Source organism: Salvia splendens, chromosome 19 (assembly GCF_004379255.2).
Source record: "Salvia splendens isolate huo1 chromosome 19, SspV2, whole genome shotgun sequence".
NCBI lineage: Eukaryota > Viridiplantae > Streptophyta > Magnoliopsida > Lamiales > Lamiaceae > Salvia > Salvia splendens.
Genome location: NC_056050.1, coordinates 20,804,595 through 20,874,785, shown reverse-complemented (window position 1 = coordinate 20,874,785; position 70,191 = coordinate 20,804,595). Strand labels below are relative to the sequence as shown.

The following is a 70,191-nucleotide window of genomic DNA, read 5'->3' as shown; positions in this document are numbered from 1 at the left end:
TTTTTTAATGAAGTTGTTAATTTTTCCCGTTCGTATTCGTGTTGAAATTTTATTTCCGTAAACGTAAATTGTTTTATTTGTGAATTTGTGATTTTTTTATTGCGGGAAGTTCTAGTGGGAAGGGCGATGGGAAGGGCGGATTGTGAAGTGGATGTCCTAGTGACGTGGCAGTGGGATGAGAAGTCCTAGTGACGTGGCGGGAGGTGTTTTCGGGATGTCTTAGTGGATGTACGAGTGGGACATCCACCCACTGGAGATGCTCTTTGTAAATTACTTCAAATCCGAAGAATATCGGATGCTTGTTTTTTGCTGGGGGGTTTTGGATATCTATGGGTCCGTTTATTTTTAGTAGGACCGGCTTAATCGCTATTAGTAATTTAATTACTTGTGTTCAAATAATAATATTTTTTTCTTCATATAATATTGATTGTTGATCTATTCTACTACTACTATGATTTTATTTTATTTTATTTTTTATTCAATTTCATTGTTAATGTCAATCTTTACCTAAATGCATAAGTCGGGCTAGACTAGACTAGACTAATCTAGAATCCTAGATTTCATTTAAGTTGAATTAATAGATGAATGTTATTCATGCTATCAGCAACGCTGTCACTTATCCGTCCCTTAAATTACTATTCATGGGTCACACTGTACTTTTTTATTTCATCTCTTAACTAAGGGACGGAACCTGCAACCCTTCATTTCTTATCTGTCCCTTAACCGTCCCTTAAATTACTATTCATTCAATTTCATTTTTTATTTTTATTTCCAACCAAATTCAATTAATAAAAACACACTTCATTAAATAAAATAAACTTACAACATAAAATTCGTAAAAAACATAATTTAATAATTTCCTAAAAAAATTAAAAATACATAATTTAAAAATTTCCTCGGTCAAATTTTGCTCAGATGTGCTCCATTAGATCATCTTGGAGTTGGGCGTGGGCGGAAGAGTCACGTGTCCTTGCCCGAATAGACAATCGTTCTTGTATAGACGGATGCACTCCACTGCGTGGCGGACTACTTGCGGTAGAGCTTCCGGGGGCTTCAGGGTCGAACCAATTTCTCGCCTCGGGTCCTTCGTCTTGGACAATCATGTTGTGCAAGATTATGCACGTAAACATGATGTCGACCATGCTCTCCATGAACCACGTACGAGCCGGGGCTTTGATAATGTTGAAGCGCGCTTGGAGAACCCCGAACGCCCGCTCCACATCCTTCCGAGCAGCCTCCTTCTTCTGCGCAAAAAGCGCCTACTTTGGGTTCACAGGCCTGGTGCACGTCTTCACGAAGGTTGGCCACTTCGGGTAGATGTCGTCGGCAAGATAGTATCACATTTTATAGCTTCAGTTGTTAGCGGTGAAGTTGATGTCCGACGCTTTACCATCCAAAACTTCGGCGAAGAGGTCGGATTGGTGGAGCACGTTTATGTCGTTGTTCGAGCCGGGGACCCTGAAGTACGCATGCCAAATCCATAGCCGGTAGTCGGCAACAGCCTCAAGTATAACGGTGGGGTGGGTGCCTTTGTGGCCGCTCGTGTACGACCCCCTCCACGCCACCTGGCAATTCTTCCATTGCCGGTGCATGCAATCGACGCTGTCAAGCATCCCGGGGAATCCGTGCACTTCTTCGTGAAGGCGGAGCAGGAACTGGCAATCTGACGTGCTTGGCTTCCAGAGAAATTCGTCGGTGAAGGCTGCCCGCACGCCGTTGCAGAATTAGATCAAGCACATTCTCTCAGTGTCCAATGTGGATGTATTCGTCGAACACATCCGCCGTTTGTCCAGTTGCAAGTTGACGGATTGCTGCAGTACATTTCTGCAGCGTCGTGTGGCTGGGACGGCCGACGGCGTCGAACCTTTCTTGGAAGAACTTTTCTCGGGCTGCCAATGTATTTGCGATGTGGAGAAATAGCAGTCGCCGCATGAGAAAACGGCGACGGAAGTAGGTATCTCCCCACACCGGGTTATCTCAAAAGTAGTCGCGGACTAACCTTGCAGCGGCTTCCTCCCGGTTACGATGGATGTAAGTCCGGGAGCGTCTTTGGGGCGGCGCGGCTTCCTCCGCCTCCCGGCGTCGATCTTCTTCAAGTGATTCTTCCATTATTCGACGCATTTTCTCATATGGATCCATTAGATCGATTAAATTTGGGGGAAGAATAAAATATATGATTTGAGATGAAAATTTGAGAGGAAAGAGAGATGATTTGAGAGGATTAGATGTGTGTTTGTGTGTGAAATGAAGATGAAATATGAGTATTTATCGAGTAAAAAAAATAATAAAAGGAAATCAGTCGAAAACGGTAATATTACAGTTTTTGAATTTTGAATTTTTTTATTAAATTCGAATTAAAAAAATGAATTATTGCGTCAGCGTGACGAAACCCACTCGCGGGCCGGCGAGTGGGCGTCACACATGGCCCCAGCGAGCGCCACGTCGCGGGAGCGCGTGGCGAGACGTCTCGGCGTGACGGGTGATCCGGCGGGCTGGTGACGGGACGGGACGCTGCAACGCATCCCACGCCCATCTCGTCACGGAGGAACGAGACTCGTGTCACCCGCGTAACGCGTTGCGGGTGGTCTCATATGGCATACTGTATCGGGCATTTATCATTCTTTTCTTTTCATTTAGAAATATTTGTCATCACCTGTCTTAATTTACCTTTATTATATTATATTTATAGTTATAAATATAATTAGATGTAATGTTTCATTAACTGTATTTATATTTATTTATAAAAATAAAACTATATAAAAAATATAACTAAATTTCACTCATTTTTCTATTTTTATTTATTTATACTTTCTCTATACCGCTTAAGTAAGATATTTTTTTTCACATAAATTTAGATAATGTTGTGCAATGATTTAAATTGTAATACTATTAAAATAGGAGAAATAATAAAATAGAATAGAGAGAGTAAAGTAAAATTTAAAAAGAGAATGAGAGTAAACTGACAAAATAAGAATGAAAAATAATTAATTATTATTAAAAAAGAAAATATCTCTTTAGATTGAGATATTTCGAAAAGAAAGTGCTCCGTACGTCTTACTTTGATTGAGACCGAGAAAGTATTTCTTAAAGCTCATATCAATATCATATAATATGAAGTACTATGCATAAGGCTAGGAAAATTGGTCGTGATAATATCGAAATAATTTTTGGGACTGAACTAGAGTTTCACCCATTTATTTTTTTGATCTAGTGGATAAATTAAATTAAGCAAATCTTAATTTTATACTAACATAATTTTTATATATTTTAGTTCATTCCAGAAAGACAGAAATAAAATAATGTAGTATTGTATTGAAATAAACTTGTGTAAAGAACTATGTATGTATTGTTTTGATGATTCAACGGTAAAAATTAGTTTTGCATATATCGGAGAAAAATAAGGGTAGTGCAAAAGAATTGGCTGGGTTGGTATTTCATAAAAATAACAATATAAAATAAAATAAAATAAAATATTGGAATCACGAATCTACCCTTGAAATAAACTTCTGTGTAATGAACTAAGTATGTATTGTTTTGACGATTCAACGGTAAAAAATTCGTTTTGCCTATATCAAGAGAAAAATAAGGATAGTGCAAAACAATTGGCTGGGTTGGTATTTCATAAAAATAAAAATATAAAATAAAATAAAATAAAAAATTTTACAGGAAAATCACGAATCTACCCTTGAACATTTTTCATAAGTTACCGAAGGGGAAGCCCGTTAGTTGAATGGTAACCAATAAGATTGAACTTTGCCTTGTCTAGTTCTCACAGTCCGTGACATTAGCTTTTTTTTTTATATCGCTGAAGACTTAGAGCATCCACAATAGGAGGAAAGGGGGAGGACGAAAAAATGGGGCGAGGGTGGGACTGTCTATAGTGGAGAGAACGTCCGCCCCGTGGCGGAAAAGAAAAATGGGGCGAGGGTGGGGCGAGGGTGGGGCGCCTCCTACGGGGCGATCGCTGGGCGATGGTGGGGTCCGCGGGGCGAAATGGGGCGATGGGTGGGGCGGTCTATAGTGGGGCGCCGGGCTATGGACGTCCGCCCCACTTTGATTTTTTTATTTTTTTTTTAAATTTTTCAAAAATTACATCTATAAATACTCCTCCTCCACTTCTCATTATTTACACACCAAACATTCCACCTCTTCACACACATATTTTGGGCACGTAGGGGAGGTGCCGGTGCAGTGTGAACACTATTATGATGTTTAATAGAATAATATTTCGTTGTATACTTTTACCCCCACTTTAATACAACGAAAATGTGGTGTTTAATTTTAATTTCTTCACTTATACCCGTGTTTTTATAATTACGTATAGTCCGATAAATTTAATTAATTATTATAATTTAATTAAAATTAAAATGAAAATTGGTTATAAAATTTTGGGGCTATTGGAAGTGTCCGCCTATAGTGAGGCAGTGGAGGAAAAAATTGGGGCTATGGATAAAAAAGTGGGACCGTGGATAAAAAAAGGGGGCGGGGCGATCGAAAGCATCCGCCTATAGTGGATGCTCTTATACTTGGCGTTTTCTTAGAGGAAATGGGGAATCTCATCACACGCAGGTGTCACCTTGCGCTGCCACGTGGAATTAATTTAGTTGCGACTTCCGAATTGCAACAACTACCTCAATTAAATTTAATAATTTATAGACTATAGAGATTCGATTTTTATTCAGTTAATATTTATGAGTATATCTACATATCAATTATAATTTTACTACACATGTCTAAGTTGCGGGGCACCGTCACGTTAGGTATTATTGTTCAAGGACATTTTCATCTACAAACATCCAAAGGCAATTGAAAATGCAATAAAGGGTGAATTCATTGATGCTTTAAATAGAGGCTTTTGTCACCCCAACTACCAAGCACAATAAAATTTAATGATCCATACCCTACTTATTTATTGATTTCTAGTGCAGTTATGCGTACAAAATTATACCTCCCCATTCCTACTTGCCGACGGTATATTGCACTCAAATGTAATAGTAATAATAATAATAATAATAATAATAATAATAATAATAATAATAATAATAATAATAATAATAATAATAATAATAATAATAATAATTGTCTTAGTTTGTTTAAATAAGACATGTATATTTTGTTGCTCGAATTTCATTTGATCACTTTTTGAATTATGTTACTACTATTTTCAATTGTTAATATAGTAATGAAGGTTGACACGTAAGCATCCGACGTGGCAAGTAAATGTGGACAACGCATGTGGACAAAATATCTGGGTTTATCCAATTGATAATCCTGTCGCCGAATCGGAGAGAAAATCTGTAGGGTAGGAATAAAGGGCACATGCGAGTCACGTGAGGCGTATCACCGCCACTGCGTGAGGAGCACGTGTCGGTTGGTGAGTTGGCCGTTGAAAGCAAAGAGTGAATACGTGGCGTTTGGTTTGGATATGGATTGAGTTTGTCATTGCTCGTGAATTTGACTATCCTCATTCCCATCTCTCTCTCTCTCTCCCACCCTATTTAGGGTTGGAAATGGAATTAAGCTTAACGTCTAATTTTACTCCACGTCTTCAAATCTTATCCAAAATGTACGGCGCTCAACTACCTCCACTTTGGTACTATTCGGTGTTCCTATCTCCATGGAATATCTATGAGAATAGGAGTCATTTTTAGGTTTAACCAAAATTTGGTTTTAACTTGTAGTTGAGTTTCATTTTAACATAATATTGAATAAGTACTCCCTCCTCCGTCCCTAATTATTTATTATAATTTAACTCAGCATATGTTTTAAAACATATAATAGAAAGTAGGTTTAAAAAGTTTGAAGAATATGAATCCTACATTTATATATTTGTTTTATAATAAAATGTGAGTGAAAATGAATTAATGCAACGTGTGGTCTACAACCAAAAGTGATAAAAGTAAAAGATGACAAATTTTTAGGGACAGATAAAAATGAAAATAAGTGATAAATTTTCACGGACGACGAGAGTACTATATTTACTATTTTCCGTCTCAACTAAGATGACACATTTTCATTTTTAGTTTATCTCAACTAAGATGATACAATTATATTTTTGACAACTTTCTTTCACTAATTAATACACTCAACTCAATCATTTTTCTATTTCCAATTAAATATTCAACTCTCTTTCTCTCTTCATTTAATAGTTACACCCACTATTCTCTCTCAAATTAATCATATTAGGGTGTCCACTATAAGGCAGACACGCCCAATAGCTTCGCCCCAGTTTTTATCCATAGCCCCAATTTTGTTGTCCACAGCCCCAAAATTCTATTTCCGCCACTATAGTGGACACCTCCAATAACCCCCAAATTGTATAATCAATTTTCAATTTAAAATATTTTTAGTTTCAATCAAATGTAATTTAAATAATCGTAGTGTAAATAACTAGAAAACGAGGTAATTAGGGTCGAATATTCGTTGTATTGCAAACCGGTAAAATAATACAACGAATAATTAAAATGAAATACAATTACAAAACTCCGCCACTGTCTACTCAGTGTCGGAGTCGGCTTCCTCGTCTCCCTCTTCTTCTTCTTCTTCTTCTTCTTCTTCTTCTTCTTCTTCTTCTTCTTCTTCTTCTTCTTCTTCTTCTTCTTCTCTCTCGATGCTGCCGACCGCGGTATCCCCAGGCGCATTATCAACCAACCCCAGTCGACTCTCAATCCGAGTGATGAGCATCTTGTAGACGTTCCTGACGTACGGATCAGTTTCCCCTGCGTATGACCTGCATACGTCTTGCAATTGTTGCATCAACTGCACGTCTATGGTATTGGCCAATACCTCGTGGGATTGCACCATGGGCTATGGGATTGGGGCGGGCTGGTGGATGCGCGAACCGGACGCGCCGACCGATAGGCGGGAGGCACTTCTACCCCCTCTGGCACTGCGGATAGAGGCCTGTTGTCCCATGGGCCATCGTCGCCTAGTGTGAGTATCGGCTGGCTCTTCGACTTGTTCGTCGGACTGCTCGAACACTTGCGAGCCGCTTCCACTGCTGTAGTCGCCGGCAAGGTTGTGCCTTGTGCGCTTTGGCCCAGGAGCTGTTCCCACCTCGTGCGCCACGATTGACCTGAATTTCAGACAATCCGCGAGGACAAGATACTCTTCCCACAAGGTGAACTTCGGCCAGCCCTCCGTGTGGTATTGGCCTTCAGACAGGTTCTTAACATCTGCTGCGCTGCGGCCACTCTCAGCGTGGCGAAGGTTGTTCTCGTATATGGACGCGAACCGCTTGGTCGCATGGAGAATCCTACCCCACTTTTTCCGGAGCTGTTCTGGGTCGCGTCTCTCGGCGCCGTCGGGTTTGAACTCCTCGTATGCAAACATGACGCGCCTCCAAAAACTTCCCCTCGGCCTGATCTGTGCCCACCACGGGGTCCGAAGTGATAGCATCTCAAGCCTTCGCCACGACAATGCTCTCGTCTTTGGTGTATGGCTTGCCCCGGTTGGACCCATAACTAGAGCCACCGCTACCGCCAGTGCCACTGCCCTCGCCACTCGAAATGCCGGCCCCGCTGCCCGTGCGCCCACAGACGTGGCCGGTGCCACGACTGCCGCCTCTGCCCCTACTGCCTCGGCCCCGACTGCCGCTACCTCCTCGGGTCGGAACGGGCATTTCCATCCGTGCTGCCGGCGTATCTGGGATGCCAGAACTGAGCAGACCCATCATAGTATCAAATGCGTCTTGATCTGCTTCAGTGAACGGAGATTGGCTGGCTTGGAAAGGGGACCCGGACGCGGCTGGTGAAGCGCGTCTAGGTTGGGTCTGTAATCTCCAAATGCGGAACGACTCAGATTCCGCTGTAAAGGTGGCGGAGTTGGAGAAGACCTCCACGACTGAGATGAAGGAAGGGGTGGACTCGATGCCCACGGTGGGGGAGATTGATTCCAACTCCAATGCTGGGATGGAGGCGCATATCCGCTAAAGCCCGACGGCTGAGAAACATATCCACCAAAACCCGATGGCTGCGAAGGATAGGCTGAGGGATTTGATGGATTGCTGCCATATCCCGATTCCTGAGAGTCGGGTGATTCGTCGTCTCCTCGGTGCATTTTTTAGAGAGTGGTTGTGTAGATAGTGAGTGGATGGATTTTGTGAAAATGATGAAAATAGGTGGTGGGGAGTGGTATTTATAGAGGAAAAAAAAATTTAAAATCGCGCCGCATGCGCCGCGGCGGATGTCCGCACTATAGTCACCGCGCCTATAGGCGCGGCTATGTCCCCCCGCCGCGTCCTCGCCCCGCACCCGGCGATCGCCCGTCCGCCCACCCTCGCCACGTCCGCCCCGCGGCTATAGCCGCGTCCACTGCATAGTGGACACTCTTAACCAACAACTCTTAAAATCGTAGGTCGGCTAAGAAATGTATCATCTTAGCCGAGACTGAAGGAGTACATGCGTTTACAAAAATAGTTTTGTCGACGATAAAGTTTTAATGCTACGAAATTTGTAAAGTAAGAGACAAGAGAAGTTATTGAAGTAATGCTTGTTAGAAAGAAAAATTCACTATAAATAAATAAAGATTAATTTTAATGAATGAGATAAAATAGATGATAGTGGAGTACTACTATATTATTTTCTCTATTCCTAAATATAGAAGTAAACAAACACAAGTTTTAATAAATATTTTGAATGTACTGTGAGTGGATAAAGAATTTAATCTCCCTTATAAGTGGTGTTATCAAATTGAATATACTGGAGTGGACTAAATTTTTACAAATTTTAGTAGCGCAACCATATAATTAGATCTTTGTATTTTGTATGCATGAGATCATATTAACAAAATTAATCTGATCCGAACCATTTTTAAAAAAAAGTTATTCTCATCAAAAACCACAACAACCGCAAAAAATACTCACAATACTAATTATTGGGTTTGCACTTTGCATTCATCAAACGCCAATCACCCCTCACATTTGATCAAATGAAATACCACTAATTCTGGTCACATGTTAGAAAAAAGAAAATCACAGACTAACACATATATGCTACTACATTTTTCAAGAATTTGCAGATATAACCAAAATGAAATGGAGTTGCAAAAAGTTACACTGAATCATGCTGAATTCTTTCTTGTTGAATGGACCGGAAAATTCTTGCAGCAGATTCAGACGCCGATACACCATTGCGCGGCACAACCTTGATCACCCGAGGGGTGCGAACCCAAGGACGAGACTGCGTAGGCAGGACTGGAAGAATGTTTGCTCCCTCCACACTGCTACTAGGCTGTCTCTCACTTGGGCTGCTAGAACTGCTCCATTGCACTTCGATCTCCTCAGACGGATGCTGGTCCAGCCCATCCAAGTTATTCTCAGTAGGCATGGCAGCTACGGAGTGGGGACTCATCATCGGCATGCCATAAGGGAAGTAGCCATGAGGCGCATACGGATGCAACGAAGGAAAAGGGTATTGGGGTATTGCAGTAAATACAGGAGCCAGGAAGCCACCTGTCGCCGGATTTGGCCACGAGCCACAACCTTGGCCAGGAAATCCGGGCGCTGGATACGGCTTGTATACCAGTCCTTCTGAAGGAGACATCACAGGAATCAACCACTGGTGCCCTTCCGCATGATTGACAAGAGGGGTTCGAGCATTGTTAGGGTCGTTGCTTGTGATGGCAGGCGGTGATCGAGCACTGTCTGCAGACGGCCTGCAGCTTGAAGGCGGAACCTCGTTTTGAGCTGCAGAAAAGGGCACTTTCTCAAGACTGTTTTCAGCAGAGCGTTCTTTCTTGTGAGGTGGATTATCTGAGTTGCATTTTTCCTTCGAATCAAGAGGCCGTTTCTTCCCTAGTATTGGTGTTGTAGGTTTGGTGACAAAACCCGAGTCCTCGACCAAAAGATTTGGCCATGCAGCAATCATTTTCTGAACCTGATTTAGACATTTTTAAACACATAAGCATTCATAGAATGAGATATCAATCATCGCAAACCACTTGACCAAACAAAGAGATGGCCTTACCTTTATCAATCTATGCAACTCAAATAATTGAACTGCAAAAACTCTCTGCTGACTGAAAACAGGATAGAGATTAGTCAGAAAAATGAAGCGAAAAGGTAATGAAGTAACGCAGCTTAGCAAAAGTAGCAGTCATTATCACATTGCATGGCACTAAGATCATTCAAGTCCCAGCATGGCTCACCTCTTAAAATTGGGAAAGTCGAACAGGCGTGAGAAAAAAACAACAAAGTAGCACCAGGATGATTTCCAATGAAAATAAATATAGAGCCAATTGAGATGCTAAATACTATACATGGTGATAATAAGGACATGATCATACCTTATGTGTATTAGCTACTATCATACTATGCATGAGATATTCTAATTTTCGGTAAGTGAATGTCATAAAGCCATGGCCCAGAATTTCTCGAAGGAACTGAGAGAAGAAGACTATCGATTTTTCGAGTTACTCGTTCAATAGAAAAAATTCGAACACTTGTTATTCTGATGACAAAGGCAAAGATTAATCCAGCGCGTTTCCGTCTTGATGTCAAAACCAGCAATGCATCTGCAGTTAGTCATCTAAGCTCCTCCAGCAATATTATAATGACAAAAATATCCCAAAAGACAAACCAGAACCGACAAGAAGGAATGGACCATGGCTGATGGACTCACCTCGAACCAAATGATATAATCTCATATGAACTCACCATGCTATACAAAATGTCATGCGCTCTCTGAATACATCAAAGGTGGCTGAAGAATTAAATTTCCTCATTATGAGGTATTAATATTCTGCACCAAAGCCACCCACCGTTTAACCATGCGACCAAACAAACTACTAAAATTGAAGAAAAAAATCCTTGATGCTACACATGACACTAACTATTAATAAAACGTAAAGCAGCATTAATAAAATCAGGAAACTTTTGACACAGAGGGAGTCCCACATTGTAGAATTCTCCATCGACGTTAAGTAACCTTTCAGAATTTGTATATAGATGCAGCAAATCTCAAAGGATGCTCTTAAAATATCCAACATTTTAGTACTTACCATTCTTCTGAAGCCATTAGTTGAAGCAGAAATGAAATAAAATGACTAGATATACCAGAAACTTCATAACTAGACAGTTCTTCAAATATCTAGCATGCACTGGACACCAACATATCATCATGACAAACTTATGTAATATCTCTTGAACATTGCATACACAACATAGTGAGCACGGTAACTTACTTCATGATAGCTCTTCTCGCTTGCCAGAAATGCTTCTGGCCTAATATACCTACAATATCGTCTGGTGTTATATCCAGGGCAGATTCAGTATTCAAAATGGATGATTCAGAAACACTGTCGCCCCTCTCCAAGATCCCTATTTGCGGAGGCCTACTAGACTCATCTACATGAGATCCCGTGTCATCACTAAGATCATGGACGATATTCTCCTCTCCCAATAGTGAAGCTTCCTCTGAATCAGATGAATTTGTTTTCGCTGCAGCTGCCATGTTAGCCCCCATAGCAGCACTATCCTGACCATCATTGTAAAGTTGCGACTCAGCACAGAGCTCTTGCTGTCCACTATCATCAGTCCTTAATCTAGTTCCTGGATCATGACTAACAGAAGAAATGGTTTGCTTCTGGCAAGCCACAGACTGATTCGAATTTTCTCCCTTCTTGCTTCCCTCTTCTTGTCCTACACTATGCTCAAACATGCCTGTTCCTTTGGCCTTTTGGAACTTTGATGAAGGATGAGGAGGATCGTAGGGTGAAAACTTCTGCTGGTGTATGCTGTTGCTATATTTATCGATTTTTGCAGGTACAGGCTGGAAGAACACAGGAACCGTATAGTCGTCTTCATCCACTTTCTTTCTTTGCTCCACTTGTGCCAGTGGAGTGCTTAATTCGGAATACTGGCTGTATTGCATCTCAGATGGATGCATAGGATGTAGTTGCCAAGCAAAAAACATTCCCCCGTCATTTCCACCACCCTGCTTGTAAAAGTGATCGAAGCAATCAGGGTAAAAACTTTCAACAATGAAACTAGCAAATCATAGACACCCTCCAAGGCGACAAACATTAAAAATCTGGTCCTATTACATCTGAAAACCCTTCAATAGCTACATATACCTTTCCAAAGTTACCAACATTGCTTCATACAGCTTACCCTTGCCCCTACCCATTTAAGCAGAATAGACTAAGCTAATGAACTAGCACATATTTGAACCACAGTGATTAACATATATATAGATCTAAGATGGATCAACCAATATCAACATTCACAACCTTGATACTGAAGTACAACATCTCTTGATAATGGATTTGATACTAAGTACAACATCTCTTGATTATAGATTTTATCAGGTTAAACCAATTCAAGAATTGGAGCTCGTTACCAAAAACACAAGGTTCTCAAAGGCTACCTGGCTCGATGGAGATACCAAACCGGCAGCGTTATTACTCAGATTATGCGCCAGCTTGGAATGGCTGAACCTTTGTGAAGGGATGCTAAGCTGCTCATACAAGGCCATCTTGTTCCTCGGTGGTGCTCTTGGCCCTCCCTTCTCAGTATCATTTACATGTAGCCTGGGAAACATCGGCCCCATAATTTTTTCCCCATCATTCCCTCTCTTCATCATCTCTCTCTCTCTCTCTCTCTCAATATATAGATATAGTATATATTTAGCCTCTTCTCTTTCTATTTCTGAAACAGCATTTACACACAATTGTCCAACTTCTCAACTCTCAAACAGTTCCACATATATCACCTGAAATCCATAATTCCCATCCAGCAAATATCATTTATATGTAACAAATTAAAATTTCCTCAAAAATATTTGACAGAAAACAAGGTACAACTACGCAGATATGATTTAACACCCCAAAATTAATAACGAACCATATTATCCATATGTACAATACAACAATTAAGCAGAACAGCACACGACACACGGCAAAGTCAATTCAATTTATAAAACTAAACCGGAGAAAGAAGTTTACCTCTTCAGAAGCTGAACTCAATGCACTACAACACGATGAAAACAAAAAAGATACTCATACTTAGCGAAATCTAAAAGGAGAAGAAGTCCGTGGGTTCTGATTCAGCTTTTGTGGACCAAAAATTGGATAGACCAGAGAATCACACATCAAATTCAATCCATCCAATCATGGTATGATTAATAAAATCCCTAATTATTAGGTATTGCCAGATTACTGTCCAAAGTGGGAAGACTTTCTGTTTACGTTGAAATTAATCCTAATTTTTATGACTCAGTTCTTTTTAGCGTCACACTTAAAATTTCTACTACATTTTTCTAAAATAAAAACATCATTGTCTTTATTAATTTACAAATTAAATTTTGTGGCGAAAAATAAATGGCGATCGAGTATTTTTGTTTTAAATTGACTTGATCAGAGTGGGGCTTATGGTTATAGATAAATGGATTAATTATTAAAGAGTCACCACTTATGATAATGACCTGATTAGCTGGAAAATGTATGTGGCAATAAAAGTATGCGTGAGGTGGAACTGTGATAAACATCAGGGTTTTAATTGATGGAGAGTGATGTTGGAAAATCTAATAAAGTGGCCAAATCTTGGAAAGATAAGGCGATGATGCATCATGCACTTGCACCTCATAAACCATATACATACATGTATTCATAAAGAAATACTTCTTCCGTCTCACTCTAAGTGGAACATTTCATATTTAACACCAGATTTTATGTAATGTTATTTTGTTAGAGCATCCACAATGGGGCGCCCTATAGCCCGCCCTATAAGGCGCCCTATTCTCCACCACATCGACATTTTATCCTCCATCTCATTCACCTGTAGTGGGACGCCCTATAACCTGCCATATAATTTTAATTTCCTTGGGCGGCAGGGATTTTATGCATATTTATTTTGTGTGTTAAGTGGAGAGAGGAAAGTAAGAGAGGGGGAATAAAGTAGAGATAAAGGTATTTCTAATTTTAGTAATGAGTCATCTTGGTTGGGACAAACCAAAAAGGAAAGTGAGTCATCTTCAATGGGACAGATGGAGTATTTGTTTTTTTTTTTATTTTTTATGTTTGCAAATATATCAATTAGCAAGAATAAATAAAAAAACATCACAAATTAAAGGCAAATCCTATTGTCAGTATTTATTTTTTATTTTTTATATTTTATGCGTGCAAATATGAAAAATCATCGAAATTCATTATTGAATTTAGAGAGAAGTTGAGATGGGGAAGAGAGTGGAGTGAAAGGTGTGAAATGAAGTAAAAAAAATTGGTGATATATATAGAAGAAAATACAAAAAAAAAATTTAAAAATGAAAATGTGTGCATCGTCTGGACCTATCCTCTTTACCCCGGCGCTGGCCGGTCCGCTCGCCGAACCATTGCAGCAGACGAGCGCCAAATCGGCGAGAAAAACGGCGAGCGCGTGCCGATTCCCGGGCCCTGGCCGATGCGCTCGCCGATCAGCTGGCAGCCATTCCAGGCTCCCGATCGGCGAGCGATCGACTAGCCGATTTTTTATTTTTTTATTTAATTTTTGAAACACTATATATACGCGATTTGCACGTCATTTTCATTCGCACCACTTGTTTTAACGAGTTTTCTCTCTATCTTAATTTCTGTACAAGATCAACAACGCGAAATGAGTAACGCGGGTGGTAGTAGTGGTGGTAGTGGTGGGGATGCTGAGGAGTACGAACGGCGAATGAACGAAGAGCTGGAGGCCTATACGTCCCATGAGATAAACCGGATGATACAAAGGGCCTTGCAGCCGGCTGTACCTAGACCTCGACCCGTTGTCCACCGCCGAGCAGTGATTGAGCGGGATCACGTAGCTGAACATCAGCGGCTATATGAAGACTACTTCGCACCGGAGCCGCGGTTTAACGCCAACCTTTTCAGGCGACGTTTTAGGATGAGCAGAGCTCTGTTTATGCGTATTGTTGACGCTTTGGAGCGTCGATATCTGTGTTTACGTAGTTCTAGCCTTCTAGGGATTTTGTTATATATGGAAGAGAATTTGTATGGATTATAGTATATTACTGGACTACTAGTATATCATTTTTATAATTTTCGAAAACTAAAATACCTACACTTATGCATCCATCTCTATTGACTATTGGGGCTCGTTTGTTTGGCAGAATAGACCAACATGTGTTTGCATATAGTTTACACTATATTGATGTTGGCTGAATTGCATAGTTAACACTCATTGCTGTTTGTTTGTCACTATAGTAAACTTGTGTTTGCAATTTGGTTGTTTGGTATGCCACACCGAAATGTTTGATAGTATTGTGAATTCCCCTAAATAGCCTCGTCAATTACTCATAATGCCATAAATGTCCTCCGAAAACCCTTAGGCGCGTCCCCAAATTGAGTTTGGCGCCTCCCAAATTTCGTATTCAGTCAAATTGGGGATTTAACACCCACTCCAAAATTGACGAAGCATACATCGATTCCCAGCAGGAGGCAGCTCATCCAAATCTTGTCTACTCCGACCGGTCATCGATTATCTGTTTCGGTGGTATGTTTTCGTATCATGTATTCAAGCAATAGAAAATTAAATTGTTCACTGTATAATTGATCAATTGCACAATCTAAATAGGCTTAAGGTTCTAAATTTGTTGGTTTTGTATCCAATTACTAGGCATTCGTCAATTGCAAATGTGAGATTATATGTTTTACTATAACCTGAACCAATTTCACAGCATATACGATAATCAGTTCTGAGTTATCATCTGTGTGGGTTTTGTGGTTGTTTTTTTTTGGTTGGGTATTTTGTCAGTTATACCGTTTCCTACTGTGAATTTCACAAACTCGGGCTAGGATAACAGTTGGGTGGATTATTGATGTATTGGTTGAATGCGTTTTCTTGATTGATGGTGTAAAATATTAGTCATTACCTGAAGCTAGCTCCCATGGGTTCCCAACAATTGAGTGCCAATGACACCAAAGACAGCCCAATGACTGATGGTAATCCCTCTATTTAATTTCCTTCATTCCGGTGTGATCAGTTTGTTCGGGCTACTAATGTCGTACACGGCGATCTTCTCACCTTCACTCTGGTCGATGTCGGAATTTTCAATGTGAAGAGGTTTGATAGCGCGACGCATTGTCCACCACAGGGAGACGTTGACGGTAAACTCACTTGCCTCATTACAATTTGTTCAATTTTGGCGTCATATGTGAACATTGTATTAGTTTGATATAATGAACTTCCGACCATCGAAAGAATGTATAAGAAAGGAGGTAAATTAGTTAGTGTTCGGTTGTACAAATTGTGTGTTCGAGCAGACTGAGGGTTTGAGTATTTTCATCTTGTAGCTCATGTTGCATCCATTGACTAGAAGGCAACACATACACCAATGAGTATTATCATTACCTAGTTTAATCAGTATTCTGGACTGAAACACTTGATCATTTCTGTTTGAAGTTGATGACGCCCCTGATGTGGGAGGCATCTACTCTCCGGACATCGAAACGTCCGACGATTACGCGCCATCGGACAGTGAATCTGACACAACCGTGGATGAGGAGTACGCGGACGATAGCAGGGCACTAAGCATCGATGAATTGCCTACATTCGTCATTTCACTAACCCAGGCGAACATTGATCGCAGCATTGAGATCCCGTATGGCTTCTGGCAACGCCATATCCCAATGGGGGCTATTGAAGCGGGCGTGTCTATGGTGACCGAACGAGGGATGTGGCGATGTACCCTGAAACACAACTCGAAGAAGATATGGGTGAAGCATGGGTGGACTCGTTTCAAACACAAGCACAATCTGGTGGAAGGGGTGCGTTGCCATTTCAAGCTCGTTGATGCTTTGGTTGTCCAATTTTACGTGTGGTTTGATCGTCCTTAGGTCTCGTTTGAAGCTGGTATGGTAGCTATATGCAGTGTTAGTTAGGTTAACTTTATCATATTGTAGTGGATACTTGCGGTGTGTACGCTCACATGATCCTCGCAAAATTTTCTGATGGAATTGCTTTCATGCTTGATCATTGGGTGTAATGTATGGTACTGTGGTTCAGTGTAATGCAAGTATGTTGCGTAAGGGGTACAGTTCTTATGAGATACGTATGCACATACCTCTGTTTTGCGAACTATAATTGAGGTTAAAATATGTGTCTCACTACATTGGGAGTTATTATTGGAAAATTTAAAACCTCAACTAATGTGAAGCCTCCCACAAACTGATAATTGGATAACTGTGAAGAGATGAAATCGAAGGTAATAAATTTGAAACAACAACAGCATCAATCTGTTTCATAGTCCGCATTCAGCTAACACATGCTATATCAGTAATACATAATCCAAATTATGCCAATAAGCCATAGAGATCAAAGTTGCTCAGAAGACCGAAATAATGCAGAAACTAATTATACTCATATCACTCGTTCATCCTGTGACCCCACATTGCAGCCGCCAAATCATCCCTCTTCTTCGTCCACAAAGCTGTTGGCGAGACAGCATTAATAGTGTGCACTACCGGCTCTTCATTTTCACTATTACCCCCGTCAGCAGGTGTATTAGTTAAGCATTCCTCATAGGGATCCACCTCTAAATTGGTGCGAATGAAGTTGTGCAGCAGGAAGCAAGCTATTATCAAACCGGTTTGCACATCGATAGGGTAGAAACTCGGGCTGCGCAATATTCCCCATCGCATCTTCAAAACGGCAAAGGCACGCTCAATCATATTCCTTGCTTTGGTGTGCTTCAAATTGAAAAGTTCTTCGGGAGTCTGAGGCGCTTGTGTTCCAGGACCCCACTCCTTCAAATGATATCGGACGCCTTTATATGGAGTGATGAATCCTTCACTGTTAGAATACGCATTGTCGCAGAGGTAATAGCAATCTATAAAATAAGAGCAACGGTTCATGATAAAGGCTAAATTATGACAATATGCAAGCGAAATCTGCATAACTATCAATGAAAAATCATAATGATCCACCTTTGGGAACTTTCAGTCCAAGCGGCCGGCTAATAGCATCCCGTAGTATCCTGGAATCACCTGCTGAGCCCTCCCATCCCGGCAGCACGTATACAAAGCGGAGTTGTCGATCGCATACCGCAAGTGTGTTGGTTGTTACCTGGCCTTTCCTATTTCGGTACCTTGGGGTATCCGCAATAGGAACCCTCACGTTGATATACGTACCATCCAAAGCTCCAAGACATCCCTAGTGTCAAGCAATAGGAAATTAGGGTTAGACATTGGGCCTTCCTAAATAACACCTCTAAAACAACATTTCGGTTCACAGAGAACAGACCTTAAACCAACTCCACCGTCGGTCTGTGCAAGCATCATCAACGGGCTCGGGTTTCACTAAAAACACCTCGTGCAAGGTAAGGATACCACGGAGCACAATATGCATATATTTCGACACGGTTTGTGAAGAACGCATGAAGTTATGACCAACAATCCGAGTCTTTTTGTGATGAGCTAGAATGCATAAAAACATTGCTACTTGTTCTTCAACCGTAACAAATTTTTGATCTATTAACCCAACTCGGTCACGCAAAAGACGACATAATCTACCAAATGTGTTTCTATCCATTCGAAGATTGTCTATGCATGATTTATCATTAACACGGACAAGCCTGTCTAACTGTTTTACATGGTTTGGAATGGACTCAATCAGTTTTTCTGGTGCATCTCTACCACCACGTTTCCTTTTTTTCGGCTTAGGTCTAATCCAAGTGAGTAGCATGCTTACCAATAGGAGACTGATGCTTAGGTTTTTCAGTAATTCCTCAAGCAAAATCAGAACGGTCGTCGATTCCTCACCTTTCCGGTTAACCTATACAGATTATATGAAAGAAAAAAACATTCAGTTACACATCTGATATAATTAGAAATTACAGCAAACCACATATACCATTGACTGCATATTACATATACACACAACGAACGACTCATTACATCTGACAATTGTGTATTATCTCCATAAATAAAATGAAGCCTACATACGAATTGAAGATGTGTAGTACTCAAGCATTTTGTAAAACCTTACACTCATATTTTGATTTGGCTCGGCCATGGCTCCTATGCAATTGGGGTTAGCCCTAACAAATGAAGCCGCCCAAGCTTTTATGCCCACACTAATCTCCGAATTCGCGTCGTAATTGAATCCCTAAACCCGATTACTCCACCAATTCGTCTGGCACAAACTCAGCCCGCCTTAACCGGCCACGATCTTGAAGCAAACTCGCTCACACTTTCGCGAATTGGGTTTGGAATCGGTGAAGTCGCGAAGAGGATGGTGGATATGGGGGGTAATTTTGTATTTAGGTTGAGAGAGGCGTATCAATTTTTCCTTCTCAAAACTCTATCGCATGAAACAATGTAGACAGAGTTATCATAACATTGTGCCCTAATAAACACAAGTCGAAGCGGGTCGTGTGATTCAAATCCGGGTCAGCTGTAATGCAAACATGCCATTCAAACACAGACGAAGGGTTGATTGTGTCCTCTATACACCCACTAACAAACCAAACAAACGAGCCCTTGAGGTTCATAAAAAGAGGCCAGATTCCATAATATCTTTTTATAATAATATTATCACTTATTTTATTATTAACTGTCTTCTTCTTTCTTAAACTATGACCGCCAATCCGCAATTGTTGTTTTTCTTCATGACTTCATTAATTTCGGAATTTTAAATTCAGCCCCTCCTATCGTTTAATTTTCAATACTTTAGTCCTCAGATAAATTGGTTTTGTGAGGGCTGAACAAGGTAGTTTTCAAAAATTTCAAAAAATTACAAAGTGAAAACCAAAAAATGGCTGTTGGGTAGAGGCTTAAGAGCATCTTCATCCATGCTGTTAGGCAAGAGCATGAAAGTGGGTCCGGACCCATTTTTATTCATTTTTTACTTCATGCTCTTTCCCAAGAGCAAAACACCCATATTCATGCTCTTACGCAAGGACATGCTCAAGGGTCCCACCATTTTATTATTTAATTTAAATAAAAACATTTCAACAATATTAAAATGCATTAAAAATACCCGGAATACTATTAAAAATTACAAAAAAATTAAAAAAGTACGTAATTAAAATCGTAAAAATTAAAAATTACATAATTAAAGTCCTAAAAATTAAAAATTATATAATTAAAATTCTAAAAAATAAAAATTACATAATTAAAATTCTACAAATTAAAAATTACATAATTAAAAATATCCCCGTGGAAGACTAGCCCTCTGGCCCTATCCCCAATGTTTTTCGGAGACCCCGTATAATTGCCAAATGTGAATCAAGTTGCTCGGGAGTCATCCGAGACCTACCGGCCAAATTGAGTTGAGCCAAAAGGGTCCACAACGAGTTGGTGGGGGGTTGAGGTGGCACAAAGGGAGCGGGAGCGGATGGAGTCTCGGCGCGACGGCGGTTGGACGTCGCCTTCTTCCTTCCTTGCGGCCGGCGTTGGGAACTGCTCGTGCCGGCGTTGGGGCTACCCAAGTTAGCTCCGGCAAAGCTAGCTAGCCACCTCATTTTTAGCTGCCGTCGGATAGGGATAACGACCCGACCGTTTGCTGGATGAGCTTGACGAGAATGATAAGCCTCCCCTATACTTCGGATTTCTACGCACCTGCTGCCAAGCGCCGAGGTGCTTGAATGGTTTGTAATGCGTGGAATGGTAGGTCGACATGGTGGTCGAGATGATGTCGGCCTCGCTCATGCCGCTCCCCGCCAACCGCTATTCCTGGAGGTAATACCCCTGGAACTTTTGGATTTCTTCGTTGGCTCTGAAGATGGCATTGCGCACATACTCTCGTTGCGCTCGATGGTTCTCGTGGTTCCATCCGCGGGAGTCGAAGGGGTGATAGCCGGAGCCTGACATTTTTTTTACAAGAGTGAAAAGATTGAGAATTGATGAGAGAATTTAGATGAGAATTGATTGTGAATGATAATAGTTAAATTGTTGGATGATAACACTAAGAAATGAAGTAGTCCAGAGACTTTGCCATAGCGGCAATGAGCTTAGACATTATTGTGTGAGGTGTCGAGTTCGAGCCTTCTTGACATCAGTTGTAATTTCCTCATTTCTATAAGAGTTTATTTGTAATTTCCTCCATATAGGAGATAATTTTAAAAAAATACTAAGAAATGAAGTGTGTATGCATGTAGTTAAGAACGATATATCAAAGATCGATACGATATATCGAAATATCGTTATCGTATCGAATACCTGTATATCAAAAAATATAATTTCAAAACTGAAAAATAACACAAAAATTAATAAAACTTCAACACAATAAAATAAATAGTGTTCTTATCTCCATAATCAAACTACAAATCCTAATTCTAAATCCTATTAGGTTTCATATTTATATTTTCTAAATATATTAATGAATTAAATGGATTTATATATTTATAATTTTAAACTTCAGTATGTATTTAATTTCAATATGTTTCGATATATACAATATATATCGTATATTCGATTCAAAACGATATATCGAAAATATCAACATATATCGTATATTCGATATAAAACGATATATCGCGATATAAGGAAATTCATATCATTATCGTATCGAAAACTTACGATACGATATCGTATCGTATCGAAAATTACGATATACCAAAAATTCGATAATTTTTCGATATTTTTCAATACGATACGAGCGATATATCATTTTTTCGGTATTTTTCTCCAGCCTTAAATAAAATCCTCCATTTTAAGGTAAGTCAATTCAAATCCTTTTATATTATTCAAATTTGTAGGGAGTTATTGAAATGACTTAGTTACAATCCTTGAAAATCAATTAAAATCCTTTTATATAATGTAAATATGTAGAAAGTTAATTCAAATCCTTTGAAATTATGCAAATTTGTAATTTTATCATACAATTCATTTTAATTACTATCCGAAAATTATTGAAATGACTTAATTACAATCCCCGAAAATGAGAACATTGACAAGTAAAAGTCATTTATCTTATTTTAACCTTTTAACTAATACTATAAATGAAACTTTTATGGAGTATTTCATTTTTCACACAATCTCCAAAATCACCTATGCTATGTCGTTTAGCATAAGTGAACAACTACCCCATGATCTAACAAAAACTCGAAGGCTCCCATCTGGTTGATTGTCGTCTTCATATAATAACATAGTGAAAATTTATGCGAGTCAGAGAGAGGAGAGTAGTCATTTGAGAAATGAAGTTCGCAACTTGTTTGAAAGAATGTTGTTGTATTGAAGCTTCGCGAAATAAAACTCATATTGCTTGATAATCAACTTCTAAAAAAACTTTATGCAATGTTTTACGATATGAAGGAAGATGAACTGCCACACGTGGAGGAGAGTCTAACCATGTTCCAAACGTTGAAATAATAATTCTGTCGATATTTATTATTTCAACGTTCGGAACTTGGTTAGGCTCTCCCCCTCGTGTGGCAGTTCTACATTTTTTTCCATATCGCAAAACATTGCGTAAAGTTTTTTTAATGGTCGAATATCAAGCAACATGAGTTTTAATTCATGAGACTTCAATACAACAACCATCTTTCGAATAAGTTGCAAACTTCCTTTCTTAAATTATTACTCTCATCTCTCGTACTCGCATAGACGGTCTACAGGTTATCCTTTGAAAGCCACAACCAACCCGATGATAGCCTTCGACCTCTAATCGCGAGTAGTTGTGTTAGACGACATATATAGGAGATTTGTGATAATGAAAATACTCCATAAAAGTTTCATTTATATAAGTAGTTAAAAGGTTTAAAAATTTGGTAAATGAATTATACTTGTCAATGTTCTCAATTTCGGGGATTGTAATTAAGTCATTTCTATAATTTAAAAGGATTGGAATTGACTTTCAACAAATTTGCATAATATAAACGGATTTGAATTGATTTTCGGGGATTGTAATTAAGTCATTTCAATAACTCTACAAATTTGCATATTATAAATGGACTTGAATTGACTTACCTTAAAATGAAGGATTTTATTTCATATTCAAATACTAGTATAAAAGTTTGCTTTTCGTTTGAATCTGCTTAAAGATTGATAAAATACTAACTTTTGAATTCATTCATCTAATAGTCATGATTAACCAATTATTTTATCATTAAATAATTCTTAAAGTTTTAAAAATAGCTATGTGCATGTATTTAATTTCTTAGTGTTATCATCCAATGTAATACTAATAGTCATAGTTATTCGTCAATTTTTTTACTATTAAATAATTCTTAAATTTCTAAGTTAAAAAATAACTATATGCATATATACGTAATTTCTTAACGCTATATATCATCCAACAATTTAATTATTGTCATTCGCAACCAATTAGTATTTTATTAGTAAATCATCTTTACAATTCTAAGTAAAAAAGCGAGTATATGCATATATACTTAATTTCTGTTGTCATTCAACAATTTAATTATAGTCGTTCGCACCTATTTATTTCATTATTAATAATCGTTAAAATTCTAAATTATATAAACAACTAGTACATGTGTATATAATAATTTCTTAATGTTATCATCCACTGAAATAATAATAGTCACTCGCATACAATTATTTTATTATTAAATCTTCTTCAAAATTCTATGTTATAAAATCGACTGCATACGTATATTATTATTTTCTTACTGTTTTCATCCAACGAAATAATCGTAGTATTTCGCATTCAATTATTTTATTAATAAATAATCTTTAAAATTATAAATTATAAAAACGACTATATGCGTATATACTTAATTTCTTAATGTTATCATCTAAGTAAATAATCATAGTCATTCACATTCAATTATTTTATTATTAAATAATCTTTAAAAATCTAAATTATAAAAACGACTACATATGTTATGTTTATATAATTAATTTCTTAGTGTTTTTTTCAATTAACCTTTTCAACTAACTTTCTATTATAGTATTACTTAAAAGTCGTGCTGAATTAACGTGAGACACATATTGGGGGACGGATGGAGTACAATTTTTGTATGTGTCAATTTATCTTTACTCTAATTAGAAAAGGCAATTAATTCTAAGTTTATCTCAAATAAAGCCATCAATTGGAGACTTGAACTTTCGATCTATTAATCGAAAAAGAAACGTTATAGTGAATAACGGCAAAACTTCACTGTGTTGCCTAGTTGGAATTCGGCCTCACTAAAGCGAGCCACGTACTACCAGTAACACTATTGGCTACCATTGGTTGCGACGATGCCCGAATCGTCGCACCCTTCTCAGTCAGGAAGGGCAGACTCGGCCTACTAGAATAACCATTGACCATCTCTCGACTTAGCGGGGCCGGGAGCCCGAGTCCGGCAACGAAGGAACGTCTTTCGCCATTTAAACCCCAGGATTGGTGATAGTCTGAAGAAAAGCCCTCAAAAAGTTGTTGTTGCTTCAATTCAGCCAATTTTTGAGATGCAGCCATCAATTTGCAATATTCAACCCTAGATGATGATGAGTTGCTATCCATATAGGGAATGTGATTATTCATCAAATTCACATTATTATTCATCTCAAGCTTTGATGATCCGATCTTTTCATTTGCACACACTTTCTTCTTCTTCTTCCTCTTCGTCTTCTTAGCGGATTCAGAAGCAACCATGACTCTCATCTCATCGCGCATACGTGCAAACATGGTCTCCTTGGCGGATGCAAGCTCGCGAACTAGAGAATCCGCGAACACCTTTAGATCTTTCAGCATTCCCTCATCTTTCAAGCTTTGTTTCTTCTTCATCGTCGTCACTTTCTTCTTCCGCTTGATTGGTTCTAGCTTCTTTTCTTCAACTCTCACGGCACCATGGCTTCGTGGATCATCATCATCATCATCATAATTGGCATCATCCTTCGCAAACAAGACTAGCTTGTTTGATGATCCTTCTTCATCATCGCTTGAAGAGTCTACGATGGCGTTGCTGCTCCTAACCTCCCATACCTTCGCAAAGCCTTCGTCTTGCTTCATCATCAACCCTAATTCTGTTTCATGAATCACACACACACACACAAAATCCTCACTAATCAAATAATTAAAAAAAAAAGAGAAAGGAAAACACTTCTATAAATTACCATGAAAAAAATATGATTTCCATAAGAAATAGCTGTATTTACCGTTATAAATATCTCGATCTTCCCTATATGAGTGAAAAGATAAAATCTCTCAGCCTTCAATTATTTCAAGAATTTTCACTCAACGAGGGAATGAAAAGATATGACTTTCAATCTTACTATATTTTTTGGCTTATTTTCTAGGTTTTGATATTGTAAACAGAACCCCGATTATGCGAAATCTTATTTATAGAGTTTTCAGGTTAACACGTTTTGAATCAAGATTTTTAGTGTCTTTCTTTTTTCTTGTTAGAGATTTTATAATTCGAGAGATATTTCGTTTGTTGGTTTAATCTAATTCTATATGGCTGTGATTATTAATTCCTATATATGGTGACAGATGGGGCTAATTAATTAACTCACGACTAAATTCTGGAAATCAAATAACGATTGTCTCATTTGTCTGACAAATATATTAGCGTTTCCTTATTGAAAAAAATTTAAATTGATGTTTTTTACTAAAAGGTGTCATTTTAAAACTGAAATATTTGTTAATTTGGATTTATTGATTATATTACTTCCGTCCTACAAAGTTTGTCCCATTTTACCATTTTCGTCCGTCCCATAAAGCTTGTCTCACTTGGAATCTTACTAAAAATAGACATTAAGTATACCACTCAATCTCCTCAAGGTGAAACCCTTATTCCACTACACAACTCCATTACAAAGTCAAACAATTTATTAAATCTCGCACCAAGTCAAACTGGAACAAATTTTGTGGGACGGAGAGTATTTTTTATACTCCATAAATTTAAAAATGTCACATGTCAAGATAATAGATGCACTTTCTTTCAGGGACAACCAGAACGGACGTGAAGCCATGGACCCCAATATTTGTACCTTTTGAACCCAAGTTGATATTTAAGTAACTGAAATTAGCTTAAGAGCATCAGCAATGGCGTCCGTCCCGGCGGACGTCCGCCATTGTGCAAAGTCGCGATGGATACGGACGTCCGCTGCAGACACCGGAGACACGACGGACGTCCGTGCGGACGTCCCGATTTTATAATTTTTTTTTGTTTAAAAGTCTATATATACGGCGTGGCCACTGGCAATGTAAGCATGGGGATACCCCATGACGATATCGATCGAGTCTGTGCATTCGCCGACGTGCACCAAAAACAACCTCATGTTCGACTCCAGAACGATATAATTGAAAAAGTATGGCAGCGGAGAGGTCGTCGTTGATAGAGTTTTTAATTGTTGAAATGTATTTTTTTATTTTGGTGTAATGTACTTTTCTTTTTATTAATTAATGAAATTTTATTCCGTATTCGTTTCGAATTTTTAATTCCGTAAATTGTTTAAATCTGTAAATTGTTTAATTTGTGAATTTGTGAATTTTTATTAATGTGGGAAGTCCGTCGGGATGTCCTTGGGGATGTCCGCTACTGTGCAATGGGATGTCCGTATGACGTGGTATCCGCAGTGGAAAGTCCGTATGACGTGGCAGGAGGTGTTTTTGGGATATCCGCGTGGATGTCCGCCGAGACATCCGCATAACTGCGGATGCCCTAACATTAATCATAGAGCATTAACTTAGTGAAATATCATGCGAAATATTAGGTTGTTCAAATAATACTTTCAAGACCAATTGTATTAGATGACAAAAGGAGAAGAAAGAATTATTACTGAACCACAGGAATTCCATCTAGAATCGAAGCCCACACTTTTTGTAAACATTTTCACAAATCTCAACTCTCTCATATCATACCTCAACTTTTACCAAGTCCAAATCTTCCCCTCTACTCTGAATCCGACTCCACGCTTCCCATCGCCTTCAACCCTCTTGGTCTCTAAATAAATCAAACAACAATTTAATAAGCCAGAGAAAGATTTTTATTATCGATAAATGACAAAAATATTAAAGGCAGCATCCTCGATTCAAACCTTAGACCTTTGGCCTAGAGAGAGAGTGAAAGGGAGGAAGAAGCGGTACCTTCTTAGAAACCTTCTTCTCTCTGACCTCGTACCTTTCCAAGGTCAGATCGCATAACCATGCACCTGGACTAACCAACTGCAAATGCACAACATAATAGAACTCAGACTCCCTATTTTTTTTTAAACGGTTTAGTGATCCGTTATTGGGATACGCATATATCATACTCTCCCCATGTCCCTTGTTAAGTGAGATTCGTATTCATTTTAGGACTGTCCAAAGATAAGTGAGTCATTTCTATTTTTGATAAAAAAAAAAAACTAACACTTACTTTATTCGCTCTACCACTTTATACTACTTTATATAGCAGAACTTCAACAAAAACAACCCAAAAAAGAGTGCGCTGTCATCATATAAAAGAATGAACAAGTAAAGAGAGCCCCCACCAAAACCAATTATTGCATCAGTAGTTCCATAACATTTAATTAAAAACTTGCAGTAAAATACTCTATGGAAATAATCAAATTGTGGTGGTGCGAGGCTACTATTATGAGCAACTTAAAGTCTACCAAAAAAGTAAGGACTGAAAAATCATTTCCATATGGAATTTCTCTCACAGTAGAAAAGAATAAATGCAAGTTGCAAACAACTACTTTCATTTCCAAGTAATTGAACAACTGATAATCCAAGTTGAATTTGTAGAAAAGTTTCATATACTTTCGGTGTGAGTTTTGTAGTAAACGATGGAACCCAAAGTCGCCGGTCGTTTACGACCAAAATGGATGAGCAAAATGTGAACATTGCACATAGATTGCACCTACCTATGCCGCTGCCATGTCTAAATGAGAGGTTCTTTTTTTTCTCAAGCTATGTATTCACTCAAGCTATATATTTCACATGCTTCATTTAATTTGTGCAAGTATTACCTAAAATATACGAAAAAGGATAGCCAAAATAAAGTTCCGTGTTTTCTTATGCTTGGTTTTTCATGATACGAAATCTAGATCTATCTTTCTTTCCACACTCCAATACCCGTATTTAACTTTATTACGGAGTACTATATAATAACTCTAAAGGAAGGAAATATTTCCTTATCTAACACGAGATGAATGGAGGAATGATAAGACTTACGTTGAGTGTGCGTTGGATAAACTTGGCTCGCTTCTTTGGTCTTTGCGGGAGCTTGGACCCTTTGATTGCCATGAAATCTTCTTCCTTCTCCTTGTTTGTCAGGGCGATCACAAATTTCGGCGGCCACATCGCCAAGATGGTGGTGTCGCTGCCAGAAGACGAGCCGCCCTTTTTCTCATCGTGGCCTGTCCCGGATGACCCGGAGCCACCACCTCCACTGCCATGTTGATAGTAGTTGTCGTTGCGGTGACTAGAATTATTGTTGTTGTTCTTGGTACTATTACTGTTGCCGGTGGTACCACCCCTCTTCTCTCCTCTTTCAGGGGATGTCAAACCCCTTACTCCGTTGCTGTGTCCTCTCATACCAAGAGAACTCTCTGAATTCCTAAAGATTGAATATACAGCAATAGAAAATCTCATCACTATTCATAACATATGTAAATAAAAAGTACAAAATCCAACAACTCTATGATAAATTTCACATGCATAAAAAATTGTTACACAAGTGAGAAATAATACTGAATATATATAAAAACAATAAACAATTAAAGATTTTTTGAAAGGGTAGGAGGGGAAATAGCCTTGTGGGGAGTTCTGCAACAGAGATTTCAACTATGATGAATTTCACATCATACATCAAAAATTGTTATACCAGTGAAAAATAATACTGAATATATATGTAAAAACAACAAAAATTAAAGATTTTTAAAAGGGTAAGAGGGGAAATTACAGAAATAGCCTTGTAGGAGACTTCTGGATCAGAGAATTGGGGGAGTTGTTTAAAGAGAGTGTATGGTTGCTGATATGGGTCAGCGCCTTCTATTTAATACTCCAAAGAGACGTGGTATATGAGGGCAGTGTGTGCAAATACAGAGAGAAATACATACCAAATAGGCAAATACCGGATAGAGAACGAAAAACAGAAAAGGGTGTGAGGTGGTTTTGGAAGAATCTGAAGCGCCCTATAGCCCACCCTATAGGGCGCCCTATCCTCCGTCACATCAGCATTTTATCCTCCAACCCATTCACCTGCAGTGGGACGCCCTATAGCCCGCCCTATAATTTTAACTCATATTTTGTATTTATTTTTTATTTTTTATGTTTGCAGATATATCAATTAGCAAGAATAAATATAAAAACACGCAAATCCTATTGTTAGTATTTATTTTTATTTTTTATGCTTACAAATATGGAAAATCGTCGGAATTCATTATTGAATTTAGAGAGAAATTGAGATGGGGAAGAGAGTGGAGGGAAAGGTATGAAATAAAGTAAAAATTGGTGATATATATAGAAGAAAAAACAAAACTAATTAAAAAAAAGTGAAAATGTGTGCATCGTCTCAACTATCCTCCTTATCCCCGCAATGGGGCGGAGGATAGGCCGGATGCAAAAAATGGTTTATCGTCCGCGGACTATGCATAGGGCGCGGAGGAAGGAAATGGCATAGGGCGTGGGGATGCATCAGACGGGCTTTAGGGCGCCCCACTGTGGATGCTCTTACCCACTGTAGATGCTCTTACCCACTGTTTAATAATTTATGCGTAATAATCTTGAAAATATTACAAAATGTGGCGTGGATCTAGGAAAATAACAATTCATTGCCAAAGGAGTGGAAATGAGAGGATAAATAGTGGCCAACTTTCCGATCGGGCGGGCTTTAGGGCGCCCCACTGTGGATGCTCTTGCCCACTGTTTAATAATTTACGTGTACTAATCTTGAAAATATTACAAAATGTGGCGTGGATCTAGGAAAATAACAATTCATTGCCAAAGGAGTGGAAATGAAAGGATAAATAGTGGCCCACTTTCTGATCGAGCGGGCTTTAGGGCGCCCCACTGTGGATGCTCTTACCCACTGTTTAATAATTTAGGCGTACTAATCTTGAAAATATTACAAAATGTGGTGTGGATCTAGGAAAATAACAATTCATTGCCAAAGGAGTGGAAATGAGAGGATAAATAGTGGCCCAATTTCCGATCGGGCGGGCTTTAGGGCGCCCACTATGGATGCTCTTACCCACTGTTTAATAATTTAGGCGTACTAATCTTGAAAATATTACAAAATGTGGCGTGGATCTAGGAAAATAACAATTCATTGCCAAAGGAGTGGAAATGAGAGGATAAATAGTGCCCCACTTTCCGAAGCCAACCAATTAGCAGATTCAAAGAAATAAAAGGGAAAATGGCAATACTCCACGTTATTCAATCTTTAATTGCTATAGACGAAAAATACTTTTTCATTTTTACTTTGCCGAAACCAAAAATACAATTATCAACGCACATTAAAAAACCATTTATCTAAATGAATTATTGCATGAAAAAAGGAAATGAATTCGGTGAAGAATGAGGATTACTTTACCTTCGTATAGACCCAAATAAAACAACTTTGATTAAAAACAGCATCAAAATTCAAAACCAGAGCAAATAAGTCAGCATACAAAGAAAAAAGATAAATAAACAAAAGTAAAATTACCTCAAAATTCGATGAGACGGAGAGGCCGGCCGCTGACGGAGGTTCAAATAGCCATTACTCTTATTGGTATTGAGCTGATTCGAGTTGGGATCTTCTCTCTTGGTGAGATCCGACCTGACAACCCGCCGATCGATCCGGGTGGTGGCCCGCTGAACCGGACCCGAGTTGTTATTGGTGTGGTCCTTGGCCTGGAACTTCATGCAGCGTAGCCTTTTCCTGTTGCCCCACTGCAACACGAAGTCGGACGACGTCGTAGCGGCTGACTTGGATTCAGATCTCAGCAATACGCCGTCTTTATTGGTGGAGTGGGGAATGTTCCTCTCCATCCCCCCCTTTTGTACGCCTGTGCGCCGTCAAGTAACATTTGCTTCTCGTTATTAACGGAAGTTAAAGGCTCTGTTAAGTAAATCACTGTGGAATTTTTGGGCCAATAATGGAAAAGGAAGATAAGATTTAAAATAAAAAGAAGATCACCGAGTTTCAAATGGGCATACTTTTCGGCTAAATGCAGGTAAACAGATAAAATAGAATAGTGCGAAATCATCGTGAGGGCTAAATAATTTGGGGAGAAATGGTTGTATACCGGAATTCTGCCCCAAAATTCTGGTGGAGAAGAATTGAATGCGTGGTTTAACCATTGACTGAATGAAGAGATTTGATTTTTTTTTTCTGAAAAAAGTTAATGTCAGGAGCAGAGCACTCTGTTGTGGTTTATGACATTTTTGGGCTGATTTGCTCGATGTGGCGAGGAAAATTGTTGATGCATGACAAAGGAAAAAACGGAAATTTTTTCTTAAAAATTAGCTCTTGGTTTTTTAGGTCAAAACTTTCAGAAAGAGGAAATTTTTCAGGGAAAAAAAACATTGTTGGAGATTCACAAAATTCGAATCGTGAAGACGAAGAGATTTGGGCAAACTTTGAGATAGAGCACTTGAATCAAACATCAAGAAACTGGTTATGGATGAAGCTGAAACGATTTGAAATATCATGTTCCTCAGAGAGAGAGAGGGAGGGAGACGGAGGAAAGAAAAATCACCATTACCTGTTCTCCTCCACTGAAACCTACAACCTCTGCCGATAAAATCTGATAAATATATCAGTAAAGCCGGAATCCTCCAAATCTGCAACAACAGGCAACCAAAAAACTTCGTCACGCACAAAAAATGTAAATCATACACCAATTTTCTAATATTATCCCAAACAAATTACCTTGGTCTCCAACTTGGATGTTAACAGAGTTGAACCTCTCGAAAAAACTTCAGAAGAAATGAATTGACGTCACATACGCCTCAAAAAAACAAGCAGAATCCACAGCAATTTAAGCTGATTTGCTCCCAAACAGGGCTGAAAATAGAGGTTTTAGCAGAGAAACAGGAAGAATTCTGAGGTTTCGTCGATCGATTGCGATCCTCTCATCCACGAAACCGATCTCAAATCTCTCGAAAATTCACCTGTTGAGCAAAATTCAAACAGTATTATTACAAAACAACCGAAGGAATCAAAGTAGAATTACAAAATAATGATAATTACAAACCTTGCGACACAAATCTTCTTCCAAATATCCAATCGGAAGGCATCAAATCAGCACAATCGAACTTGAATATGTTCTAAAACACATATACAGTCATTGAAACTCCAGAATTTAATTATATGCGAAACTTTCTTCAGTTAAAATCGCAGAAATTGCGAATTTCTCACTATTAAATCGTTTGATCATTACAAATTCACTGCATTACCACTCAGAAGATAACACAGCCCTCCAAATTTATGAGAGAAACTAGAGATGAAGAGAGGTTTTATACTTAATAGGTGAAGAAAGAACACAAAATCAAAAATACTAAATGCTCTTCTTTCTCTTTGGAGCCTCGAGTTTTATACAGTTCAGTTCTCCATCTTCAATCTGGACCGTTAAATTATCATAAACAGAGTTGATCGCTCGTCGTTTCGTCTGTTAGTTGACGGCGTTACTCTGCCCCATCGCAAGCTGGAATTAAGAATCGCGACGGCGAATGATCTAACGGAATACCTTACGCTGTTTGCAGGCTATTTTATGTAATGCGCTTTTTATTAAAACTAAAGTCATTTCCAATCATTTATCCTAAACTCAAACCCATTTTTTCAGTTCTGTCACATCAACCATTTACACTAAACTCAAAACCTAAAAGAATATTTCATACGCATATACTTTTTTTACTTTTTTAATTTTACCTACATATTAATTTTAATTACACATTAACCCCACCACACTCAGTAAATAATTTTCCAAATTTAATTAAATAATCTAAAGCACCGTATTTAACTGATTTAAATATAAATTAAACTATTAAAAGAAATTCTAAACTAAATCGCCGTTCATTTCTTGCATTCGGTCTTCTCCCCCATTCTGCTTCTCTATCTTCTTCCTCCACTTTTGCAGACAACAAGTTTTCCATAAACCAGGTACACATCTTCTTGCTCAATCCGAAAATACACAAAGCAAGATGGATTTAATTGTAATTTTCTGAAATTCAAAAAGCAATTTGCGTTTGCTACAGTTTTACACCAAAGATGGGGTATTCCTGTTCAAAAATGCAAAAAAATTACAATTTGGGATAGGTTTTGGAGTATGGTTAGAGCCTATTTTAACTGCAAAAATGGGATACGCAGTATGATTGGAGATGCCCTAACCGGTGCTCTGGCATGCGATTAAGTTAACCATGGTTAAAAATGTATTGTGGTTAGCTTCGTCTGCATGTATCTAATCTTGCTTTGATTTTTTAAATATTGTAAGAGTGTAGTAGACCAGCCGCGGCCTCCACTGCGGCGGTCTATTGCAAGCCAAGTACTCGGCGGAGCCGTGTGGCGTGCGGCGGGCGAGACGGCGGTATTGTCTTTTTTTTTAATCTATAAAATATCTATTCTCAATTCTTATTTTTTATTCCATTCCATTTGATTTATTTTTTACAATTAATTTTGTTCTACTCCGATTAAAATATACCAACAATTAAAAAAAATGTGAGGTGTGACTGTGACGTGGCTGAATAGGTTTTATGTGGTTGAGGCATAGCTGTAATGACTAAACAGACAAAAAAAAATTTTGTGGCGGAAGCGTGGCTGTTCCAATATTGTGTACACTGTACTGTCTAACCTCATACTCAAGGTTTTGAGAAGCCATTGATACCCAAGGGTTTGTCACAACAAAATCGTGCATAATTTGAATTTCATCGTCACTATAATAAGTCAAGAGCACGTTTTATATGTAAGGGCATCAGCAGTGGGGCGCCCTAAGGCGCACCCTATGGCGCGCCACATCATCATTTTATTGTTTTGTTTAATTAATTTAAATGTTTTCAAATAACAAGTAACGAGTAAATAAAAAACGTCTAAATAACAAATGGCGACGCATTAATAAAAAAAAGTTACACCATTCAACTTAAAAAAAACAACTAAGTAGGTGCAATTCCTAACTTCCGACGAAGCTCATCGATTAACGCCCGGAGATATTCGGCTTCGTCGGGGTTGGTACACTTCTTGAGGGCCTTTGTGCGTCTGCAATAACGTCCTCGCCATCGACGTTGTTGCCAACGACTCAATCGCGGTGGCAGTCTGGGTCGGGAGCGTTTCCGGGAACGGAGATGGGTTTGCAGCGGTCGAGGATGAGGTCGTGGCCGCCTTCCCCTTGGCCTTCGCAGCCTTGACGCCGGGAGGACACCGGTGTGCCGGAACTCCCTTCATCCACGTACGTCCGGTTGAGGTCAACCGGGTGATTGCCGCTGCCGCTGCTCGTGTAATCACCAGCTTCGGTGGTCTTCGTCCTCTTCGGCGCACCAGTGTGCAGAATTCCACCTTGGAACTTCTGTCTGTCCCTCAAGAGTGCCCAGATGGCCTCGTGCTTGAAGTCGCCGTACATCGACCGGTACGACAACAGCGCTTTAGCGCGCACGTCGCTCAAGCTCTCGCCGCTCCCCTGTGCCCGCGTGGACTTCTCGAACTCCGCCGCGTACAAGTTCACTTGCTTCTTCACTTGATCCCAGTGCTTGCGGAGTTGCTCACGTTTGCGCTTGTACGCGGTCGGCGGCTTGGCCTCATTGTAGAGGCCGGCGATGCGCTCCCAGTACGCGCCCTGCCTCTGGTTGTTCGTGAAAATCGGGTCTTCCGATATATCTACCCAACACCGGGCCAAAATGAGGGTTTCGTCGTCGGTGTAGTTCGTACGGCCGGGGGCGTACTCATCGCAATTTCCGGGAGGCGGCAACTTCTGCGCCGGCTGCCGGTTCCGCTTCTTTTTGGCTGGGGCGGAAGCGGTCGAGGCGGGTTCGGGATCGGGATCGGAAGACGGCTCCATGTCAGACAACCCGTACGATTCCGTACTAAAATCGGGATCGTACTGGTATAGGGGTGCATTATAATGATAACCCAAATTTCCGTAATAACCCTATAACTAAATCTGGACCACACATTTTTAAAATCACGCGGTCTAGATTCAAACTTAGATTTACTTCATAAAAAAAGCGCGGGGGTAAATATGTCATTTCGCTCATGATAAAATTTACGTATCCAAATTTCGCTCATTTAATTTCTGAATTTCGCTCATTTTATCAGTCAGTCAAAAGTATCATTTTATCAACTCAGAGTATCATTCTATCCGGCAAAACTATCATTCTATGCAATAAACCTAACATATATCATTTTATCATTTTATCATTTCAACAGTCAATCAAAAGTATCATTTTATCAACTCAGTGTATCATTCTATCCGGCAAAACTATCATTCTATGAAATAAGCCTATCATTTTATCACAAAGCAATAAACGTATCATTTTATCAACTCAAAGTATCATTTTTATAAGGTTATTGTCATTTTATCCGCTTAGATTATCATTTTATAAGGTAAAAGTATCATTTTATTAAACAAAAATGTCATTTTATACACCAAAAATACCTATCATTCTATCGGCTGAAAGTATCATTCTACCCGGCAAAACTATCATTCTATCGGCTGAAAGTATCATTCTATCCGGAAAAACTATCATTTTATCAGTTTTATGTCATTTTGTCACGTTAAAGTATCATTTTATCAGCTTATATGCAATTTCTTCAGCTAAACTATCATTTTTATAAGGTTACTGTCATTTTATCCGCTTAGATTATCATTTTATAAGGTAAAAGTATCATTTTATTAAACAAAAATGTCATTTTATACACCAAAAATACCTATCATTCTATCGGCTGAAAGTATCATTCTACCCGACAAAACTATCATTCTATCGGCTGAAAGTATCATTCTATCCGGAAAAACTATCATTTTATCAGTTTTATGTCATTTTGTCACGTTAAAGTATCATTTTATCAGCTTATATGTAATTTCTTCAGCTAAACTATCATTTTTATAAGGTTACTGTCATTTTATCCGCTTAGATTATCATTTTATCAGGTAAAAGTATCATTTTATTAAAAAAAAATGTCATTTTATACACCAAAAATACATATCATTCTATCGGCTGAAAGTACCATTCTACCCGACAAAACTATCATTCTATCGGCTGAAAGTATCATTCTATCCGGAAAAACTATCATTTTATCGGTTTTATGTCATTTTGTCACGTTAAAGTATCATTTTATCAGCTTATATGCAATTTCTTCAGCTAAACTATCATTTTTATAAGGTTACTGTCATTTTATCTGCTTAGATTATCATTTTATCAGGTAAAAGTATCATTTTATTAAACAAAAATGTCATTTTATACACCAAAAATACCTATCATTCTATCGGCTGAAAGTATCATTCTACCAGGCAAAACTATCATTCTATCAGCTGAAAGTGTCATTCTATCCGGTAAAACTATCATTTTATGCAGTAAACCTAACATTTATAAGCTAAAAGTATCATTTTATCAACTCAGAGTATCATTCTATCCGGAAAAACTATCATTTTTATAAGGTTTCTGTAATTTTATCCGCTTAGATTATCATTTTATCAGGTAAAAGTATCATTTTATTAAACAAAAATGTCATTTTATACACCAAAAATACCTATCATTCTATCGGCTGAAAGTATCATTCTACCCGGCAAAACTATCATTCTATCGGCTGAAAGTATCATTCTATCCGGCAAAACTATCATTTTATGCAGTAAACCTAACATTTATAAGCTAAAAGTATCATTTTATCAACTCAGAGTATCATTCTATCCGGCAAAACTATCATTCTATGCAATAAACCTATCATTTTATCAGTCGGTCAAAAGTATCATTTTATCAACTCAGAGTATCATTCTATCCGGAAAAACTATCATTCTATGCAATAAACCTATCATTTTATCATTTTATGATTTTATCAGTCAGTCAAAAGTATCATTTTATCAACTCAGAGTATCATTCTATCCGGCAAAACTATCATTCTATGCAATTAACCTATCATTTTATCATTTTATCAGTCAGTTAAAAGTATCATTTTATCAACTCAGAGTATCATTCTATCCGGCAAAACTATCATTCTATGCAATAACCTATCATTTTATCATTTTACGTGATATTTGGCGAAATTCAGAAATTAAATGAGGGAAATGACAGTTTTACCCCCGCGCTTTTTTTATGAAGTAAATCTAAATTTGAATCTCAAAACTATCATTCTATGCAATAAACCTATCATTTTATCATTTTACGTGATATTTGACAAAATTCAGAAATTAAATGAGAGATATGACAGTTTTACCCCACGCTTTTTTTTATGAAGTAAATCTAAGTTTGAATCTCAACCGCATGATTAGAAATATGTGTGGTCCAGATTTGGTTATAGGGTTATTACGATATTTAGGGGTTATCATATGATCACGACGTAGGCCGCAATGAGGCGGACGATGGCGCGGACGCCCTATACTCCGCGCCCTTAGTATAGGGCGCGACGATCGTCCGTGGCCTATGTCACGCACCCGCAATGGGGCGGACGATGGCGAGCGCGGACGATGCGTGCCATCGGGCGTGCCATCGTCCGCCCCATTGCGGATGGCCTAAGAAGTGATTTCTACTTTTTGCCCATAAAAATAGTCAAAACTAATAGTTTGCGATTAAAAAACTAAAGCTTATTTTAGAATTTGAATTAAAATATCAAATTTATTAGACATGTAGACTCTGGTAATCTCCGAATATATTCAACTAATTGAGTATTAGACTTACTGGACTTGGTAATTCGTGTCTGAACTCGGTCAGTTCATATCAATCTTAATATGTCGGCAAACATAGATGTAATAATATTGATATATATTCATTCAAATAATATCATGCTATTTACAGAAGTTACAAAAAAATATTCTAAAGCAAGAATTTTTATTCCAAAAAAGTTTTGGGAACAATATATGAATTGAGCGGATTTATATTATCAAGCCATTAAGAGCATCCACTATGCGTCCCGCGCGCGGCTCGCGTTCCGTCCCGGAGAGACGGTTCCACCGCGGGACGCGTTGCAACCCTCGTCCCGTCCCGTAGCCTGTCCCCAGCCCATCCCGTAGCCCGCATCCGCGAGACAAGGGACGCGTCGGCCCGTCACGCGCCCGGGTGACGTGGCGCGCCCCTGATGCATGCGTGACGCCCACTCGCTGGCCCGCGAGTGGGCGTCGTCACGGATGACGCAATAATTCATTATTTTAAAAAAAAATCGAATTTTAATAAAAAAAATTTTCAAACGGTAATGTTACCGTTAATTTTTTATTTTCTTTATTTTATTTTATTTTATTTATTTACTCTATAAATAATCATATTTCATACTCATTTCACACACAAACACACATCTATTCCTATCAAATCCTCTCTATCACTCCAATTTCCATCTTAAATCAACTCAAACAAATGGATCTTTTTGAGCAAATGCGTCAATTAATGGAACAATCACTTGAAGAAGATCGACGACGAGAGGCGGAGGAAGCCGCGCCACCCCCACGACACTCCCGGAAGTACATCAATCGGAACCGGGAGGAAGCCCCCGCACGGTTAGTACGTGACTACTTCTGCGATAAACCGATTTGGGGAGATACCTACTTCCGGCGCCGTTTCCGCATGAGTAAACCGCTATTTCTCCACATAGCGAATACTTTGGCTGCCCGGGAAGAGTTCTTCCGAGAAGGATTCGACGCGGTCGGCCGTCCCAGCCACACAACGCTGCAGAAATGTACTGCAGCCATCCGTCAGCTTGCGACTGGACAAACGGCCGACATTTTCGACGAATACCTCCACATCGGAGACACCACTGGGCGCATGTGCTTGCTCAACTTCTGCAGAGGCATCCGAGCAGCCTTCAGTGACGAATTTCTCCGGAGGCCAAGCACGGACGATTGTCAGTTCCTCCTCAACCTGCACGAACAAGTGCACGGATTCCCCGGGATGCTTGGCAGTGTTGATTGCATGCACTGGCAATGGAAGAATTGCTCGGTGGCTTGGAGGGGGTCCTACACGAGCGGCCACAAAGGCACCCACCCAACCGTTGTACTCGAGGCCGTTGCCGACTACCGGCTTTGGATCTGGAACGCATACTTCGGGGTCCCTGGCTCGAACAACGACGTAAACGTGCTCCACCAGTCCGATCTCTTTACCGAAGTTTTGGATGGTAAAGCGCAAGCCATCAACTTCGTCGCCAACAACCGGCTGTATAAAATGGGGTACTATCTCGCCGACGGCATCTACCCGAAGTGGTCGACCTTCGTGAAGACGTGCGGCAGGCCTGCGAACCCAAAGTAGGCTCTTTTTGCGCAGAAGCAGGAGGTTGCACGCAAGGATGTGGAGGGGGCGTTTGGGGGTTTCTCCAAGCGCGCTTCAACATCATCAAAGCCCCGGCTCGTTCCTGGTTCATGGAGAGCATGGTCGACATCATGTATACGTGCATAATCTTGCACAACATGATTGTCCGAGACGAAGGACCCGATGCGGGAAATTGGTTCGACCCCGAATCTCCCGGAAGCTCAACCGCAAGTAGTCCGCCGCGAAGTGGAGCGCATCCGTCTATACAAGAACGGTTGGCTATTCGGGCAAGGACACGCGACTCTAGCGCCCACACCCAACTCCAAGAGAATCTAATTGAGCACATTTGGGAAAACTTTGGCGGAGAAGATTAAATTATGTCATTTTTTATTTTTTTAGAATTTTAATTATGTCTTTTTTTAAGTTTAAGTTGTAATGTTGTTTTAATTTTAATGAATTGTGTTTGTTTAAATTTAATTGGGTTGTAAAAAAAATAAAAAATGAAATTGAATGAATAGTAATTAAGGGACGGAATAAGGGACGGTTAAGGGACGGAGCGTTGCAGGTTCCGTCCCTTAGTTAAGGGATGGAGGAAAAAAGGACAGTGGGGCCCTCAAATAGTGGTCAAATAGTAGTTAAGAGACGGTTTAAGGGACGATATAGAGACAGCGTAGTGGATGGTCTAAAGTTGTAAACCACGTACTCATAATGACAAAAACTACAATTTCACCAAACATCAACTAAATGTGAAAAGAAAAACAGAAAGCGATCAATTAAAATATAAATACTGTAGAATGAATGTGGGGAATGTTGAACAAAGAGTTAACCAAATGTTGAATTTCATTGTTTTAAACTAGAGGCAAATTTATTTGATAATTTAGTTTCCTCTGAAAAATCGGCTTTATTTCTCAATAACTAAGTTGCCGGCTAACTTCTGCTACTACTACGTTTTAATTTTCTCTGATTTTCTATACAGTATTACACGACGTAATAATGCATATATTATGTTGAAGTTGTTTGCAACTCAAGAAATGCCCAAAATTTCAGATAGTTTAACCGATTTGATATATGAACAAGAATAGTAAGAGGGCCTTTATATTCCTGACCACCAATAACATTTTCAACATATATATAAATATAACATCAAGCTCATCTTCATATCTACAAGCTCAAATCCACCACCAATGCTTCCACATACCCCGGCTGCAAGGCGACAGCGAATCAAGCGCTGAAGCCCCTATGGAGAGAGCTCCAAGGGTTGGAAGGGAAGGTGGTGCAAGCTTGCGCTGAAGCCTCGGTCATCGCCTCAATCTCCACACCCTGGTTGCAAATGTTGGCAAAAGCTCGCATATGCTTCATCCCGTACTGGGATAGCGCCCCACAGCGCGCCTCAAATGTCCTAACCTGTAATTGCAGATAGGAACAAACATGTTCTTGAATGAAACGAGTTGGGAATGGAACGAAGAAGCGATGAATGTTTCTGGGGTGTGTTAAGTGTTGTTACCATGGTTTTGATGCAGCTCCAGTCTTCGACAAGAGGTTTCCCGGTAGGTTGGATGAAGTTCATGACTTCGTGGCTCTTCTCAATCCCGAAGAGGAATTTGCAGATCAGTTTGATGCTGTTGTCAACATGTGCGCGGTGTGCCACAGCCTCAGCGAGCTGGATCTGAGCTTCAACCTTGCGATCAGAACCTTCAGCAGCCTTGCGAAACTGCAAGTAGGAACCAAAATGTGAGCTGTGTTACATTTATTTTATCCTCGTTTGATCTTTTCGATATTCCGATTGATCTAATAAGTTGAAACACACAAGTGCAGAGGAAACAGAGAGATCAAACTCGATTTCGGCACACTTACCTTATGCCAGAAATGCAGGAGATCAGCGTCGCGCTGGTTGACAGCTTGTGAAGATGGCAACAGAGAATTGTCCACCGCAAAAGTGAAATTATCATTGGCAGGATCTGTGCCAATATACAGATAAAGAGAGTCCGTGTTTAGCTTCACGTCGCCATATTGCATGACGTGAGACCCATACTCACCATTGTCATTCGCTGTTCGCTTCTTGACCTAAACATCCAGTAAAAGGTCATATTTGTTCACAAATTGAATATCACTTGGAATGTGTATGATTCCTCATTTAAGCAAAAAACAAATTTAGTTTTGGCAGATCTTACCAGCTCGTACTGCTGCTTCAAAGTTTCAGTCCGGAGATTGTGCACGTCACTGTTGATAAACACCACAAAGTCGATATTGATAAGGAAAACAATACACCTGATAAGTATATAAGATAGGAAGCCCTAACTTAACCCAAAACCATGGTCAAAGGTAAAGGGTTAGACTCCCTCTTATATACTATTCCACACTTTCATGTGAAACCGATGTGGGATCGTATCAACACCAGAAACATAGTTTCAGAACTGGTTAGACAACATTACACCAGAAAACATAGCTTCAGAATTAGCTAGACAACGACCCCAATTATCATCCTTTTGAAACTATGCTAGTCTTTTGATGACATCAAGACAAAGTTCCCTTAAAAGAGAAATCATACACATCCCAGGAAATTTTCTTATTCGCATACACGTAGACCATATATTAATAATGATCTAATGAAGTCTGAAAGTTTGAAGTATACGTGGCATTACCTATCTTCCATCCAGGCAATACTATAGAGGTCGCCCAAGCAGGTGTCATATTCAGGGGGGGGACTCGGGCTGTCTCCTGGGCAGTAGGTTCCCCAACTATTCTCTACCGCATTGGCTGCAGTTGTTGCATATATGTTCAAGCCTTCGGGAAGAAGACCTTCAAATATGCTTCCTGATTCACATGCTTCCAAATAAAATACCTATGGCATAATATGGAGATATTTAGGTTTCCTTTATATTTTTGCTTCAGAGATGAACAATTCCACAAAAAATAATGCCTGTAACCAAATTACCAAGCTCTTATATGTCCCAGCAGCATGCTTCTGTTTCAAGACATCATTTAGGTCATTTGCATATATATATGGTCCTGCAGGCGTCCCTGAGTATACAAAACAGCATCAAGAATAATCAGTCTAACACACAAACTCTATAAACAATTAATACTTGGTCGATTGCAGAAAACTGATACAGGACATTCTCTCCATGTATTCTTCAGATTTCTTTCAAGCTATGCTTATCTTTTCGTTTGTTAGTTTGCCTTTTCAAAGTTTGAATATATTTGGGAGTCTTTAGTTTGTTAGAGTTCTATTTCAAGTTGGAGTATTTAGTAGAGTCTATAAACAGATTTATGGTTCTTAGTTTAAGGTGTCCAAATAAATAGTTGAAGTCCAGTGATTTGGTGTGAAGGCCTCAGAGGAGGAGTGGCCCTCTACGAAGGGAGGTGTCGTCCTCTATCAAGAACATATTTTCTTAGAAAACGGCATAGGATGGCTTTTCTTTGCAATAGATCAAAAGAATTTACTGACCAAGAATTCCAGGACCACCATGATCTGTGTAATATATGAAGATGTGATCGTTCGGACCGCTGTCCACAACCTTTCCACTACCTCCTTTCACTGCAGTTTTGTTGCCAAGAATCACGGCGTAAAAGTTTTCAGCATTCACCGTGTCTCCAACATAATCCTGCCCCAATTAACTATGTGAGGAACCATGGCTTTTTCTACAATTGACAAGCAACTAGGACACTTAAAATGGACACATACCTTTGGAACTCCCTGGTAAACGTCGTCACCATGCGGGTTGTTGATGATGACACCAGGCCGAGGGTTTTCACTGTTATTGGCAATATCATCATACATGAAAACAATAATGTTTTCATCCTTCAAACCACCCTTCTTTAAGATTTGATACGCGTGGCACACGTCAGCCTAGTATAAAACAGAAGGAACATGCATCAGCTTCACTGATCCGATAGACCGATACAGATGAAAATCGCGGTCGTTCACACATAAAACTAGGCATGAATAGCAAGCTGGACCAATATAAGCAAATAACATATAGGTTGCTTTCATGTGCCTTTTTGCAATATCAGTTTCTTTGTTCTATCATATCTGGATATTTTCCTTTATGATTGATTATCCTCATATTCATGCCAAGTGTACTAATCAAATCAGCATCAATATACTTAAATTTTTCCTGCAATTACTAATTTATCTCAACTTCAATCCATTTCAATTCAAGGTATATAAAGATGCATATCAAGAAAAAGGGAAAATGTGAAATTTCAACTTAAATTAGTAATTGGGGTTCCGGCACTCTCACGAGTCACGACAAAAAGAAATTATAGTTATGATTAATAATCTTTGTGGCCCCGCTATGAATATGCCTTGACAGCCTTGTGCATTACTGAAGCACGCAAAAGATAACTGTTACTTAAAATATAATTATATCTTTCATAACTTCATTCAATAATTCGTCTTAAACCAAAGTAAAGTTTGTCACTGATAAATTTGATTTTCGAAGTAGAAAAAAGCTCAATTTAGAAATAAAATCATGGAAAAAGTTTAATAAACTATATAGGGAACCAATAGTTTTAAGCAAACACAAGTCAAACCTAGCAATTTAGAAAACTTTCAAATCTACTGTAAAAAGTAAAAACTAAAAATACTACTACTACTACTATGAATGAGAATGATTCAGTAAACATTAGTTCAATAAAATTAAGATATAAATCAAAAACAGTTTAAAAACCGTGAAATTAAGCAGAGCAACAACCACTAGCTTAATAACTTCAAGTGATAAAAAAACTGAACCAGAGAGCTACGCTCTCTTCAAAAGTAGCTTCCAATAACAAAAAAGTAGAACTATTTCAGTCGCCTAACTAGTTGCAGGAGCAGATTTCCAGTAAGCATCGACAAATCAACATAGAAATTAATAAAAATAGTAACAGAATTTCGATGGCGTTCACCTGATGCCGGTAATTCCAGTAGCCGTTGGATCCAGCGAACAGGACGGCCCATCGAGTCCCCTCGGAGTCGTCGTCGGCGGCGCTGAAGAAGCGGCGAGTTTCGGCCGGCAGCTTGAGGAGATGGTGGCGGCCGTGAGCAGCAACGGCCAGGATCGAGAGTGCAAGGACGGAGAGTGCACCGGCGGCGTAGCGTATCATTATCCCCGGTGTTGAAGGGATATAATTAGTGTTGTGTGATTTGGAGAATCTAAACTGCGCGATTATATAAAGATCGAAATTAGAGTTGCGTGTGATTAAAATACGAATTTAATTTAATTATAAAATTTTGTTTATGCTTTGATGTGTGTTTAAATTTACAATTTAACAAATATAGGTATTGTGACATTACAATTTACAAGTTTGAATTTGTTTACTTGTATGATTTTGTAGTTTATTGTGACGATAAACTTGTAGGCTATAATTCATTAGTTAAATCTTACTCCGTATTATAGAATTTCGTTTTCATTTTAATGCATGCGTGTGTAAATATTTTGATGAACTAGTGAGAGTATGTGTGATTAAAATTGCAAATTCGAAATTATTAAATAGGATTAGAAGTAAAGTATACTCTACCCGTTTTGACAAGAAAGATGAAATATAAAGAGATATCTAAAATAAGATAAGAAATGTGGACATCGTGTCAAAGATGCATAGATAAAATTTTTCATTGTTTAGTAGAAAAGAAATTATTTAAATTTATGTAATTAGATAACAATGGTTTAACTTAATAAATTGATGGATTACATAAATGTTAAAATTATAATTTTAGTAAGACTGAGACGGACTTTGAGTTCAGTTTACATGTGATATTAAACAATTAGAAAAGGTCCATTTACAATTTTCTTAGTATTACTAGTGTCTCGTAATTCTTGTCTCATACATAACGTAGCTTTTTATCCAATTCTATCCAAAATAGAATAGTGTTCTATCCAAAATAGAATAGTGTTTGGGTATTAATTAGGGCCGTGGCAATTGAGACATTTGGCCTAGGCTTCATTTATATTCATATTTGTTTACTAATATTCTAGCAATTATATCTAATATTTTATGGCACTAAGAGAATATCAGAATATGCTAATCCAACTTTTTCTTTATTTAAATTTAGTTTATATAATGTGTAGATGATTTGAAACTATTTTCGTATAGTTTATGGAATCGTTTAATAAGAGAATATTAGAATATTGTAATCCCACTATTTCTTGATCGAAATTTATTTTTATATAATTTGCAGATGATTGAAACTATTTTCGTATAGTTTATGGAATTTTTTAATACTACTACCAATTTTATTATATATAAGGTCATGTTAAAATGCAAATAATATTTTAATGCATTAACCAAGAATTATAATCTTAAAAGGAATGGACAAGATAAAATTTTGAATTTTAATTAATAGTGCATAAAATATTAACAAAAGGGCATAATCGTCAAGACAATTATAAAAGGATTACAAACTAGAAATAGTATATTTTTATGGTAGTATCAAGTATGGTATGTATGAAAGATGTTATCTCAATCGCTAATGGTATTGCACCTCTCGGATTGGCAGCGCGTGATCTAGCTATGACACCATGCTAAATTTAATTAGTATAAAATTAAGAGAAAAGATAAATGTACATAAATTGTACATGTACACAATATTCTTAAATTTTTAAATTTAATAAAATTTATGTTATTTATTGTAGTATGTAGCAATAAGAAAGAAGTGATGGAGAAATTTTATGTCAAATTGTAACATGATTTCATTTGAATTAATTATACAATATTTAGTAAAAAAATAAGTTTTTTCTTAAATATACAAATATTTAAGATAAAATTTCAAATTTTTTTTGAAGTGTTTCAAAATGATTAGTATGAAATTTATTTTAAATCCATTAATGTTTATAAATCAATTTTCAATGTAAAATGTTAAAACTAAATATTCTCTACATTTCCAGCAATTTCTCTTTGATATTTATCAAGCGGTTGTAGATTAAAACTAAATTGACACTCCTACTACGCAACATATATGTATTTGATAGTTAAGTTTTTTGTTTCAACGAACATAATCAATTTTCATTTGTTACAAACTTTTTTCCCAATAATATAATTGTATTTTAAAAAATCAAACTACCGTATCAACAATACACAAACTCGATATATAATCATATAATTAATGTAAATTCAATAAACCCATATTGATACAATTATTATGGTATATTTTCTTTTTACCAAAATATATTTTATGGGTAAGTTATGATTAAATCTCACTCCTGCATAATTAATAGTAATTAATGTTAATATATCATCTAGTATAAAAGACAAACACATTAGACTAGGCATAAATCAGTAGTGGTGTTTTCCATTGCTTGTTGGAGTAGGTGTTAATTAATGGGGTCATGACAATTATACAACCATTCTATCTTTTTTGCTTTATATATGCAGTCAATATGTTAAAAAAAAATTGGGTTTATTTGGCAATAATTAGTTAGGCCACTCACACAAATAATTAAAAATATACCACTGTATAATAAACATGCAAAACCAATTTTAACACCACCAACCACATAGCAGTTTTAGCCTTATTTTCTAATAGTAGCATCCTATCATAATCTTTGAGCTTACACGCATAAAAACCTTTATAATACTTTACCAACCAAACTTTGTTAAATAAGTATAATATCTCATAGATTATTGCAATGGGGGCTATTTTATTTTGACATAAAATTCCACCATCACAATGCTATAAGACGCAATTTAAGATTTTCACACATCTTTTAGTTTATAAGTCACAAAAGGAATAACTAACTGACTAGGGAAAAAAAAGAATATTCATTTGCATTCATTAAGGAAAAGGTAAATAATAGAAATTCTACATCATAACTTTTTAGCTTAAATGAACTGGTTTTGATTGAGTTACGTAACAAATATGAATATTTAATTATATTTATGTTTATTTCCGGCATTTTTAGTTATTTAGATAATCCACTCCATGTTTCCATCCAACTGCAATGTAATGTTTCATTTCACTATTTTGGTAAATACGTAATTAAAAAGTTCATTTACTTTGTTTTTTCATTTTAAATCATATTTCATACTATATAATAGTGAAACTCTTTAAATAAGTACTCTTTCCATTCCTTCATAGTTGGTGCATTTTTTTTTGTACGGAATTTAAGAAATGAATGTTTAGTGTGTTAATTGAGTAGATAGTAAAGTAGATAAAGTAAAAGAGAGAAAAAATAAAAAATAAAATAAAAAAGTGAATAAAGTAGAGAGAATGAAATGAAAAGAAAAATTAAGTTAATATCATATATAAAAATAACTCAACTACAAAAAAAAATTCTAAAAGTAAAAAAAAAAACTCAACTATAAAAAAACGGAGGACGACCTATTATTGAGTTAGGGTTATTTTAATTTACGTCGTAGAGAGAGTTGGTCATTCATTTGTCTAAAGCAAATACTAAGATTAAGTTTTTTTTGTATATTAGAGGCTTATAGTATAAAACCCATTTTTAACAATCAGGCCCAATAACAAATAAGAACATTAAATATACACAGGCCCAATATTGAGCCCAAATCAATTAATCATAGCCTGCAAATAAAAGTATATATAAATGTATTTTGTTTTCCGCCTTTACCACAGAATTTTGGCACCGCCACGTCGCGCGGCAATAACTTCCGGGGAGTAATATTACTCCGTTCGTCCGTCCGCCAATAAATGTTTCATATTGTGATTTTTGAATGTTCACCATTAAATGTCTCCTTATATGTGTTGTGCTATTACATAACCTCGTCGTAAAAGAGGTGCATTCAGTTCATGCTTATCTGAATATTCACGTACACAAACGAGGTTATGTAATATCACAATCAGCGCACGAATGTGCAATAGAGAATCCGGAGCTAAAAGGCATTGTGCTAGATTCGAGCATCTTAAGAGATCGAGAATCTGAATCTAACAAACACTACAAAAAATTTACTTCATTTAGAGCTGCATCATCATAATTGACAACAAATTCCAGAAAGATAAATCACAGCATTTTGGTGCAGAAACTTACAGGACAAGTCGACAGCAAAAAAAGAGAGTTACCTTAGAATTCTTGATTAATTACATTTCTGCGTCACTGGATGGAGACAACTGCGTTTTCATCCCCTTGCGATGCATCAGCTGCAGGAGACTTCTTCACCAGAGACTTGGGAAGGTCCAGCTCATCCTGAATACAACGCTGCTGAGGATGGCATAACAGCTGACACATGTTACGGAAAAGGGCACGCGTCAGTCCTTGACCACTCTCGAAGATGTAGCCCTCGAACTCGCTGATTCGTTCGAGTGCGTCGACTAGTGTATCATACACCACTTGAGGACAGTTATCAGGTCCGGGTTTGTCGTGGAGGTACATCACATCCAAGGTGAAGAGCTTCAGAGTCGAAGGCAACTGGGATTGTGGCGGCGTGGATGACCTACAGTAGATCAAGATCTGAAACAAGAAAGCCAAAAGATTATGCATAAGCATTGGGGCAATAGGCACAGAAGCAAGAAAGATGAGAATATGGAGATGATTCACGGGTCTGTCTGCCCTTCACCAAAATAGGTTCTATTTAGGTTTAAGTGAATATTGAAGAAAAAGACCAGAGAACACAGATATCGACTTTGAAGATAACATGAAGGAAACAGAAATGAGACCAAATTTTATATTTTTATGGAAAAGATTTGATAATGCTTGAAACTTGTCAGAAATGACTGAAAATGGGGACCATTTAAAAAACTTCTTTTCCAAAGACAGCTAGTAGTATCCTGTGAATTATCATCCTACCATTTCAGCATAATAAGTGTTTATGGAAAACTGATCCCACAATTCCAGCAATCTAAATGCTCTTTCAGAAAATTTTCAGGCAGACAGAGAGTAAGAAAGAGGGGAGGGTGGAGATGGTTGGATTGCTCAGTGTCATAAAGACATGAGGATAATGTGAGTTCATGATGGTCACTTACCACACGGAATATCCGATTTTGTGCACGAGATTTTTTTGCTTCGTGTGTTGCTACTTTGAAAAGCTGAGTGAGGTCTGCATGGCTTGTGGATGAATCCACTGAGAGACCTCGTAGAGCGGAAAGTGCTGCATCAACTTCACTACTGAACTCTTTCCGAAGCTTCACAATGAAGCAAAAAGGACAAAATCAGGCAAATATGATCAAAGAGAGTAGCATAAATAACATAATTGTAACAAGTGACAAATCGTGTCAAAGAGCAAAGAGCAAAGACCATAGCATTCATACTGGATATTTCAGCTACCCAATATCAAGGATGCCTATTCAAATGATCACATCTTGATCGTATATACCAGATAACAAAGATTCAAAATCAAGTTAGTTCAATCTATATCATGACCCTGCCCTCCTGATTCCAACATTAAACCCAAACTGGCACTCTTATATCCAAATGCATCTTGCAGCAAATTTCATCTTCCATCAAAAGAAAAAAATACTGGCAGAGTAAATTATGCCCCAGAACATTTAACATTTTCAAAACTGATAACACATAGATTTCTAACATACATGTATCACAACCACTACCAAAGTTGTGCGATTCTCATCAATGTGACAACCATTCCACTCAAACAGAGAAAAATGCATATACACCACCACAAAATTTTGCACAGCCCTATACGCAGAGACTTAGAAGTTAGAATGCATCTGAAAATATCTTATAGGTGGGTTAAGTAAAAGCATTGTGAACATCCCCAGCATCTAAAGCTGTGCAGCAAACATTCACACCAAATGCGCAGCATTATTATCTTGTAAATTCGCGATACACATCATAGACTCAGTATACATACAGCCTTAGCACCAGATAGCAAACACACACAAAAAAATCCCAATCCTAAAACCTCTTAAAAAAGAATCATAACCGTTGCTCTTCTGCAATTCAGAATAATACGTAATTTTCCACCTTAACAAAGATAATCAGGCACTAATTCAAGTGATACGCAGGTTATGCTTCAATGTGAACTTTCACCAACTAAGCTAACAGGTGAAAGTTGCAGTGCAGCTTCCAATTTCCTACCAACAGAATCAATTCAACCCTAAAATCGACTACAGCGCAGTAATTAATCAATTAATTGTAACTGAGAAGGGCACAGAAATGGTACCCAATAGGTGGATTTGCCGAGGGCGGAGAATGCGAAACGGTGATCGGGATTGATGGTGAGCTTGGAGTGGACGAATAGCATAATTGCCTGCTTTATGGAATCCAATCGGGTGTAGGGGCGACCGTTGGGCCCGTTCACCTTCATCTCCGCCAACGTTTCGCGACCGACATCAATGCAAAATAGTATGTCCTCGTTTGAGAATCGGACTGCGGGGAGAGTGTATCCGCCACCGCCGTGAACAGCAGGCTGTGGATTTGAGCTCCTGACCTCTGCGACGTCCATTTCTCGCTGGGGTTTTCTGGTTTATTTCTGAGTTATTTTTATGATGAATTTAGGCCACCCGCAATGGGGCGCCCGATGACATCCATTGTCCTCGGGCGCGGACGATGCCCACATTGGGGTGGCAGCCATCGTCCGCGCCCTATGTCCGCGGCCGATGCATAGGACGGGTCATACGTCGCGGATGATGGCCTATCGTCCGCACCATCGTCCGCGCCATTGTGGGCTCGGCGAACGATGGCGCGGGCGATAGCTTATCGTTCGCGCCATCGGGCGCCCCATTGCGGGATCGGCGGACGATGACACGCGTTTTCGATTTTTTGTATAAATACACCTATCTCACCTTCATTTGTAACGTTTTATTTCACGATTTCACTCTCGAAACTCACATTTACTATGAAATGGATTGAAGTCACAAGAGTCCGATGTTTGGGGAGGCGCGTTGGCCGGGTACAGAACCGGGCGAATATCGACCGTTCGACGCCAACACCCAGTACGATCCCGAATTCAGCACGGAATCGTACGGTTTGGATGACATGGAGCCGTCTCCAAACCGACCCGTCGCGCCCTCCCGCCGCGCCGCCGCCGACGCCACCCCTTCCGCCCCCTCCAAAAAGAAGCGGACCCGGCACCTCGCGCAGAAGTTGCCACCTCCTGGAAATTGTGAATAGTACGCCCCCGGCCATACGAACTACCAGCCGGATGAAACCCTCATATTGGCGAGGTGTTGGGTGGACATATCGGAGGACCCGATATTCGCGAACAACTAGAGGCAGGTGGCGTACTGGGAGCGCATCGCCGAGCGCGTACAAGCGCCAAAGGGGGCAGTTCCGCAAGCACTGAGACCAGGTGAAGAAGCAAATCAACCTGTTCTCGTCGGAGTACAAGAAGTGCGCGAGGGAGCAGGGGAGCGACGTGCGCTCCAAAGCGCTGATGTTGTACGAGTCTCTGTACGGCGAGTTCAAGCACGAGGCCATCTGGACGCTCTTGAGGGACAACCGAAATTCCAAGGCGGGATTCTGCACATCGGGGCGACAAAGAGGACGAAAACCACCGAAGCTGGTGGTTACACGAGCAGCGAAAGCAAAACTCGTTCGGTGGACCTCAACCGGACGTATGAGGACATTGAGAGTTCCGGCACACCGATGTCCTCCCTGAGTCCCATAGGCGTCAAGGCTGCGAGGGCCAAGGGGAAGGCGGCGGCGACATCATCCTCGACCGCCGCCGCCCCATTGTCGATCCCGCTCCCGCTCCCGACCGCGAACCCTACGGCCGCCGCGTATGAGCAGTTGGCAACAGCCTCGATGGCGAAGACGTTGTTGCAGACGCATAAGGCCCTCAAGAAGTGTACGGACCATGCTGAAGCCGAATATCTCCGGGGGGTTGATCGATGAGCTGCGCCGGAAGTTGGGAATTGCGTAGATTAGTCAATTTGAATTGTGTAACTTTTGTTTAATCAATGCAATCTTCGCCGGTTTTTAGTTAATCGTTGTGTTTTTTAATTAGTTTGCATTAGATATTTGAAAACATTTAAATTAATTAACAAAATAATAGTAAAACATATAGGGCGCGCATTAGGGCACCCCATTGCAGGTGGGGGGTAGAATGATAAAATTGATGACGTGGCGCGCCATAGGCGCCCCATTGATTGCGAGGCTTATTTTATATTAGCATTGTTCGTATTTTCATTGTTTCATTGTTTACATTTACTCCTCAAATAATATCACTTATTTTTATTTTTGTACACACATAAAATTTACATTTCACTTTTATTATCATTTTTAATAATCAATCGTATATTTTATTAATTTATTCTATTAATTTTTAATTCACTTTTCATTGTGTTTTTTAAAATTTATGCCAAATCTAGACATGACAAATTGTATGGATTTAAAAGAATATAAAAAGTTTAATTTGCATTAATAATACAGAAGTTTTATTTAAGTTTAATTTTAATATACCACTGTACTACATAAACCAACATAACTTTTTGTCATACAAAGCCTTCACACTGCCACATCATCAGCACTACAATTCTCCTGCCACATCAGCTTGCCACATCAACTGGACATCAAATAGCTCTCACATAGCCTTCACACTACCTATCCACATCACTAATAACAATTATATAATTTAATTTACACTCGTATCAACATACGGAATGTAATTTACGAGACATATACATTTAAATTGAATAATACTATTAAAATTTCAAAAAGTACAATAATTTTAAAAAAATACATTTAAAAAAATTACATTTAAAAAAATTACATAAATTTACATAAAAACTAACGCCTTGCCATCCTCCGCGCCCACAACTCTTCAACTAAATCCTTTTGGAGTCGAATATGAGCCTACGCATGTCGGCATGTGCTTGGAGGAGGGCTTCTTCATCGTGAGGTACCCCACCTCGTACGTTGGCGGTGGCGACGCCGTGGCTTGGACCGGCCTCATTATCGTCGTTGGCCCAATCAGTCAGTTGTACACCTTCATCTTCGACAATCATGTTGTGCATGATAATACAGGCGTACATTATATCAGCAATGCAGTCGACATTCCACAAACGCGTTGGTCCCTTAACTGCAGCCCATCGAGCCTGAAGCACACCAAATGCGCGCTCCACGTCCTTTCGCGCCGACTCCTGCCGCGTCGCAAAGTATGCCTTCTTCGCATCTGATGCGCACCGGATCGTCTTCACAAAGACGGGCCACCTAGGGTATATCCCGTCCGCCTCATCCTAAAATGACGCCTGAAATGGTTGGCGTTAAAACGCGGCTCCTCTGCGAAGTAATCTGTGAACAGGCGCTGATGTGCAGCTTCATGATCACGATCAACCACTTGTCGACGGTGGACAACTGGTAGTGGGCGAGGTGCCGCCGGCTGCATATAACTCTGCATCCATCGATCAACCTCACGGCTCGTATAGGCATCTAGCTCTTCGTTCATCATACGCTCGTACTCATCCGCATCCCCACCACTACCACCGGCATTACTCATTTCTTAAATTGATCTTGTACAGAAAGTAAGGTAGAGAGAGAGTACTCGTTAAAACAAGTGGTGCGAATGAAAATGACGTTCAAAGCGCGTATATATAGTGTTTTCAAAAGAAAAAAAAAATAAAAAATAAAATCTGACGCCGGTTTGACGCAGATCTGGGACCCACAATGGCGCCGTGAGGATCGGCGTCGGAACCGGCGTCATCGAGCGAATCGGCATGGCCACGCCGATTTTGACGCCTATTTCGCCGACGCCGGTTCCAATGGTTCGGCGTCAGAACCGGCGTCGACGAAAAATCGGCGTCGCGATTTTGATGCCGGCATTGGAGATGCTCTAAATTATCCGGTCCTTAAAATATGGAGTATGAAATAAATACGCCGAATAACTTTTGAGCGGCGCGCGTTTTTAACTGCGCAGCTAGGTTTTATTTTCTCACTCACACTTGCATAATCAGACACTGAATTTTATTGGATTAAAGGCTAAATCATTTCTCTTTCGATACAACGACAAGGATATATATATATTGCTGCCTAGCTCAATAAGTACTACTTTTATTTTTTCAAATTTTCTTTAGCAGTTTTCGTTTATCTGAAGCAAGACGATTGAAGGTTTTGGCTTTGTTTACATTTTCATTTATTTTCAACCTTGTCTTCGAGAGTTCAACGTTGAGCTGTTCAATCGCTTTTTTTTAAAGAGTAGTATTTTATCTAGTTTGAAATGAATTTGCCTATTGTTGTTGTGATGGATTGGATTGAGACGTTAATTCAGAGAATTGAAGACAAACTATTGTGTTAATATGGAATAATTGTACACGTAAATGTTAATGTTAGGCAGCTGAGGTTATACTGAGGCGTTTGAAATAATTGTGTTCTTGATGGAATATTTCATTTGAATTAGGAATATTATCACTGCTGCCGGAGAGAGCCAGACATGCAGGTTTGTGGTGGATCTGCAATCATGAATTCCATTCAGCAGCCTGTTGGAACCAAGATATCAGCATTCCCTTCTAACTGGATGGGTGCCATTGGAAGCCCGAGTCATGTTAGAATGAGTTCGTTCAAGCCTTGTAGATCATCACAACTTGAAGGGAGCTTAGTCACTGGGAGGCTGCCCTCTTCTGCATCCGTTCGTGTACCTGAAATTGGAGGTATTGTTTATGTGTAGCAGCTTTTGTAGAACAAGATACTGTGGAAATTGCAATCTTCATTTTCCTTCCGTTCTCTTAGTATCTGCACGTGTTGTTGTGATGGATTGCATCTCAATTGTTATGCTTTGTAAAGTGATTGAACAAACAAATTGTTTCCTCTTGTGGTTTGGGAATTGAAATGATTAGGAGCTGGGAGCAGCATTGTGGACAGTGGCTTGGAAGAAGTTGATCCAGAGATTCGGAGCATTATTAACAAGGAGAAGAATCGTCAATTTAGAAGCTTGGAACTTATTGCTTCAGAGAATTTCACTTCTCGAGCTGTGATGGAAGCAGTTGGTTCTTGCCTCACTAACAAGTACTCTGAGGGGTTACCTGGAAAAAGGTATGATTAGAATTTAATTAGAAGGGGAGTTCAAATTACACTTTCGCATTGTTTAGCATTCTGCTTGTTTTAAACTTATGAGATCATATTTTGCTTCAGATATTATGGTGGCAATGAGTTCATTGATGAACTAGAGACTCTTTGTCAAGAGAGGGCTCTGGCAGCTTTTAATTTGGATGGAAATAAATGGGGTGTGAATGTCCAGCCGTTGTCTGGTTCACCTGCTAATTTTGAGGTCTACACAGCGGTTCTTAACCCACATGACCGTATAATGGTAAATGAGATTCAGGCACTTTGCTTTGCTTTTCATGCATTTAGAGCTAACAAATACTCTGATGGTTTTGAATTGACATCAGGGATTGGATTTACCGCATGGTGGACACTTGTCACATGGTTTCATGACTGCCAAGAGACGGGTTTCTGGAACCTCGATATATTTTGAATCGATGCCCTATCGATTGGATGAGACTACTGGTCTTCTTATTTTCTTTCGTTAGTATGGTCTAAGGCTGATCACTTTTCATATATTAACTACAGCTTTGAAATTTGTTTACATAGGCCTTGTTGACTATGATATGCTTGAGAAAACAGCTGCCCTCTTCCGTCCAAAGCTTATTATTGCAGGTGCTAGTGCTTATCCTCGAGATTTTGACTATCCTCGCATGAGAAAGGTACAAATTCCCATGTAAATGATTAAGATATTCTATTATATTACCTCTTCTTGTCTGCTCGATGGCATTAACATCTACTATTTTTCTCGATGCAACTTGAAGATTGCAGATGCTGCGGGTGCTTTCCTTATGATGGATATGGCTCATATCAGTGGGCTTGTTTCTGCGTCTGTTGTAGCTAATCCTTTTGAGTTCTGTGACATTGTAACAACAACAACACACAAGGTTAATGTCGATTCTTATCTCGTCTTGTTGTACAAGCTTGGCCCAGAAAATTGGACACATTCTCTTAATCACATCTATCAAGCTTATATGCTGCCACATTTACTTTGTGTGGGCTTTCATTTGATTGTTTATTTTCCATTTCTCTAGTCTCTCAGGGGTCCTCGAGGTGGCATGATCTTTTTCAAGAAGGAACCTGTTCTGGGAGTTGATCTAGAAACTGCAATTAACAATGCCGTTTTTCCAGGATTGCAGGTCTGTGAATAGTCTGCTTTGTTGGTCACAGTGTTACTGGATATCAATCTTTTCTTGATAGATGTATATCTTTCTTGGTCTAACGATCCACTTGTAAATTTGGGCAGGGAGGTCCACATAATCATACGATTGGGGGGCTTGCTGTTTGTCTGAAGCATGCAAAATCTCCAGAATTCAAGGCTTATCAAAGCAAGGTATGCACTCGGAGTTATATTAATAATAGTAAAAGTTAATAATCGTAGTCAGCAAAAGGCTTGCACATTTTGACACTAATATTCCCCCACAGGTGGTCTGGAACTGCAGAGCTCTAGCATCTCGATTAACAGAGTTGGGATACAAATTGGTTTCTGGAGGGAGTGATAACCATCTGGTTCTTGTTGACCTCCGTCCCTTGGTAACCATGAAACTTCCATCTTCTCCCTTTAGTATTATGCCCTTTGACACACAACATGAGTCGTCTCCTCCAATTAATCACCTTGATCACATGTTCTAGTAGTTGACCAAGTTTTTCTATATTTCCACTTTAGTTTAAGGCTTTAAGAAATAAGCTGTTATATTAATACATCGTTGTTCGAATAGGGCATTGATGGTGCTAGAGTGGAGAAAATTCTTGACATGGCATCTATTACCCTCAACAAAAACTCCGTACCCGGTAAGTGTACAGTTTCGACTTCATGTATCAAGCTACTGTATCTGTTCCTTTACTTTTTTTAAAGTCTGTTACATACTCCCTTGTCTCCCTATACAGGTGACAAAAGTGCACTAGTGCCGGGTGGCATACGTATAGGTTCACCTGCCATGACTACCCGGGGATTCAATGAAAATGAGTTTGTTTCAGTTGCAGACTTCATCCACGAAGGCGTGCAGATCACTCTGGAAGCAAAGAAGTCCGCTTCAGGCACCAAGCTCCAAGATTTCATGAAATTTGTTACTTCTCCGAGCTTCCCATTGGCCAACCGGGTGTCGGATCTGCAAAGAAGAGTTGAGGCACTGACAACTCAATTCCCCATTCCTGGCCTGTGAACATAAATGAGGCTAAATTAGGTCTTTTTCTTGATTTTCATTTGATCAGACCGTGGAAAACAACTCCACGGTTTTGTTGCTTTGAATGTTGTAATTCTCGAAGCTATTTTGTGTTCATCTTTATCAAAAATTTTGTGGTAGCCATGCTCTCTCTCTCTCTCTCTCTCACACACACACACACACACACACACACACAAAACAATTGCTTTTGATTAGAGAAACACAGTAACATGAATGCTTACAAATGGCTGCATTTGAAATAATCTGCTCTGTATCTGCATAAAATTACTCGAAATGATTGAGAATTCCTCTTAGAGGAGTGAGTTCACGTTGCGACTGACATGCCTAAAGCCAACGTGGCCAAGATCGATCGAGCCTTCCACTAGGCTCTTGTTGCTTGCTGAGCCTGGACAGTGCTACATCTGGCGGGTCGTGGTCCCGTCTCCGGCATTGTTTAGGCACCTTGGCATTTGGGAGGTGGATCTCGAGGAAGATGTTGGGGTCCACCTCGAGGCCCGCCATTGCCACTTCCGCCATGTACTCTGTCGTGTTGCGGATGCCCTCTCCCTTCATGTAGTTGCGCATAATCAGGAGGTTGCTCAGGAACAGCCCCAACTGAAGCTGATGGAATAACTGCCCTTTGCAGAACACAACTTCCTACTAGATTGCAACTAATTTGAAATGCGCTCTTGTTAATGGAAAACGTTTCTCTGCCTTTCTTCATTGCTTGTTTCCTCTCTGCTGTACTTGGCTTCCCTGCTTGCTTCCACCTTCAAATATAATTATGCCATCAATAGCAAATAAGATTGAAGCTGCTGATCAGACAATTTCCCAAAGGCCCGTGTACTAGTGACGAGACCACACATTGGCCGTGTGTCCTGCCTCTCTGGTTTGTTGCACACGGGCCGTGTCTTACTAGCTGAATTGGTGGCAGAGACTCAAGTCCTTGCACGGGCATGTGGTTGGCTGGGGAGCTAGACACGGTCTGTGTACGAGTGTCTGCTTCTTTGCTCGGCTCATTTCTCGCTTCCAACTTCATTGTTTCTCCACTGTCCTACAGAGGATAAACTAACTGACAATGAGCCAATAATCACATAAAAGTGCATCAAGGTGATTTGCATCATGTTTTTTCTTCCTAGTAATGCATGAGCAACTGGAAATGGTCATACATTGTATGGCATGACACAATGAATCATTTAACTCAAAAAATCAGAGTGAATGGTTGATATTTTAGAAACTGACTTAAAATACAAAAGAAAACTAGGTTAATACAGTAGCTTGTAATAATAGTCTTTGAATGATAACTAACACTATCTAAGATCATTATTAGTTGCTTCCCCTGAAAAATGTCTCTCTCCATCACTGCTTCATCTAAAATCTAGTGGCTATGCCTTTAGGTTTCAGTTTTGTGAGCGAGCGCAATAGAACTCATGGAGTAGAGAGAATTGGCTCTTGAATCAGTCATTTGCGTCCCTGTTCGAAGCACTGCCTTCTGCATTGCTATATCCAACTCCAATACCACCCCTCAGCTCAGACAAGGCTCAAAATAATTTTGTGATCAAACTCATCTTTGATACAATCTTCGTCCTCCTTGTCACCTCTGCATTCAAGAATCGCGTATGTAACCACTTAGATTAACTACTTATAAACGAGGGACTAATGGATTCTTTTACGATCCTATCGTTTTTTTAAAACTAGAATAGGTAATTATAACTCCTCAGAGAGTTTCTTGTTTTGCTTCTCGTGAAACTGATGTGAGGTATCGACCATTTTCATTTATTCAAGGATGAAGAGAACATTGATTCGATTCAGATAAGTTCACTGCAATTTTGTTGCTATGTTTCTTGTGCTTGTCTTTGTAGAATTGAGTATCCCTCGAAGCACCTCTTTTGCATTTGTGCTTGTTTGATGTATTTCTGCAGTAGACAACATTAGAAGCCATAATTATATTCGTTGTAGTATTCTATTTGCTACATATGTCCTACAAGCCATAATATATGCAGACACTATGGTGATTTATTCTAGTTTTAAGACGACTTTGCAAAATACCTTATCTCATTAACTACTACTAACTTGATGTAGAAACTTTGTGAATGTGCATACACTCAAATTTCTTAGAAAATCCAAATAATATTTGAAAAACAAAGCTAAGATGAGAAATCTGCGGTCAACACAATTTCCAGTTGTTGCAACTCAGTAACACAAAAACAAGAAAGGATCCATTGTACACTAGAAACCTAGTTAAAACACGATATCATACGAGCCATAACAAATACAACAATATAAGAGCATGAAAAACACGGCTTGACTCTACTCTACTCATCAACTAGGGGGTGATGCTTTAGCAGCCCCGGTGGATTGGGCCGCTTGAGGCGGGGTGGCGTCATAAGCACTACCATATTGTGCAGGCTGCTGTTGACCATAGCCAGGTTGAGCTGCTGCTGCTGGGTAACCGGACGATGGAGGTCGCTGGGCACCTGAATCTGGGTGAGCATAGCTAGCCTGGGCAGGTGGGGGCTGAGAACGAGGATAGCCAGGCTGAGCATATGCACCACCTTGTGCACTAGGTGATTGCTGAGGCTGTGCATATGCAGTGGGCTGACTGCCTTGTTTTTGAGACTGAGATGTCGCATAGTTTCCATAAGTTGGTTGGGTCCCGTAGCCACTCTGTGCTCCATAACCGGGCTGGCTGGAAGCTTGATGTGGATAATTTGGGTTTGGGCTGGGTTGACCACCGGTGTTGTATGACTGTGCAGACACAGGTGCTTGATTGGGGTCGCCTTGAGTTTGACCATCGGGTGTTGGATAGGCAGAGTTGTAGCTTTGCTGCTGTTGATCATATCCAGCACCGGGATTCTGCTGTTGCTGGCCGTAACCAGATTGAGCTGCATGATAACCACCATAACCATCTTGGCCGTAGCCGCCTTGTCCTTGACTGTAGGCGGCCTGACTGTAGCCATACCCTGAAGCATCGGTTGGGGCAGCAGGCCCCCCATGAGCTTGCTGTTGCTGGGATGGTGCGTGTTGGTTGTAATAATCATAGCCACCTCCCTGAGCAGCTTGCTGATTTTGAGGAGCAGTTGATGATTGATCCCAGCCAGCTCCATACCCACCGGATGCGGCTTGTGGAGGATAACCAGAGTACGGTGGTTGAGTCATGCCATATTGTGGTGGACCAGGGTATGCACCAGGCTGGACATAGCCATAACCAGGTTGTTGCCCAGCTGGGCCTGAGTGTCCCCAGTTAGTAGGTGGCCTAGCTTGAAAACCTTGCTGGGAATACCCTCCAGACATCGATTGACCTCTCATGCGGTTCTGCACAAAATTGTTATGACAAATGAACCTAGAACTGATTTTTCAACAAGACTAGCAACAATATATGGATAAAAATTAACATATAACTCAAAATGATAAGCGAGGCACATAGTAATGTATCAACATATATATATACAAGATCAAGTAACATATTAACCTCATATACTGAGCACTACACTCATAGAGAGTTGCATGAAGACAAAGATTAGACACCTACATACCGTACTTGTTGAGTCGTATTATTGGATAACTCCTGCTGAAGCCTATCCTCTCCCTATTCGAAGTGAATGGGTACAACAAAATAGCAGATGCTATACATCTATAGCAGAACTACAGGTACACAGCAAATTCCAGTATATACAAGAAAAACTTTATCTAAACAACATAGGATTATCCATTCAGTTACTAGGTGAAGAATCAATACAGACATCCGTAAAACCAGAAGCTGAGAAATATGTTCTACTGTTATTTATTCAATATTGGCAACTCAACTCAAAGGCTTTGATCAAAAACTAACATAGAACCAGGATAGGAGAAATGGCAAGATATGTTATATCATTATTTTCAACTTTACCTCATCAAGTGTAATAAGCAAATCATCTTGGGGTAGGGGATAAGAACAATATAATAAACAGCTAGTAGCTAACTCACAGCGGGCAATATAACATTATACTGTTCCTTCAACAAAATTGTAAACATGTTCAATATGATAGAGGTTAGATTCTCACAACAAAAAAATTATTTGAACAGTTCTTCAAGCGAAATCCCATGAACATATAAAAACAAACAGATATGATTGTAAGACAATGGAGCAACATAATATTAAGTCAATAAATACTTTGACATAGTCAAATCTCACAGGTATCATATGCCAGAAAACAAGTTAGTACAATGACTTATCACAAGTTAGTACAATATTTATTTGATGCCTCCACCGTGAAAACCAAACGCCCCAAGCTTTTATAGAGAGAAGATCCTCCCAAATATAAAAAAGCAATTTAATGCTGGATGGATTTAATATCATAAAAGAACAAGCTGAGGCAACACCAATAATTTCTAACCTTTATTATAGTCCCCAATAAGAGAATCAACTAAAAGATATACTATGATCCAGCACATGAAAGAGGTGGCAGTCTGAATATTAGTTAAAAGTTTATCCATCCAAACATGGTTAACTACAAAAGGTTTAAATATCCTCAATTTTACGAGAAGCTTAATATGCTGCTTAGTTACCTTAATGGAGACGAACCATGCAAACCTGCCTCATACAAACCAGATATCCGATATGCAATGAATCAAAAGAAGGATATAGGAAATATCGTTAAAAATCTCAACCTTATTTATCACTCTGAAACAGAACTGATTAAAAACTGGGGGTTTTTCTTTTTTTGTTCTAGAATAGAACTTAGATTCCGTGTTTGTACTGAACTTTTTTTTTGTTCCGGGTTTGGGAGAGACGCATGACCCTTATGCGTCTCCTTTTAATGAAACGCATGACGGAGATGCGTCTTTTATAGAGACGCATGAGGGACATGCGTCGTTAAATTTTTATTTTATTTTTATTTTTTTTTAAAGACGCATAAGCGTCATGCGTCACAGGCAAAGACGCATAAGCGTCATGCATCTTTCATTTTTTTTTTACTATTAAAAATAAAAATTAAAAATTAAAAAATTAAAAAAATTAAAAAATGAAAGACGCATGACGCTTATGCGTCTTTGCCTGTGACGCGTGACGCTTATGCGTCTTTCAAAAAAAATAAAAATAAAAATTTAACGACGCATGTCCCTCATGCGTCTCTATAAAAGACGCATCTCCGTCATGCGTTTCATTACAAGGAGACGCATGAGGGTCATGCGTCTCTCCCAAAGGCAGAATAAAAAAAATCCAGTACACTCGAGGAATGTTATATGTAGTCTAGAACAAAAAAAGAAAAAACCCTTAAAAACTGATCTAGCTATTGACAAAGACAACAGGAAGTAACCAAAATCGAGGAAATAATACCTAAAGAGCTCATAAAAACCAAAATACTACAGAGATACTACATACACTATAGTGGAAAGTAACCAGGAACTACAACCCGCGCTATAACCAAAAAAATAAGAACATGTACCACAGAGTTCTCCCTTATGGAATGAAGAGCAGTAAAAGCTGGATCCGCCAATCCAAGATTCATTTTGACAGGGGCAAAAGGATCTGTAAGTCTCTATATCCAAAATTGGCAAAATAGGGAAGGCAGACGGGATATATTGCAATTTATCTCAAATATATTCAGCTGGAGATATGGCCAGAAATATAGGAGTAATCTTCTCCTTACAAGTCAGATACATTTTAAATTGATAATGGACGTATAGTAGGGTAATAATACATTGATTAACAACACAGTGACAAAGAAATAAATGTAACACTTCAATTAATTGTGAATTGATAACAGGCTTTGAGTCAGCGATAAACCCAAGAAATTTAAATCTCAACGAACACAAGAAGAATGCAATCATATAGAAAACCAACATGGTATCATATTAAACATTAAAATATTGGGTGACATGTTAATGTACACAGACAAAACCCAAAGACTCTGGCATATCAATATGGAAGTATAAACAGTTATTTTCCATACATAAACATAACAAACAAAGTCACAAAAGAACATATAAATGACAACCATTGAACAAACCTCACTGGTAACTTCTTCAACCAACTGTTTTGCAGCTTCAATTTGTTCGCTAGTTCCTTCAATTTGCACTGTCCTCTCCTTTGACATATCACCCGGGGGGAGATGAAGAGGTATGACCTGTAGCATGTGAGAAAGTACCTTGGTATTATGATGAGTTCATACAGAAGTTGCAGTTTTATGAAAATCGATAGCAACTATCAGCATAATGCATTTTGTAAAATAGTTCAGGCCACCCTACCTGGATACGAGCTCCAGTTGTTGCTTGCATACTTTTTATAGTTTCACCTCCTTTACCAATAACAAGTCCCACCTGAAAATTTATCCATTGTAAGGAAACTACAGGCTAAATAATTATAAGAACCAATCAACAACATCTACCATACTTTATTATTAGGGATCATCATAACAAATTGATCGGCCCCAGATTGCTGCCCGGTCAACCGCCGGGAGACTATTCCAGAACCACCTGCATCAGCCTGCCCCATTGAAAAGTAAACTGTTGCTACAGATATTCATCAAATAAAATATGGGTGACCTGGCACATTGCTTTCTCAAACTTCCACGACCACAGAGCAGATGTATGAAGCCGAATTAAAGTTAACATGAGGGTGTCAAAATAAAACATCCTTAAGTGGAGAACGCCGCCAAACACCCACACAGGTAGTATTAAACAGCTTGCTAACATGAATATACCTCAGAAAGAACATCATTGATCAATTGCTCTGCTTTGGCTATCTGATCAGGAGTTCCCGTGAGCTCAACTGCTCTTGAAGTAGAGTTAGGATCGGCATCCATGTCTCTGGTGACCTGAATCTTAGCTCCTGACTGTAGTTGGAGGTACTTGATAGTCTCGCCACCTTTGCCAATTATCACACCAACCCTTCCATTTGGAATATCAATTTTCTTGCTCGGACCTGGGTAACCATACGAAGCACTTTGTGCTGGAGCACCAAGACCTAAACCTGGATGTTTGTGGCTAACACCTACAGCCAAAGTACATAAAACATTTTTGTCCCTCAAATTCAATTATCCTTGGCCATTCAGAAAATCACAATAACAGCTAATCTATTTGACTATTTCCAATCTTTTGCAAGTTTACACACTGATGCCAAGTACTGCACAATTAATAACATGAAAATCTCGAGTAACATATATTACCAAAAACACAGAAGTGAAAAAAAAAGGACGCCTATTATCATTGTTAGAAACTAATAAAAAAATTGTGCAACAGTGCCAACAAATATTTTGGAATTCAATAATCACCATACATAAACTATAAGTGTAAACTCGATCGAACTGAGTGATCATAAAAAATTCGTACACTATATACACCAAATGCACAAACACTCTACGAGAGCACTAAGAGCTGAGCAGAAGAGAGTGTGAGGGATAGAGAAACACATCATGCTGTATAAACTTATTCCAAAAAAAAGCCCCAACCTGTATCAACAGCATCATATCCACCGGCGCCAGCTCCGTTATCAACTCTGGCTCTCTTCGAAGGGTCGACGTTGTTCAAAAGCCTCGCAGCTATCTCCTGCGCCTTCTGTTTAGCCAGCTCGATCTCGTTCATTGGCGGCGGAACGTTGCTGTACGAAGGCGGAGGTGCGGCGGAATCAGGAGGCGACGAGAACCCCGTCGACCTGCGGCCCACAGGTGGTGGGGAATCATCATACTTGCGCTTGTTCGATTCGCCTCCGGTAGCGTAAGCGACCTCATCTGCCATTTCTGCCGGAAATTAGAGGGGGGAAGGAGAGACGTAAAAACCCTAGATTGGGCAGAAGAGAGATTCGATATTAAAATCAGAGTAAGTGAATTGGTAACTGAATTTTCAAATTTGAATAAAAATAATCATTAAATTCTAAAAATATATGGCTAGAACTTGAATTTAGTATAGTAATCTCACTCAGAGCATCTCCGATAGCGAAAAAAAAATTGAGAAAAATATTATCCTTTATAAAAATAATTAAAAAGACAAACAAAAAATTTAATGGGCGTGGTCGAGTTGTATTAGACTCGTTCATTCTTAACCAAATGGTTAGAGCATCTCCAAGGGGAGAGGTAAAGTCATATAACTACCATATATACCTTCTCTTTAATGAAATATCTTATAACTACTATATTTGTCTTCTTTTTATGAAAAATCATTATTCGAGAGGGAAAGTATTTGAGAAGGTATACCCTCTATGTTTTTCATCCATTTTATACTATTATTTTATTTTTTAAAAAATAATTTACCTTTTTATATATCTTGTCCCTTTAAAATTTGGTACTTTTTGGAAGGGTATATTTCACTTTTTGAGAAGGTAAATAGATGATATATACTTCTTTCATTTACCTTTCCTTCTTGGAGATGCTCTCAGGGGATCGATCCCTGCCTCAAAATGAAAGAAGATATAATACCTCCTCAATTACCATTGGAGCATACAATTTTATGAAAAAGAGGTAAATATTGTTTTTCTTTGCACCTCCATTTACCCTTTCTCTTGAACATGCTTTGATGGTAGTACTTAATCTTCAAGTTTAGATAAAAGTAGTCTATGAACTTTAAAAATATCATAGATAGTCCTTGAAATTAAGAAGTAATCTCACTTATTATCACTTATAGTACTTTTTCACTATTTGACCTATTTTTCTACCAATTCCCCCAACACCCCCTCCCCCCCAAAATAAGGAGTGTATTTTTGGAAAAATTGAGATATGTAACTACTGGTTTTGAGTATGATATTTTTTTTAATCTCTCTGTGATATTGAGTATGATATTTTTTTATAGTTTTATATCAAATTTTATTGAAATATAAATTTTTATATTTCTATCTCTTCTCTTAAAATTTTATTTAGTAAGTAAAAAATTACTCTCTCTATCCACAATAAGAGTCATATTTTGCCATTTCGGTCCTCTCCCAATAAGAGTTCTATTGCATTAAATTTTTATTAACTATAACAAATAAAATTATAAATTTAATTGAAAAAATCTACTTTCTTCCCCTCTCTTTCACTTTTGTTACGTTCTTAATTATTTTTATATGATTATCTTTTTTATAATTAAGGTGTAGTATATGTATTTTATTTGTAACTACCTTGTTTAGTTAGAAGTAGTAATTTAAATAATCAAATTTATAATATGTAATATTAAAAAATTAACCAAACCACAATCAAAACTAAATTTAGCTACAGGTCATTTTAATAATTAGATTTATAATTTTATTTTTATAATTAATATATTTAATTAATTTCATATTATTATTTATTTTACTTTTATACTTTCTACATAATTTTATGAGAAAGAGAGAGAAATGTGATTTGACATAAAGTGAATGAAAAAGTAAAGTAAAAATATCATTTCAGGTATAGGAAAATATTATATCGAATATACTAGATAGAGAGATAGAGAAATTATCATACCGAGTACCCAGATACTTAATTTTATAAAAGTCCAAAAAATGTCCTCCATGCATTGGTGACATTTTCGGTGGAAAACCATGAGTGAGATTGCCCCCTAACTTCAGAGACTACCCATGATTTTTTAAATTTCATAAATAATTTTTATTTAAACTTGAAAATTTAGGTATCATTTATGTAGTTTACTCTTAATTTTAAATTGGTACAAATTGAACTTATTAAACTTAAAATGTTTGGTACTAATTTTTCAAAATAAAATCATATTATCATGCTACTAGTAATATTTTTGCAACAATAATATTGATGTTGACCACTTTCTCGATCATAGATTTTTCAGAATCTTTGCCCTTCCCCAATTTCAAATACCTAAAATGGTTCTAATGCTTATGTCTCTTTCAATTTTTTGTATAGAATTGGACTTAGATTTAATAGTTAGACATAGGGGTGGTTCGGTACGGTATACCGTATCCCGAGTGTCATACCGTATACCGTACCGAAAGTTACGGTATGACAAAACACCATACCGATACCGTACCGAATTTTTTGATATAACGGAGTTCGGTATACCGGAAATTCGGTAAGATAGTTTTTTATACTGTTACCATATCGTGTTTTCGATATACTGTACCGCATTTCGGTATACCGTACTTTTGCGGTAAGTACGGTATACCGAACTGTGGTACGACATACAATTATACCTGTTATACCAAAAAAAAAATCTATTATACCCAAAATATTCAAAAAAACAATTCTAGTGTTCAACTACTTAAAAAGTCCAAAACAATCAAATTTTGTTCATACTGTCATTCTTTTTAAATTTTAGTATAAATATAACATATATATATATAGTCTCATTATATGCAAATCAACTCCTTATTGCCGAACCGCAAAATCATACCAAATTAGGGTTTTTAGATCTAGTTTTTTATGATTGAGATGCGCAAATTTATAAATTATTTCCGCCTCCATCACGAGCCTATTTTTATTCATCCCAAGGCAAATATGTCATATTAACATATTACAAAAATTTAACTTCATGGTGATGGTGTGATGGTAATGGCGATGGCGATGGCGATGGCGATGGTGATGATGATCAATATCATGGTGTAACTATTGTTGGCTATGGCCGCGAGGGTAATGACATATATTATATCTGTCAAAACTCTTATGGCATCAATTGGTGATACATAGGTTACGTCAAGGTTTTAAGGGATTTAATTGTGGTGAAGTATGTTCTCATTGCACTCTGAGTCCAGTAAACGCTTAGGAGTAAAATATATAAAGATGCGATTAATAGTGTTTTTATTGGAGATTTCGCAAAGAACACAAATGAGAGCGTCCGAAGTTGGCCAATCTGCGAACATAGGCGAAACAAGTCAAGGGATTCCAACTGTCGATAGAAAGAGTAGACTTCTCGAAGAAAGCACTACCTACTCATGTGTGTTGCGCATGTGTGAACAGTTCAGCTGAATATTGGAGTATTTAAAGAGAAATTGTGTATCAAAAATAGTATTAACTATTAGAACAATCTTGATTTTAGTTTTACTTAGTCTATCTCCTTAGCTTACTTTTGCTCAGAATTCTCTCTAGCTTAGCTAACTCTAATGTCTCCCTCATAGTGAATTTACTGCTTTTGCTTATAAATGTGAACTTTTGCTCAGAATTCTCTCTAGCTTAGCTAACTCTAATGTCTCCTTCGTAGTTAATTTACTGCTTTTGCTTATGAATTTGAACTTTTCCTACTTTAAAAAAAACTTCAATTCTTGTAAGTTTTTACTTTATTCCAATAGGATTTTACTCCATTCCAGTACGTAAAGGCGATTTCGCTGTCTCGTACCTTTCTTTCTCTCTACAATGTTTATCACCGCCGCCACTGCGCTGACAACAAAATAAAATGATTGCCTAATTTAATGGTGTAATAAACACATGGAATGATGTAATAAACTATTTGAATGAAGTATATGTAGAAGCATTTGAAGTCCTACTGGAACGAAGTACAAACCTTATCCAATGAAGTAATAATGTTTCTGAATGAAGTAATAAACCTACTTGAATAAATTGCATTTTTAAAGTGAATAGAGTAAAAACCCACTTCAATGAATTCGAATGAAGCATGTGTTGAATCATTTCAAAACCAACTGGAAGCAAGTAAAAACATGTAGTTTCAAGGTATTACCTACCGAATGAAGTAATAAACATAATACAATGAAGTAAAATGAGTTTGTAATGAAGACCGAAATAATTTACACATCAACGCATCTCATCAAAAAACTAGATCTAATGGCCCTAATTTGGTCTCTAGTTCGGTCTTAAAAATTAGTTCGACATTGATCACAACTCTCTCTCTATATATATGTGTGTGTGTGTGTGTTTTATATATATATATATATATATAAAACAATCCTATATATATAGGGTTGTGTTAAAGATAGAACCATTCTTAAGTGTAGAACCTAGAACTCTACATATTTTATTCATTGGATGAGGAAAAAATGACGGTCAAGATTAAAAATCATACATATTAGACTATGTTTTCACAACATTCCGGACTCAACATGTGAAAAAACTCACATGTTGATGGAAGAATGAATGAAACGAAGAAGAGTCCATGCATGCTTTATTTTTTCACTTCTCTGCATTCACCCATTAATAATAGTTTTGGTTGTAATGGGAAGTTGCTGTGCAAATCAACACCATTGGATTAAAAGATCTAACGACCTCCGTTTGGCATTTGTTCTACGTTTAAGAATGGTTCTACGTTTAAGAATGGTCCCTATATATATATAGGGAGATGATCAAAATAAAAATGCATTTAAATCCAGAAATGCAGCCCAAATCTTGGCCCTAGGATTAGATGATCTAATGGTCAATAATTAACCAAAAATACGGAAGGTCATAATTAAGCAATTTTAGGTCATATTATAATATTTGGGTTTAATGTCACGCTAAGATCATTTTAGGTCATGCTTTGTTAGCATGACCTAAATATTAACTAACTATGACCTAAAAGTGCCCTACGTATGATATTGTTCTGCGTTTCTGTATTTAATATGGGCCGTTAGATCTCATTCATCAACGGTCCAGATGATATGCATTATTACATTATAATGGTGCATTATTAGTCGATGTGCATTATTCAACTGAAAATCTGCATTATTACACTATAATGGTGCATTATTAGTCGGTGTGCATTATTCAACTGAAAATCTGCATTATTAAATGACAAGTGGCACCAATCTAACCGTCAGATGACAATCGTGGGGATGTATTCATTTCCTTTTTGTATCTTTTGTTCTTTGTTCTTTTTAATCCCAGCCCCACGATTTTATCATCCGACGGTTAGATTGGTGCCACGTGTCATTTAATAATGCAGATTTTCAGTTGAATAATGCACACCGACTAATAATGCACCATTATAGTGTAATAATGCAGATCATCTGGACTGTTGATGAATGAGATCTAACGACCCATATTAAGAAGAATAAATGATCTAAGGGATAAATAGGAGAATAACGCTCCTCTATATATCCCTTAGATCCTTTATCCTTCTTAATATGGGC

The 70,191-nt window shown here is 38.5% G+C and overlaps 7 protein-coding genes and 1 pseudogene across 10 annotated transcripts; 2 read left to right on the top strand and 6 right to left on the bottom strand.

Annotated features, from left to right (window-relative positions):
• Nucleotides 1-8,892: 8,892 nt before the first annotated feature.
• Nucleotides 8,893-13,211, bottom strand: LOC121779661 (protein EARLY FLOWERING 3-like). Its single transcript, XM_042177024.1, has 5 exons — nt 12,943-13,211; nt 12,366-12,710; nt 11,182-11,933; nt 9,966-10,017; nt 8,893-9,875 (listed from the first exon to the last, which is right to left on the bottom strand). The coding sequence occupies exons 2-5, from the start codon at nt 12,579-12,581 to the stop codon at nt 9,051-9,053; spliced, it is 1,845 nt and encodes a 614-aa protein (XP_042032958.1). The 5' UTR covers nt 12,582-12,710; nt 12,943-13,211; the 3' UTR covers nt 8,893-9,050.
• Nucleotides 13,212-14,650: 1,439 nt separating this feature from the next.
• On the top strand, nt 14,651-17,004 carry LOC121779149. Its single transcript, XM_042176482.1, has 3 exons — nt 14,651-14,722; nt 15,960-16,083; nt 16,379-17,004. The coding sequence occupies exons 1-3, from the start codon at nt 14,651-14,653 to the stop codon at nt 16,810-16,812; spliced, it is 630 nt and encodes a 209-aa protein (XP_042032416.1). The 3' UTR covers nt 16,813-17,004.
• Nucleotides 17,005-17,340: 336 nt separating this feature from the next.
• Nucleotides 17,341-18,829, bottom strand: LOC121779147 (protein ANTAGONIST OF LIKE HETEROCHROMATIN PROTEIN 1-like). Its single transcript, XM_042176481.1, has 4 exons — nt 18,818-18,829; nt 18,218-18,748; nt 17,902-18,127; nt 17,341-17,804 (listed from the first exon to the last, which is right to left on the bottom strand). The coding sequence occupies exons 1-4, from the start codon at nt 18,827-18,829 to the stop codon at nt 17,341-17,343; spliced, it is 1,233 nt and encodes a 410-aa protein (XP_042032415.1).
• Nucleotides 18,830-26,562: 7,733 nt separating this feature from the next.
• Nucleotides 26,563-32,349, bottom strand: LOC121780268 (signal transducer and activator of transcription B-like). The gene is made up of 7 exons (XM_042177809.1): nt 32,035-32,349; nt 31,710-31,951; nt 31,543-31,621; nt 30,501-30,843; nt 28,025-28,409; nt 26,954-27,031; nt 26,563-26,810 (listed from the first exon to the last, which is right to left on the bottom strand). The coding sequence occupies exons 4-7, from the start codon at nt 30,824-30,826 to the stop codon at nt 26,760-26,762; spliced, it is 840 nt and encodes a 279-aa protein (XP_042033743.1). The 5' UTR covers nt 30,827-30,843; nt 31,543-31,621; nt 31,710-31,951; nt 32,035-32,349; the 3' UTR covers nt 26,563-26,759.
• Nucleotides 32,350-40,240: 7,891 nt separating this feature from the next.
• Nucleotides 40,241-44,371, bottom strand: LOC121778292 (annotated as a pseudogene).
• A 3,299-nt stretch (nt 44,372-47,670) lies between these two features.
• LOC121778285 lies at nt 47,671-50,573 on the bottom strand. Of its 3 annotated transcripts, none has more exons than XM_042175605.1 (4): nt 50,264-50,573; nt 49,107-49,265; nt 48,207-48,594; nt 47,671-47,944 (listed from the first exon to the last, which is right to left on the bottom strand). In XM_042175605.1, exons 1-3 carry the CDS (start codon nt 50,543-50,545, stop codon nt 48,238-48,240), a joined length of 798 nt encoding a protein of 265 aa, XP_042031539.1. In that variant the 5' UTR covers nt 50,546-50,573; the 3' UTR covers nt 47,671-47,944; nt 48,207-48,237. The 3 variants fall into 3 exon arrangements, with proteins under 3 accessions (XP_042031539.1, XP_042031538.1, XP_042031537.1); XM_042175604.1 differs by lacking the exon at nt 47,671-47,944 and adding an exon at nt 47,960-48,081; XM_042175603.1 differs by lacking the exon at nt 47,671-47,944 and having other exon boundaries at nt 48,083-48,594.
• A 3,370-nt stretch (nt 50,574-53,943) lies between these two features.
• LOC121779867 (serine hydroxymethyltransferase 3, chloroplastic-like) lies at nt 53,944-57,379 on the top strand. 2 transcript variants are annotated; one of them, XM_042177321.1, is made up of 12 exons: nt 53,944-54,081; nt 54,437-54,686; nt 54,873-55,068; nt 55,168-55,342; nt 55,425-55,542; nt 55,627-55,739; nt 55,842-55,964; nt 56,112-56,216; nt 56,324-56,410; nt 56,503-56,610; nt 56,796-56,868; nt 56,965-57,379. In XM_042177321.1, the coding sequence occupies exons 2-12, from the start codon at nt 54,470-54,472 to the stop codon at nt 57,237-57,239; spliced, it is 1,590 nt and encodes a 529-aa protein (XP_042033255.1). In that variant the 5' UTR covers nt 53,944-54,081; nt 54,437-54,469; the 3' UTR covers nt 57,240-57,379. The 2 variants fall into 2 exon arrangements, with proteins under 2 accessions (XP_042033255.1, XP_042033256.1); XM_042177322.1 differs by having other exon boundaries at nt 54,003-54,147.
• A 1,970-nt stretch (nt 57,380-59,349) lies between these two features.
• LOC121779523 (far upstream element-binding protein 1-like) lies at nt 59,350-65,062 on the bottom strand. Its single transcript, XM_042176853.1, has 6 exons — nt 64,670-65,062; nt 63,923-64,212; nt 63,613-63,705; nt 63,468-63,539; nt 63,230-63,346; nt 59,350-60,554 (listed from the first exon to the last, which is right to left on the bottom strand). The coding sequence occupies exons 1-6, from the start codon at nt 64,953-64,955 to the stop codon at nt 59,562-59,564; spliced, it is 1,851 nt and encodes a 616-aa protein (XP_042032787.1). The 5' UTR covers nt 64,956-65,062; the 3' UTR covers nt 59,350-59,561.
• Nucleotides 65,063-70,191: the final 5,129 nt, after the last annotated feature.

Excerpts from the sequence above, each read along its gene's own strand:
- LOC121779661 (XM_042177024.1), bottom strand. The coding sequence starts at position 12,581 with ATGATGAAGAGAGGGAATGATGGGGAAAAAATTATGGGGCCGATGTTT. Across the intron at positions 10,018-11,181 it reads GCGAGAAGAGCTATCATGAA|TCAGCAGAGAGTTTTTGCAG; the intron begins GTAAGTTACCGT and ends TCCTGTTTTCAG. Across the intron at positions 9,876-9,965 it reads AGTTGCATAGATTGATAAAG|GTTCAGAAAATGATTGCTGC; the intron begins GTAAGGCCATCT and ends TGTCTAAATCAG.
- LOC121779149 (XM_042176482.1), top strand. The coding sequence starts at position 14,651 with ATGAACGAAGAGCTGGAGGCCTATACGTCCCATGAGATAAACCGGATG. Across the intron at positions 14,723-15,959 it reads AAAGGGCCTTGCAGCCGGCT|TTTGTTCGGGCTACTAATGT; the intron begins GTACCTAGACCT and ends CGGTGTGATCAG. Across the intron at positions 16,084-16,378 it reads ACCACAGGGAGACGTTGACG|TTGATGACGCCCCTGATGTG; the intron begins GTAAACTCACTT and ends TTCTGTTTGAAG.
- LOC121779147 (XM_042176481.1), bottom strand. Across the intron at positions 18,128-18,217 it reads GACGGTGGAGTTGGTTTAAG|GGATGTCTTGGAGCTTTGGA; the intron begins GTCTGTTCTCTG and ends GCTTGACACTAG. Across the intron at positions 17,805-17,901 it reads TGGACTGAAAGTTCCCAAAG|ATTGCTATTACCTCTGCGAC; the intron begins GTGGATCATTAT and ends CTTATTTTATAG.
- LOC121780268 (XM_042177809.1), bottom strand. The coding sequence starts at position 30,826 with ATGGAGAGGAACATTCCCCACTCCACCAATAAAGACGGCGTATTGCTG. Across the intron at positions 28,410-30,500 it reads CCGTCTCATCGAATTTTGAG|GAATTCAGAGAGTTCTCTTG; the intron begins GTAATTTTACTT and ends TTCAATCTTTAG. Across the intron at positions 26,811-26,953 it reads AGAAGAAGGTTTCTAAGAAG|AGACCAAGAGGGTTGAAGGC; the intron begins GTACCGCTTCTT and ends TGATTTATTTAG.
- LOC121778285 (XM_042175605.1), bottom strand. The coding sequence starts at position 50,545 with ATGGACGTCGCAGAGGTCAGGAGCTCAAATCCACAGCCTGCTGTTCAC. Across the intron at positions 49,266-50,263 it reads TCGGCAAATCCACCTATTGG|CTTCGGAAAGAGTTCAGTAG; the intron begins GTACCATTTCTG and ends TTCATTGTGAAG. Across the intron at positions 48,595-49,106 it reads AAAATCGGATATTCCGTGTG|ATCTTGATCTACTGTAGGTC; the intron begins GTAAGTGACCAT and ends TTCTTGTTTCAG.
- LOC121779867 (XM_042177321.1), top strand. The coding sequence starts at position 54,470 with ATGCAGGTTTGTGGTGGATCTGCAATCATGAATTCCATTCAGCAGCCT. Across the intron at positions 55,965-56,111 it reads TAACAACAACAACACACAAG|TCTCTCAGGGGTCCTCGAGG; the intron begins GTTAATGTCGAT and ends CCATTTCTCTAG. Across the intron at positions 56,217-56,323 it reads CCGTTTTTCCAGGATTGCAG|GGAGGTCCACATAATCATAC; the intron begins GTCTGTGAATAG and ends AAATTTGGGCAG.
- LOC121779523 (XM_042176853.1), bottom strand. The coding sequence starts at position 64,955 with ATGGCAGATGAGGTCGCTTACGCTACCGGAGGCGAATCGAACAAGCGC. Across the intron at positions 64,213-64,669 it reads ATATGATGCTGTTGATACAG|GTGTTAGCCACAAACATCCA; the intron begins GTTGGGGCTTTT and ends CTTTGGCTGTAG. Across the intron at positions 63,347-63,467 it reads CAACTGGAGCTCGTATCCAG|GTCATACCTCTTCATCTCCC; the intron begins GTAGGGTGGCCT and ends CACATGCTACAG.